The sequence below is a fragment of the Cherax quadricarinatus genome, chromosome 89, assembly GCF_038502225.1.
Source record: "Cherax quadricarinatus isolate ZL_2023a chromosome 89, ASM3850222v1, whole genome shotgun sequence".
Classification (NCBI taxonomy): Eukaryota; Metazoa; Arthropoda; class Malacostraca; order Decapoda; family Parastacidae; genus Cherax; species Cherax quadricarinatus.
In genome coordinates, this window is record NC_091380.1 from 165,492 (window position 1) to 237,580 (window position 72,089).

At 40.6% G+C, this 72,089-nt stretch overlaps 1 protein-coding gene across 1 annotated transcript; it reads left to right on the forward strand.

Moving 5' to 3' along the window:
- The first annotated feature begins 4,294 nt into the window (after positions 1–4,294).
- On the forward strand, positions 4,295–59,035 carry LOC128697163 (transmembrane protein 181). The gene is made up of 12 exons (XM_070104038.1): positions 4,295–4,412; positions 8,169–8,333; positions 12,293–12,395; positions 14,256–14,409; positions 18,131–18,211; positions 29,349–29,448; positions 29,725–29,852; positions 30,473–30,622; positions 40,481–40,583; positions 41,808–42,032; positions 46,496–46,630; positions 57,962–59,035. Exons 1-11 carry the CDS (start codon positions 4,319–4,321, stop codon positions 46,627–46,629), a joined length of 1,437 nt encoding a protein of 478 aa, XP_069960139.1. The 5' UTR covers positions 4,295–4,318; the 3' UTR covers position 46,630; positions 57,962–59,035.
- Positions 59,036–72,089: the final 13,054 nt, after the last annotated feature.

A 72,089-nucleotide genomic window follows, 5' to 3' on the forward strand; every position in this document is an offset into this window, starting at 1 on the left:
GGTGTGAGAGGGCAAACGACATTACCTGGCCCGGTGGGGTACCGGGGCGACATTACCTTTCCAGGTGGAGAGGGACAAGACCGACTTTCCATGCCAGGTGTGAGATATTGTTTGATTTAGATATATAAGAAAATAAATATAAAGGATGGGGTCCAACCCCTTTTGGGAAAATTCCCGGGGACCCATACCCCGGGGAAGTGGAGGGGTCAAGGAAAAATTTTGGGGTTTCTTCCTTTAAGTTTTTTAAATTCCCCTTTAATATATTTCTGGTATGTAACAGTGGGTGACGTGTCGACAAGACTTATTATATATTTTAAATTTTTTTGATTGCATTACGCTTTTTCAATATGAGTTAATAAAAAAAGCTGAGACTGTGAAATTATGTGTTTTACAGGTACACCTACACATAAAAATTTTTATATAGGGACAATTTTAAATTTAAATTTTCATATAAGGGACACCTTCCCTTAAATTTAATTTTCATATAAAATACCCACACATAATTATCATATATAGGTACACCCACACATAATTATATAAAAGGTTTCTTTTATTTCAAAAATCAAAATAGGGACAAATTTGCCTTTTTATCTAAAAAAAAATTACTGGCAAACAATTTACACATTAAATTAACATATATAGGCACCTACACATAAATTTATCAAAATATAGGCCCAAAACCCCCAAAAATTACTTCAATAGGACACCTACACATTAAAATTTTCAATATAGGGACACCCACACATAATTAATTATATAGGTACAACCCCCACATAATTATCAAATATAGGACACCCACATATTTAAATTTTTTATAAGGGACACCTACACAAAATTTTCATATATAGGTACACCTACACATAATTATCATAAAATAGGACACCACAAGAATTACTATATAGGCACACCACACATAATTACTCATATAGGCACCCCACACATAATTACTTATATAGGTACACCTACACGTAATTATCAAAATAGGTCATAAAAAATTAAAATATACAGGAAAACATAATTAAGAGATTATTTATTTCAAAAGTAAAAATTTGCCTCCAAGATAAACCCAAAAAAAGTCTGGGCCAATGATGGACTCCAGAGGTGTACTCTGGGCCACAGGGGCCACAGGTGTGTTTGCCCCCAGGGACTCCCCCAGGTGTACCCTTTTGACCACAATGGACTCCAGGGGTTCTTGACCACAAAAGGAAATAAGTCATTTTCTGACTTTTTATTATCCCGGGGGAATTTTTTAACGTTTAATAAAAATAATTATAATTTAAAAACCCGTACCCCAAAAATCTTTAGGTGGCCCGTGGCCCGGGAGGCAACGCCTTTCTTACACACCGAATGTTATGGTTTGATCCCGGCAAGGGGCAATTTTAAAAGTTAGGTTAATTTTGATCCGGGTGCGACCCATAAGTCCACCAACACCCAGGCCTTTTTTTACTTAGGGGAACAGGGGCAGCAGGTGTCCAAGGAAATACGTCCTAAAGACCACCCTGGCCGGGGGGTTTAACCCTGGGCCCCTGGTGAGGTTGGGGCTGGCAATCGAGCAGAAATAGGAAAAATGGGGGTTTTGGAACCGGAGGGGATCCGGGGGACAAAAGTTTTAAAGGGCCATATGGAAATAAGACAGACAGTCCCGGATGACAGACTGGGTTCTCCTGGGTTACTCCTGGGGGAACACCCCTACCCTGGGTTACCCTGGGTGGCTAACACCCTACCCTGGGTACCCTGGGGGGCCCCCTTTCCCCCCCTCCAAAACCCTTGGGGGGCAACAATTCCCCACCCCTGGGTTATCCTGGTTTCCAAAACCCCATCCCGGGGTTTTTCTTTTGGGCACTCCCCACCCTGGGGATCCTGGGTGGCTAACACTCCCTACCCTGGGGTTTTTCTGGGGGGAACACTCCCCACCCCCGGGTTATTCTTGGTAAAACACTTTACCCCAAATTTTCCCATTAAAAATCCCCCCACCCTGGGGGTTCTGGGGGCCCAAAAACCCCTTTTCCCTGGGGGTTTTTTCTTAAAACTCCCTACCCCGGGGTTTTCCCGGGTGGCCACCAGAGGGAAAAAAAACAACAAAGATGTTTTTTTTTGTCTCCCGAGAAAATTAATTTTTTCCCATCATTCTGGAACAGATATATTAATATGTGTTTTCTGGGCTCCCGGGGGGGAGTCCAAAAAAACACTCCAGGGGAGCCCCGGAAAACCCCCGGGGGGAGTCCAGGAAACACTCCAGGAGGGGGGTCCAGGAAAACCCAGGGGGGAAGTCCAGAAATACTTCCCGGGGGGGGAGTCCAGGAAAACCCAGGGGGGGAGGGAAAAACTTTCCCGGAGGGGGGGTCCAGGGGAAAAACTCCAGGAGGGAGTTTTAGGAAAAATCATGAGGGGGTCCGGAAACACTCCCGGAGGGAGCCCCGGCATCCAGGAGGGAGTCCAGGAAACACTCCGGGGGGGCCAGGAAACACCCAGGAGGGAGGGCCAGGAAGACTCCAGGAGGGCCGGAAAAACCCGGGGGAGTCCAGGGAAAACCCCCAGGGGGAGTCCCAGGAAACACTCCAGGAGGGAGTCCAGGAAATATCCAGAGGGTTCCCGGAAAAACTCCAGGGGGGCCAGGAAACGCCCCAGGGGGAGGGCCAGGGAAAAACTTAGGGGGCCAGGAAAAACCTAGGAGGGAAATCCAGGAAACACCCAGGAGGGCCAGGGAAAAACTCCAGAGGGTCCAGAAAAACTCCAGGAAGGAGTCCAGGGAAAACCTTTCCCGGAGGGAAGGGGAAAAACCCAGGAGGGGGTCCAGGGAAAAAATCCGGAGGGGGTCCAGGAAAACTCCAGGAGGGCCAGGAAAAACTCCAAGGGGGGGAGTTCCCGAAAACCCAGGAAATGGCCAGGAAAAACTCCAGGGGGAGTCTAGGAAAAACTCCCGGGGCCAGGGAAAAACTCCAGGAGGGAGTTCAGGGGAAAAACCCAGGAGGAGTCCAGGGAAAAACTCCAGAGGGGGGTCCAGGAAACACTCCAGGAGGGGGCCCGGGGAAAAGTTTTCCCGGAGGGGCTTAGGAAAACCTTTCCCGGGGGGGAGTCCAGGAAAAACCCAGAGGAGTCCAGGGAAAAACTCCCGGGGGGAGTCCGGAAATACTCCAGGGGGGAGTCCAGGAAAACCCAGGAGGGGAGGGAAAAGCCCCAGGAGGGAGCCCCGGGAAAAACCCCCGGAGGGGCCCGGGAAAAACCCCAGGGGGGAGTCCAGGAAACACCCAGGAGGGCCCGGAAATCCAGGGGGAAGTCCAGAAAAACCCAGGAAGGAGGGCCAGGAAACACTCCAGGAGGGGGCCAGGGGAAAAACTCCAGGGGGGGAGTTCCCGGAAATACTTTCCCGGAGGGGGGTCCAGGAAAACCCCGGGGGGGGAAACACCCCCAGGAGGGGGTCCCCGGAAACACTCCAGGGGGGGGGAAACACTCCGGAGGGGGCCCGGGACTCCCGGAGGGCCAGAAAACCCCTCCAGGAGGGGGGGTTCAGGAAACATCCCGGAGGAGTCCAGGAAAACTCCAGGGGGGCCAGGAAACACTCCAGGAGGGCCAGGAAAGGTCCGGGGGAGTCCAGGGAAAACTCCAGGGGAGTCCAGGAAACACCCAGGAGGGAATCCCGGAAAAACTCCAGAAGGGGGTCCAGGAAACACATACCCGAAGGTTCAGTGAAGGCCAACTGTGGGGGGCCTCAATAACATCAATACCAAAAAAAACAGAAGAGAGGAAAAGGGCCCGGACCCAACAACAACAAAAAAAATAAGACTAAATTTTAAACAAGGTAAAAAAGAAAAAAGAAGAAGAAGAAGAAGAAGAAGAAGAAGAAGAAGAAGAAGAGCAAGAAGACTGGCGTGGTGTCCCTCCCAGCACTTCCCACTGTGGTGCCACTGTTACCACTACAGGGACTCTCCTCTGTGCTGACTTGTGCACACTCCTGGTGCACTGTGACCCTCTCTCTCCCCCCTTTACACCCTTTTGGGACTTGGGCCCCCTCTCTCTCCCCGTGCACACCCCGGGGAATTTTGTGGGCCCCTCTCCCCTTTTGGGACACCCTGGTGCACCGGGCCCTTTTCTCCCCGGACACTCGTGGTACTCCCGGGCCTCTCTCCCCGGGACACCCCTTTTTACTCTCGGGCCCTCTCTTTGTGCACAACCTGCACTGGACCCCCTCCCTTTACACCCTGATAAATACAACAGTAATGTGTATTTTTTTTGTAATATTTCTCACCTGGTGGACTTACGATAGATAATAAACCTTTCGAACTTTAAATAAACGTTGTCTTCTGACAGATCGGTGCAGATGCGACTCTACACAATGCACAAAAGAGAATTTGTGATGGTTTTCATTGTGTTCTTCGTTACGCTTGGCCTCGCACTCTTTATTGGGTTGGCAGGTAAGATAACTCTTTCTCTTCAATTATTTGGTAAATTACTGTTATCATGTACAAAACAGGACTCAAGTCTGGCTAACCGCTATCCCTGAATTTCTTCTTAAGTATCACCATGCTTGCACTCCAACAGCTCGTCAGGTCATAAAAACCACTTGCTTCCACTCACTCCTGTCGAACATGCTCACACACTTCTGATGGATATCCAAGCCCCTAAAATGTATTAATAATAACAACAATGACACATCAGCCAGGTAGTGATGGGTTTATAGGTTAAGTTACATTAATAAACCTGTAAAAGACTAAATATAACCACAAAGAAGCAAATTAAAAATAAATGACTGTGACAAATCTTGCTGTTGTTGTTGTTGGGTTTATCAGGGCCACTGACAGCATACGCCGTAACGAGCCCAGTTTCTCGATGGTACGAGGGAGATTTGTTGCCCAAGGCTGGGCGATGAAAGAAAATGGAACAAAAGTTCCTTTGTAAATAGAGATAGAAACTTGAAGTTTACAATTAGACCTGGTGGACCACCTTGCCAAGCCCCAGCAGAGAGGGACGCCCACACTCCCACCTGAGTTCAGTAACTGGCTTCCCACCAAAGACCATTAAAGAATTTTCCGCACAGTGGAAAAAAAATGGAGCTGGCTGAGTAAGCCGATGTACAGGTACCCCTCCTGTAGAGTGCCCGGCGGGCAAAATAGATGAGGACAAGCGTCCCAGACAGAACAGTGGAAATTTGTCACTGATACACAGGCAAGAGCAAGACGTCCACACCCGACGAAGGCTGACGCAGAAGTCCTGCGACAAATCTGGCAACGTGAGTCAATATCTGCTTATATTTGGGCTTGAATTATCTTAGCTTTTATTTTAATTAAAGTGTACTTGTATTTAATACTAACTTCCTATGTATAACTTGATGTAAATGTTACTCAGTACAGGAGGGCCCCACTTATACAGCAGGTTCGATTTTCAGCTGCTGCTGTAAAGCAAAAATCGCTGCACTTTTGAATGCTTATAAAAAACAGAAAACATGTTTACACTGTCATATCTTAAGTGAGCAATAGAGCTAGGCCTAAATAAATGCCTTTACAATACATACTTTACTTACCTTAAAATATTTTCTTCCTTAGCTTATAGTGAGTGGTTAGTATATTTACTGTAGGAAGTCTGAATAAATGAAGAATGGGTATAAGTGAAAACCACTGTATTAACAAAATGCCATAGCGCGAAGCACTATAAAGCAGGACCCTCCTATACAGTGGACCCCCGCTTTACGATCACCTCCCAGTGCGACCAATTATGTAAGTATATTTATGTAAGTGCGTTTGTACGTGTATGTTTGAGGGTCTGATATGGACTAATCTAATTCACAATATTCCTTATGGGAATAAATTCGTTCAGTACTGGCACCTGAACATACTTCTGGAATGAAATAATATCATAAACCGGGGGTCCACTGTATATTGCAAATTACAATAAGAGCATCAATGGAAATAAGTCAATTTGTGTGATTTTTTTTTTGGGGGTTATCCTGGAGGGTAATTTACACTCCTATCAAATACGCTCATGCAACATAGGAGTGAATGGAGACAAATGGTTTTTAGGACTTGACGTGCTGTTGGAGTGTGAGCAAGGTAACATTTATGAAGGGATTCAGGGAAACAGGCAGGCCAGACTTGAGTCCTGGAGATGGGAAGTACAGTGTCTGCACTCTGAAGGAGGGGTGTTAATGTTGCAGTTTAAAAACTGCAGTGTAAAGCACCCTTCTGGCAAGACAGTGATGGAGTGAATGATGATGAAAGTTTTTCTTTTTCGGGCCACCCTGCCTTGGTGGGAAACGGCCGATGTGTTAATAATAAAAAAAATGATAATTGTATTTATGTTTACCTGTGCCTAAATAAACTTACTTATGTACATGTGTTGCCCCTGCTCACTAAGCAGTAAGTAGGTATGTGGGTGTTAATCAACTGCTGTGGGTTGCATTACGGGGAAATAAGCCAGACAGAATGGCTTCTTTCTTGGAATATCCTGGTTAGTAAGTTTTCGTTTAGGCTTTGGGTACATATAGAAAAATAATCACCTTGTGGGTACAGTTGTTATGGCCATATAAAATATACGTTACATAGATTTAACCTAAGATAACCTAATAGTTAAATACTGTAACTTATTTCCATTTGCATCACTGTTAAGTTATATTGTTAGACATATCTACATTTCATCAATTATACTCTGACCTTAATAATGGAAAGTAAAATATAAAGAATAATCCAGATCATTGTTACATTAATCCTTAAACTGTCCAAACGTAGATCTACGTTCATACGCGTAGCTCTCTGAACGTAGTTCTATGATCGATTTTACATTCTTTCTTATGTAAAAAAAAGTAGATCTAAATTTGGGGCGCTACATGTATGAACGTAGATCTACATTTGGACAGTTTAATGGTTAACAATATGTTAACAATAAAAGGAAACTTTCTTTCTCACTTCATTTATTAAATATTCTGTAATTTTATAGTCTTAAAATTGATATATAATGAGACTGCCAGTGATGTGATCACAGCCATTATGGCTGTATAATTTTGCCTCTGGCAGAACAGTGATGGAGTGAGTGATTATGAAAGTATTTCTGTTTTGGGTACTATAAATTTGTATTCATTTCCTCCAGTATGATACTGACTTTGGTTCCTAATCTTTACAACATTTGATACATGGTATTCTGGACATTGTTCAACAACAATTTTGTATGCTAAAAGGTTTAGTTTCGGTTGCCTTAATCTGTCTCCCACTTTTAGTATTTTAAATTCTTGTAGATCATCCTAACCTAGTACATGTTCACTTGGTGTCAGGTCAAGGAGGGTTAATAACCTTCCTGGTTGTTTGGTGTCAGGTCAAGGAGGGTTAATAACCTTCCTGGTTGCTTGGTGTCAGGTCAAGGAGGGTTAATAACCTTCCTTGTTGCTTGGTGTCAGGTCAAGGAGGGTTAATAACCTTCCTTGTTGCTTGGTGTCAGGTCAAGGAGGGTTAATAACCTTCCTTGTTGCTCAAGGAGGGTGGTTGTGTCAGGTCAAGGAGGGTTAATAACCTTCCTTGTTGCTTGGTGTCAGGTCAAGGAGGGTTAATAACCTTCCTTGTTGCTTGGTGTCAGGTCAAGGAGGGTTAATAACCTTCCTTGTTGCTTGGTGTCAGGTCAAGGAGGGTTAATAACCTTCCTGGTTGCAGGTCAAGGAGGGTGTTGTTGTCAGGTAAAGGAGGGTTAATAACCTTCCTTGTTGCTTGGTGTCAGGTCAAGGAGGGTTAATAACCTTCCTTGTTGCTTGGTGTCAGGTCAAGGAGGGTTAATAACCTTCCTTGTTGCTTGGTGTCAGGTCAAGGAGGGTTAATAACCTTCCTTGTTGCTTGGTGTCAGGTCAAGGAGGGTTAATAACCTTCCTTGTTGCTTGGTGTCAGGTCAACAAGGGTTAATAACCTTCCTGGTTAATACAGATAAAATCTTCTTCAGTCAACATCAAATCCAATGTGTTTCTTTGTGTCACTGTTCCCTGGTGAAAAATTATTGTTATAAATGCTAGTTGTTTTAATCTTGTATTGGAAAAACAATAGTAGATGTAAACCTTTTATTTATCAACGTATGTACTATTTTTGTTATTTCTCACTCGGAAATTTTCCCAGGCATTCTCTGCTTGCAAATTCAGGACCTGTGTGTACTGTTCTTTATTATCATTTGGAGAATCTGTTATCTGCTAAATTTTTTTGTAGGTCCACCAATAACAGCTACAGCCGAAAAACAAGCTTCTCAACTGATGCCCACAATCAACCAATCACAACTCACATCTGGGCCGTTCCTGATGAAGTCTCCGCCTTTGTCTACTTATGCTCAACAGCTCTGGGTTATAGCAAGAATAATTATCAATATAAAAGATGGTAAGAAACTCTTTCACTACATACAGTGGTACCTCAAGTTACAAACTTAATTTGTTCCAGAAGGCTGTTCGAGTGCCAGTACTGAACAAATTTGTTCCCATAAGGAATAATGGGAATTAGCTTAGTCCGTTTCAGATCCCCAAAAATGCACTTACAAAAGCACTCACAAAAATACACTTACATAATTATTCGAGTTGGGAGCTGTTTGAAACTTGAGGTACCACTGTATTTTTATTGATAATTATTCACTTTTTCCACTTTCCCATGGAGATGAAAGGAAATAAATAAGAACAAGAACTGTTAACCCTTTAACTGTCCAAGCAGATCAACGTTCACATGTGTAGTGCTCCAAAAGTAGATCTATGTTTTTTTCACATATTTTCAAATATAACAAAAAAAAAAAGAGTAGATCAAAGTTTTTTTACACATTTTCATATGTAAAAAAAAAAAAAAAAGATCTACTTTGTTTACATACTTCCAAATGTTGAAAAAAGGTGTATATACATTTGGACCGTTTACGGGTTAAGAAACAAGACGAAAACTCAGAAAGATGTACTCACCTAATTGTAGTTGTTGGGGTCGAGACTCAGCTCCTGGCCCTGCCTCTTCACTGAACGCTACTAGATCCACTCTCTCCCTGCTCCATGAGCTTTATCATACCTCGTCTTAAAGCTATGTATGGTACCTGCATATACATACATATACATGCATGTGTAGTGTGACCTAAGTGTAAGTAGAAATAGCAAGATGTACCTCTTATCTTGCACGTTTATGAGACAGAAAGAAAAGACACCATCAGTCCTACCATTATGAAAAACAATTTTTGATTTCCATTTGGCACTCATTTGACAGGACAGTAGCACCTTCCTGGGTGGTTGCTGTCTACCAGCCTAATACTAGATCTTATCTAGAAAGTAATACAGTGGTACCTCAGGATATGAACAGCTCAAAATGCAAACAATTATGTAAGTGCATTTATGTAAGTGCTTTTTTAAGTGTATTTTTGGGGGTCTGAAACAGATTTATCTAATTTACATTATTCCTTATGGGAACAAATTCATTCAGTATCAGCACTCGAACAGCCTTCTGGAACAAAATAAGTTCACATCCCAAGGTACCACTGTAAATATATTTTGTAGTTTGCTGGGTTGTCATTGAATCACAACATCTATGCCCTCTTGAAAATTCAGCTTGACAGTGAACAATGGGTCACCCTGCCACCTAGGTGTGAACTAGGATTGTGATAAAAATATAATCTGTTGTTATATTATACAGTGGACCCCCGGTTAACGATATTTTTTCACTCCAGAAGTATGTTCAGGTGCCAGTACCGACCGAATTTGTTCCCATAAGAAATATTGTGAAGTAGATTAGTCCATTTCAGACCCCCAAACATACACGTACAAACGCACTTACATAAATACACTTACATAATTGGTCACATTCGGAGGTAATCGTTATGCGGGGGTCCACTGTACTACCAATCCTGGTCAGTAGCTGCTGCAGAGAACATAACAAGCTAACATTCCAGGAAACTTAATTTTCTCTTCAACACCATATAAATAATTTAAGTTTTAATCAAGAAATTGTATTTTTAATGGCTTCATTGTGTCACCTTGAAATCATATCAGTTAGCATAGCAGGTCATGAGCACTCCCAGGTGTGCAGTGTGGGAGGCCTTGGAAACCTGTAGTGGAGTACGATGACCTGTTTATTATTCTGTTTTATTATGCCATTAAACTCTGCAACAAGTAGAGTGGAGTAGACTTATTAACCCAGTCTTTGAGATATAATAATACAGTGGACCCCCGTTTAACGATATTTTTTCATTCCAGAAGTATGTTCAGGTGCCAGTACTGACCGAATTTGTTCCCATAAGGAATATTGTGAAGTAGATTAGTCCATTTCAGACCCCCAAACATACACGTACAAACGCACTTACATAAATACACTTACATAATTGGTCGCATTGGGAGGTGATCGTTAAGTGGGGGTCCACTGTACTTCAGTTTATTCTGCTATCATCTTGACTTGTGCAGTACTGTATATAAGACTGGATAGGACACCAGTCTGAAGAGTCAGGAAGCACATTGTCAGTGAGCAGTGAGTGACTGCTACAGTTACAACAAGCATTCAAGAAGTATGTGAGCTGTCAGACAGCAGGAAATGACCAGCAAGGATGCAGTAAACCAGTCAAGAAGCATCATGTCTCATGTGTTGCTTGAGGAGTAATGTATCAGCTAGTTGAAGCATCTCCAGTGTAATCTCATTCTGTCATTAAGGATGTAACTGCTCATGTATGTGTGTTTACTCTAGCTTAATATCCCTTGCAAATATACACATACACACACCAGTACCCCAGGTGTCCAACACTATCATATAATAACAAAAAGAGGCACAATACCATGACTGGAACGATACACAAATAACCCGCACATAAAAGAGAGAAGCTTACGACGAAACCGTTTCGGTCCGACTTGTCAGACCGAAACGTCGTCGTAAGCTTCTGTCTTTTATGTGCGGGTTATTTGTGTAACTATCATATAATAATGTGCTAATACGCTTATTTGTCCTCCTTGTAATTCCCAAATTTATTGTTCATGACCCCCTTAGAGATCATATACAGTATATAAGCTATAAGCAAACAATTAGTTATCGTCTGTTCAGTCTTAAGTTAGCTTTAAGTTCATCTGTGATGCTCTGCATAAAAATGGGTTTTCTGCACGCACACCTGAACGTCACCGAACTCTGTTCGGTGACGTACAGGTGTGCGTGCATGATACAATGATACAATGTACAAACATTGTATCATGCTGAAATAAAATATTATATTATTATTCTAGCATTATTCCGTGGGGAAAATGGAAAAGAATCCTTCCTCCATAAATCATGTGTGTTGTAAGGGGTTAGTAGCTCCTTCTCCTGTATAAATTACTAAATGTAAAAATAAAAACGTTTTTCTTTATAGGTCGCCTTGCCTTGGTGGGAGACGGCCGGTGCGTTAAAAAAGAAATATTTTGCAATGATTTTGTCTTCATATCTCTTGCTCATTTATTATTTTTTTTTTATTATCACACCGGCCGATTCCCACCAAGGCAGGGTGGCCCGAAAAAGAAAAACTTTCACCATCATTCACTCCATCACTGTCTTGCCAGAAGGGTGCTTTACACTACAGTTTTTAAACTGCAACATTAACACCCCTCCTTCAGAGTGCAGGCACTGTACTTCCCATCTCCAGGACTCAAGTCCGGCCTGCCGGTTTCCCTGAATCCCTTCATAAATGTTACTTTGCTCACACTCCAACAGCACGTCAAGTATTAAAAACCATTTGTCTCCATTCACTCCTATCAAACACGCTCACGCATGCCTGCTGGAAGTCCAAGCCCCTCGCACACAAAACCTCCTTTACCCCCTCCCTCCAACCCTTCCTAGGCCGACCCCTACCCCGCCTTCCTTCCACTACAGACTGATACACTCTTGAAGTCATTCTGTTTCGCTCCATTCTCTCTACATGTCCGAACCACCTCAACAACCCTTCCTCAGCCCTCTGGACAACAGTTTTGGTAATCCCGCACCTCCTCCTAACTTCCAAACTACGAATTCTCTGCATTATATTCACACCACACATTGCCCTCAGACATGACATCTCCACTGCCTCCAGCCTTCTCCTCGCTGCAACATTCATCACCCACGCTTCACACCCATATAAGAGCGTTGGTAAAACTATACTCTCATACATTCCCCTCTTTGCCTCCAAGGACAAAGTTCTTTGTCTCCACAGACTCCTAAGTGCACCACTCACTCTTTTTCCCTCATCAATTCTATGATTCACCTCATCTTTCATAGACCCATCCGCTTCTCTCCCTCCATTATATAAAAAACTGTATCCATTCATTTTATGACCTAAGTACATATCATTTATTTTATATTTATTTGCGTACATTATTTCTCCATTCTAGAACAATCTTTCCGAAAGGAGTTTCACCTCAGTGTGTCCATTGAGGGCCTCACCAAAGAGCACGAGACTGAAACGGTTCTTCCTGCCGACCATCCCCACAACAGGCAAGTGATAAGGAGACTTATGTTTAATTATTATAAATTTTTGGAAATGATAGGCATAAAAAAGGATAGATGTTTTTCAGCATTAATATACTGAAGTAAAGAAGGAAGTTGTGTAAGATGATAATGACTCTGGAAACATTGTCTATAGTTCCCTCTATGCAGAGTGTAGTGTAGTACAGTACAGTATGTAATGTTAGTATGGTACACTACAGTACAGTATGTAATGTTAGTACAGTACAGTATGTAATGTTAGTAAAATACACTACAGTACAGTATGTAATGTTGGTATGGTACACTATAGTATAAAAGAAAAAGAAATACTGTGCTGCATAGAGAATTGTAATGAAATATGTATTAGTGATGTAATTGATTGCCATTTATTTCCTGGTGAAAGGCCCTTGAGCCATTCAATAGGGGCTTTGATTCCTCTCCATGGATCATCCTTGATTAATCCCCATTTCCCTAGCACTCTTTGACCTCTACAGGTTTAGTGTCATTCTAGATACTATGTATATTTGCCAACAGTTACAGTGTTGATTTTCTTAGCTTCACTGATGACACTAGTATGTTTATTAATTAATGAACATACAGCCTCTCCTCCCTTAGCGACGTACTTGTTTACCGATGACTCAGAATTACAATGGGCTCTCTGACCAGTATGCATACCTAAATAATGTATATTAGAGCTGATTTCCTCTATTCTGTTTATTACAATATACAGTACCATAATTGGGCTTGGGCTTGGACTTCCAGCAAGCATGTGTGAGCGTGTTAGATAGGGGTGAATGGAGACGAATGGTTTTTGGGACCTGATGAGCTGTTGGAGTATGAGCAGGATAATATTTTGTGAAGGGATTCAGGGAAACCGGTTAGCTGGACTTGAGTCCTGGAAATGGGGAGTACAATGCCTACACTTTAAAGGAGAGGTTTGGGATATTGGCAGTTTGGAGGGACTTCTGAACTGTCGTATCCGAGCACCTCTGCAAAGACAGCGATTATGTATGAGTGAGGTGAAAGTGTTGAATGATGATGAAAGTATTTTCTTTTTGGGGATTTTCGTTGTTTTTGGGTCACCCTGGCTCAGTGGGAGACAACTGACATGTTAAAAAAAAAAAAAGTACCATACTGTATAAACATTTAATAATATACCAGAAATGTTATAAATTTTGCAAAGGTGACATTAAAACACTATCAGAGATGGATGACACAAACCCACTTCTGTTATAGTATGCTCCTCACTTAGTGACGAATTCGTTTACCGATGTGGTCTTAGGAATGGAACTCCATCGTTAAGTGAGGAGAGGCTGTGTATCAAACTGTTTGCTACCTAAATGCAGTATGTAAATTCATTACATGTTTGTAGATGGATGGTTCAGAGAACCGACATGTTGATAAATTAGACACATGTGCAACTCTTGGGTATCTTTATCAATAAAGATACCCAAGAGTTGCACATGTGTCTAATTTATCAACATGTCGGTTCTCTGAACCATCCATCTACAAACCTGTCAGACACTGCAACTTCTTGGGATCTTAATACTTAGGAATTCTTTGCTTGCCTAATTCTTGGGCACGACCTACTTCCACATTGAACAAATGTGACACCACCTACGACTGCTACACCTCTCCTGCCATACGGTTTATAAGCTGCTTCTCCGCTCATATGCCGTATTCTACTCAAGATTGATGGACAGAACACATCGACTCAAGGTTGAGGGACTGATTACCTCATTCTCCTCCTGTTCTTCAAGTTTCTCCTACGTATGGACTGATGAAGCCACTGTGTGGCGAAACGTTTCCTCAATAAAGATACCCAAGAGTTGCACATGTGTCTAATTTATCATTACATGTTTTGCACAGGAGTCGTACCCTGGAGTGTGACCAGCGGGAATGTGGGGAGGTGACGGTGATGCACTTGAGCTACTTACGTTATACTCACTACATCATCACTATTAACTTTTATGGACTTGGCGAGAATCAACAGTGGTATAGTGTCAAGGATGTCATCTTTTATGTGAGTGATCTTGGGTTCAAATTTATTGGTGGATTTTATTCAGAATATTATGATCTGTAAGTGTATACAGTGGACCCTTGGTTATTGACCATAATCTGTTCCAGAAGGTTGGCCTAAATCCGAAAAGGCTGAAAATCGAAATAATATTTCCCTTAAGAATTAATGTAAATACAGTTAATCTGTTCCAGACGCCCAAAAATATTAACAAAAAATACATTTTTTAAAGAACATAAGAATGGAGGAACGCTGCAGATGGCCTACTGGCCCATACAAGGCAGGTCCTTATCAAAACCACCCCTACCCAAAATTACCCAAGAATTTGCTCCCGTATCCACGACTTAATGAAAATTTGCCGTGTGACCCAACACAATTTACTCTTGACGACATTATTTTTCTTGAACACTCTGGGATTTTCAGAGTGATACACCAGTAAAGGCTTCACTTTGATATCCCCACTAGCATTACCACAAAACAAAAGGGTCAGCCTGTCTTTCATAGGCTTGTGTCCTGGCTGTGCCTTTTCCTCCTGCATGATGTAGGTCCTCTTTGGCATTTTCTTCCAAAAGAGGCCTGTTTCATCACAATTGAACACTTGTTGGGGGAGGAATTCTTCAGCCTCTTCGTACCCCTTGAATTCACCAACAAATGCTTCGGCTGCACATTTGTTAGAACTTGCAGCCTCACCATGCCTTACCACACTGTGTATGCCACTATGCTTTTTAAATTTCTCAAACCAGACTTTGCTGGCCCTAAATTCACTAACAGCAACACTTGTTCCAGGCATTTTCTTGACAAGATCCTCATGCAACTGCCTTGCCTTTTCACAAATGATCATCTCCACAATGCTATCTCCTGTTAATTGTTTTTCGTTGATCCACACCAACAATAACTTCTCCACATCTTCGATTATTGGTGACCTTTGTTTCATTACAACATTTACCCCTTTTGCAACATTAGCTTCCTTGATTTCTACTTTCTTTGCCAGGATGGAAGTGATTGTTGATTTGGATTTCCTGTACATCCTGACAAGCTCAAGCACTCGAACACCACTCTCGTACTTTGCTACAATTTCTTTCTTAAATTCCATTGTTTCTCACTTTCTTTACCAAAGGAACTTTACTATGAACTTTTTTGGGCCCATGGTGGCTTATTTTGCAGTTGCACTTGATCAATAACCACAAAAAATGATGGACTATAGTGAAATGTTTGGATGACTGTGCAGAGCCTTCCTCACTCACCCAGAGACAGCCAGCCTGACTCACAAATGTGGCAGAGCGGCGGGTGGACTTCTCCAATATGGCTGATCTTTGAAATGACGGCCGAAAACCGGGATAAAATTTCGGCCAAAAGAATGGCCAAAATCCAAATTGGCCGATATCCGGAACAGCCAATAACAGAGGGTCAACTGTAGTAGCAGTACACAATTGAACAAAACTGATAATCAAAAAGTTGACAAATCATGGAACACGTGGGGTTTGAATCCATGGGGAAGTGAGTCCTGTGCTAACTTCTCTATGGTGTAAAGAAATATATCTAGTTGGATGAATCTTATTGTAGCCAGCTGGTCCAGTGGTTAATGCACTGGCCTGGAGTTTTAGGACTCAATAGCCATGGGTTCTAACCCCACCCATTTCCTGGTTTGTTTACAATTGTTACATGTATTATGATATTGTGAGTCCTTTTATAGTTAGCTGTAATAGCTCATGAGAAGTGCATTGTAGCTAGACAACCTTAGGAGGCTTACAAAAATCTAGTTTTCCATACAGATGAGTTGTTTGTGGATACAGTACAGTGCCAGAAGACCTGTATTTACTCATTTGTAACTACTGTGCCCATTTATAATTACCTACTTATTTAAGTCTGAAAGGGAGACAAGGCTTGGCTTCTTGTTGTGTGTTGTAATTTTTGAGTTACTGACTGATGTGACCCATGACAGCTTTATAATACACATTTTTGTATACAGTGGAACCTTAAATATCGAACTTTCTTTGGTCCAGAAGGCTGTTCAAGTGCCTTTACCGAATTAATTTATTCCCATCAGGAATAATGTAAATTAGATTAGTCCATTTCAGACCCTCAAAAATGCACTTATAAAAGCACTTACAAAAATACACTTACATAATTGGTTGTGTTGGGAGCAGTTCGATTTTTGAGGTTCCACTGTACTTGGATTTATTTATTTTTTTCTGGTTCTAAATCACCTTGGCCTTGCTTTGGCACCTGTTGTGACCCATAAAATCCCATGAGAAGCAGCCAGTATTTGTATGACCTCTAGCTTATAAACACTGTGGCATAGCAGCTGTACAACCTTCATTATGTTCTTTTAAATTATACCTTTCATACCACAGTTGTAATTTCTACATTCTTCATTCTCTGTTCTACATATCACTTACTGATCTTCAGTGACTACTATTAAATTTCTATCTCCTTCCTGCTGCTGTATTTTAAAATCAGTTGATCTATAACTCATACAGGCTTGGCATTTCCCCATGTTTTTTTTTTTTAACACACTGGCCGTCTCCCACTGAGGTAGGGTGACCCAAAAGAGAAGCACTTTCACCATCATTCACACTATCACTGTCTTGCTAGATGCACGTGGATCCAGTTCAGATGTCCCTCCAAACAGTAACTATCCCCGCCCCTCCTTTAGAGTGTAGGCACTGTACTTCCCACCTCCAGGACTCAAGTCCAGCTAACTGCTTTCCCAGAATCCCTTCACAAAATGTTACATTGGTCACACAGAAGTACAGTACTGGAACTACTGTTCTCTTGATATAGACAACTAGGTGAGTACAAATAGGAAGAGCATCTGTCTTGAGTTCAACAGATGGAGGATCAAGTCTCCACCACTTCTGGCACTGAATGACCCACGTAGGGTTTAGCACTTAACGTGAATTAGAAAAAACTATACTCTTGATACATTACCTTTGTTGGCATCCATTGACAAACTTCTTCCTTTCCACAGGTACTGGTCAAAGACTCTTTAACCAAGGAATTGGAGTTACTCTCCCCTTCCTTGGATCAAATGTAATTAACTTTTATTTCCCAGGTGGTGTATGATGTGTTTGAGTTAGTGCTTCTCCATATTTTTTTTTTTCAACGCACCAGCCGTATCCCACCAAGGTAGGGTGGCCCAAAAAGAAAAACGAAAGTTTCTCTTTTTAAATTTAGTAATTTATACAAGAGAAGGGGTTACTAGCCCCTTGCTCCCGGTATTTTAGTCGCCTCTTACAACACACATGGCTTATGGAGGAAGAATTCTGTTCCACTTCCCCATGGAGGTAAGAGGAAATAAACAAGAACAAGAACTAGAAAGAAAATAGCAGAAAACCCAGAGGGGTGTGTATATATATGCTTGTACATGTATGTGTAGTGTGACCTAAGTGTAAGTAGAAGTAGCAAGATGTACCTGAAATCTTACATGTTTATGAAACAGACAAAAGAAACCAGCAATCCTACCATCATGTAAAACAATTACAGGCTTTCATTTTGCACTCACTTGGCAGGACAGTAGTACCTCCCTGGGCGGTTGTTATCTGCCAACCTACTACCTAGTTCTCCATAAATATAATGATAATTCACAGAATGGGTGAGGTTTGAACCAATGGCGAGTGAGTCATAAAACTCCAGGGTCAAACCCCGCCTGTTCTGTGGTTTGTTTATAATTGTGTTATTATTTCACAAGTCATGATGTTAATACGTATTGCCTCTTTGTCCACAGTTTAAGACTTACAACCCAGCATTCACCAAGCTGGAGGTCTGGTTTCGGTTTACCTTCCTGCTTCTCACATTTGCTGTGGCAGTAAGTAACTTTAGTCTACTTTACTTATAATAATAATAATAATAATAATAATAATAATAATAATAATAATAATAGTAATAATAATAATAATAATAATAATAATAATAATAATAATAATAATAATTAATAATTAATAATCATAATAATCTTTATTTCTGCAAGTACATTATACAACTTATACAGATCATAGCTGACATCAGTGACATACTATATAGAAAGCCCCTGGTTATGCAGAGCATTTTGGGTAACTTAGGTTAATTTTGTCCCTAGGATGCAACATACACCAGTCAGCTAACACCCAGGTACCTACTTACTGCTAGGTGAATAGTGGCAGCAGGTGTAAGGAAACATGCCCCAATGTTTCCACCTGTAATGGGAATTGAACCATGGACCCTCAGTGTGTGAGCTGAGTGTGCTACCAACCTGGCTATGTTAGGTTATACTCAATACTGTGAGGAGAGTGTCAGCATTTTCAGAGTGTAGGAAGGAGGGTCATTTCTCATTATGCTTGTAAATAACAAAAAAAATAAATCAAAATTTCTTTTTAGAAGTTATTGACAGGAGACAGCATTGAGGTAAAAGAATAATGTCATTCACTGCAATTATTTTTGCTGTTCTTTAGTCCTCCTGTTTCCTTTAAGAGGACAGGGTTGATGTCTGTGAATATATCTTGGTTAAAAGACCACACCTAGGTTGATTGGTAGTGCACTCAGCTCATACACTGAGGTCCGGGGGCCGATCCCCAGTACGGTGGAAGCATTAGGACGTGTTTCATAAGAACATAAGAGAGGAGGAACACTACAGCAGACCTGTTGGCCCATACTAGGCAGGTCCTTCACAATCCATCCCACTATTAGAACATTTGCCCAACCCAACTTTCAGCGCTACCCAAGAAACAAGCCCTGATAACTCCATTCACTCACATGCAGGTCCCACTCAAATCCAACCCCTCTACCTCATGTATTTATCCAACCTAAGTTTGAAACTACCCAAGGTTCTAGCTTCAATAACCCTACTAGGCAGAATGTTCCACTCATCAACTACCCTATTTCCAAACCAATACTTTTCTATATCCTTTCTAAATCTAAACTTATCTAATTTGAGTCCATTATTGTGGGTTCTTTCTTGAAGAGATACCCTTAAGACCTTATTTATGTCCCCTTTGTTAATACCCATCTTCCACTTGTACACTTTGATCATGTCTCTCCTCATTCTCCGTCTTACAAGTGAATGTAATTTAAGAGACTTCAATCTTTCTTCATACAGAAGATTTCTAATGCTATTAATTAATTTTGTCATTCTTCATTGAATGTTTTCTAACAAATTTATATTCTTCTTTCAACGTACCAGCCGTATCCCACCAAGGCAGGGTGGCCCAAAAAGAAAAACTAAAGTTTTTCTTTTTAAATTTAGTAATCTGTACAGGAGAAGGGGTTACTAGCCCCTTGCTCCCGGCATTTTAGTCGCCTCTTACAACACGCATGGCTTACGGAGGAAGAATTCTGTTCCACTTCCCTATGGAGAACAAATTTATATCCATTCTGTAATATGGAGATCAGAACTGAGCTGCATAATCCAGGTGAGGCCTTACTAAGATGTATTCTGTCCATGTTCATGTTATACTCTAGTTCTTGTTAACAACTTATATTAGACCTTAGTGCAGTTACAAATGAGAGTCTTGTGCCATTTTAAACTAGTATTTTTTATATTATTAGATTAAACCTAGTTGTACTTTAGCTCATTCTAGCTCAGTACATAGACAACAAATTCATTAATTACGAGTGAGAGTCTGGTGCTATTTTTAATTTGTATTTTTATAGTATTAGTTTATACCTAGTTGTACTTTAGCTCATTCTAGCACAACACATAGACAGCATCAACTTCATTATGTTTATTAGTGACTATACTCTATATGACCAAAGTGCTTTAGCTATATACTTGTCCAAACTTCCCACTACTACAGATATCAGTACTAGAACTCAACACACAGTTCAGAATATAAATAACCACAATTTAAACCTAGAAGATGAATGATCACGTCGACCCTGATTTAAACCTCCATAATCTAACACCCAATCAAAAAGTATTGGAAAGTAACTGCCTTTAATACACAGCATCACAAGCCAGCGCTATCCTAAACAGTACTAAAAGTCTATCAGTTCTTAACTACAACATCAGGTCCTTAAGCAAACACTATGATGACCTCCTGGCACTCTTTGAGTTGCTAAAGGCACCCTTCTGCATTATTCTTATTGAGACCTGGCTTAACCCTTTCAGGGTCCAAGGCCAAAATCTGAAGTGGTGCCCCAGTGTCCAAGAATTTTCAAAAAAAAAAAAATTTTATTTTTTTCTTATGAAATGGTAGAGAATCTTTTGTGAATGTAATAAAACAAAAAGTACGAAATTTGATGGGAAATTGACGAAATTATGCTCTCGTGAATTTTGATGTGTCAGCGATATTTACAAATCGGTGATTTTGCCGACTTTGACTCCCATTTTAGGCCAATTACATTATTCCAGTCGACCAAATTCGTAGCTATTTCACTAGGATTACTTCTATTCTATCGATTGAGCACAAGAAATCGCCAAGTCAACTGTTTCAACTACAAAATAAAGTGACCGGAAATTGGTAATTTGGCCAATTTAACACAAAGTTCAAAATATTCCAATTTCAAAATAGGATCCAGAATAAACAATGTAGGTATTCCTGGCACTAAACTAACATTTCTTCTGTTCATTAGTTACGTTTTGAGGCTTTACAAATAAATTCCATTTTGATTTTTTATTCACATAATGAATTTTTATTCACACCAAAAAATAGAAGATTTACTGTTATGCAATATTGTAATAATTGTATAAATATCATCACCACATTTATGAATGTATATTAGACCCACCAGCTGGCGTGTATTAGACGTGTGAGGTCGTTTGTTTACTCTTGAACATCGGCAAAAATTTAACATTTCCGCCACTTTGAGCTCAGTTTCAAGTCATTTCCAGTGTTAAAACCAATCAAAATTATCTCTATTTCTGTAATATGTCTTCCATTCTGTCAAATGAGACCAAGAAATCACAAATACAACTATGTATAAAAAACATACGAAAAAACACTGCAAAGTCGCTGTTTTAATCGAAAATCACGGTCTCAGTTTTTTTCCTCTCATTATACACAGTGTGCTGCAGGATTTGTTTTATGTGGTGCACACATACCACATAGATGTATTCTCTCATATCTAGGCCCAAATTTACCACTCACAGTTTATCAGAGTGAGCTGAGCTCATGACGTAGATCTACGGTTTGGACACTGAACGTAAAGCCGTAGATCTACGGGACGGACCCTGAAAGGGTTAAGCAGGACACAATAGATATCTACCCACTACCAGGATACACAGCAATCCACAACTGCAGACCATACCAAGTTGGGGGTGGTATTGCAATCTATTACACTAACCAACTATCTTGTATTAGCACCACTTGCTTTAGTGATGAATATGGGGAATACATTTTTGCTAATTTTACTGTAAAAAAAACCTTAAGACACCTATAACAATCGGTGCCATTTACCGGATACCTTACACAAACATCCCAAATTCCAGTGAGAAATTAAAGGCACTAATAACAAACAGACAAATGAACATGCACCACCTTCTCTTAGCTGGAGACTTCAACATCAACCTTGGCCTTCTAGATGATCAGCCTGTAACTGATTTCAACAACAATATGAGTAACACACTTTTCATACCAACAATGACTAAACCAACCAGGCTCACTGAGACAAGTGCAACCATAATAGACCACATATGGACCAATATACTAGCCCCCCTTAAATCAGGGATAATCACAGACAGCACTACAGACCACTACCCTACCTTCCTCTTGACAAACATTAGTAAACGACCACTTGAATAAAACAAAGTTTCATTTAGACTCCATGACGAGGCCTCAGTAAGGAATTTCACAGCAGACCTAGAGACTGTTGACTGGCCTACAGAATTCTCCAAGGCCAATGGTATTGACGATTGGACAGACATTTCTCTTAACAAATTACTTAGACTATACAACAAACATTGTCCTATAAAAATGAAACAGATCATGAATAAATGGCTTGGTTGCCCATGGCTAACCAGCAGCATTCTGAAATCCATTGATAAGAAACACCAATATGAAAAGCAATATAGACAGGGCTTAATACACAAAGATATTCTTAAACACTATTCATCAGTTCTCACCAAATTAATAAAGAAAGCCAAACAACTGTACTACTCCAGTAGATTCACAGACACAAGAGGAGATATTAAAAAGACCTGGAAAACACTCTCCCAGATTCTGGGCACCCACAAACTGAAAAAAAACAAGAATATTGTCCTAACTAAACCTAATGAAACACCACTGCATCCCACTGACACAGCTGACAAGATAAACGACTTCTTCTCAAACATAGGATCTAATCTCACCAGTAAAATCCCACGTACCAACGCCCATACTGGGGACTACCTAGATGGGAATTTCCCAAATTCCTTCTATCTTGTACCAACTGAGCTACAGGACCTTAAATTCCAATATTAACCTTGACCTAAAATGCTTTCTTGATAGTTGTGACAGGACCCACAGGCATAACACCAGACACAAACATCTCTATGACATTCCCCGTGTCCGACTAAACCTTTACAAAAATTCAATGTATGTCAAAGGCCCTAAAATCTGGAACACCATACCTGAAAACTAGGTATACCTTGTACATGTACTTATAAAAATAAAGATTAAAATTATTATTATTATTATTATTATTATTGCAACAAACCAGAGGTATCCCACTGAAACAGGGTGACCCAAAAGGAAAAACAAAAGTTTCTCCTTTTAAATTTAGTAATGTATACGGGAGAAGGGGTTACTAGCCCCTTGCTCCTAGCATTTTAATCGCCTCTTCTGATACACATGGCTTACAGAGAAACAATTCTGTCCCACTTCCCCATGGAGAAAATTCATGTGTATAAGTTAAAAAAAAAGAAATTCATCTTGTTAGCTGGTACCTCTCCAGTGTGTACAGTAGTTACTTAAACAAGGGAGATTATAAATTATTACAAATCTTTAAATATACAAATATTATGATCAAGACTTTGACTTCATTGCATTATTATTATTAGTTATTATGATTGTTATTATTATTATTATTATTATAGTGGGGAGCACTATACTGGTCATGGTAATACAGTGTCAGGGGGACTGGTAGGTCATCAGATTCAGTGTTATAATAACTGAGTCAGCTCCTCACCAGCATAAAAGGAGTCTGGTGCGGACACTTCATTACATACATTTAATGTAAGCTATATAAGAACCCTACTTAGAAAGTTGGTGTATTTAATACAGTATGTGCCATTTGACTACATTTTGAAATTATTCTAACTCTATGTATGACCTTTGATTAACCACTGTGGATAACAACAGTGGAGATTGTAACTTCACACCCGACAAGTTTGTAATCCTTGTAAAGATTTGTAAGGCTTGTAAAACTGTGTAAGGCTTGTAAAAATTTGTAATCCTTGTAAAGATTTGTAAGCCTTGTAAAACTGTGTAAGGCTTGTAAAAATTTGTAATCCTTGTAAAAATTTTAGGTTTCACGTGAATTCGTATGCCTCGTATAAGTTTATAAGCCTCGTATAAGTTTATAAGCCTCGTATAAGTTTATAAGCCTCGTATAAGTTTATAAGCCTCGTATAAGTTTATAAGCCTCGTATAAGTTTATAAGCCTCGTATAAGTTTATAAGCCTCGTATAAGTTTATAAGCCTCGTATAAGTTTATAAGCCTCGTATAAGTTTATAAGCCTCGTATAAGTTTATAAGCCTCGTATAAGTTTATAAGCCTCGTATAAGTTTATAAGCCTCGTATAAGTTTATAAGCCTCGTATAAATTTATAAGCCTTGTATAAGTTTATAAGCCTTGTATAAGTTTATAAGCCTCGTATAAGTTTATAAGCCTCGTATAAGTTTATAAGCCTCGTATAAGTTTATAAGCCTCGTATAAGTTTATAAGCCTCGTATAAGTTTATAAGCCTCGTATAAGTTTATAAGCCTCGTATAAGTTTATAAGCCTCGTATAAGTTTATAAGACTCGTATAAGTTTATAAGCCTCATATAAGTTTATAAGCCTCGTATAAGTTTATAAGCCTCGTATAAGTTTATAAGCCTCGTATAAGTTTATAAGCCTCGTATAAGTTTATAAGCCTCGTATAAGTTTATAAGCCTCGTATAAGTTTATAAGCCTCGTATAAGTTTATAAGCCTCGTATAAGTTTATAAGCCTCGTATAAGTTTATAAGCCTCGTATAAGTTTATAAGCCTCGTATAAGTTTATAAGCCTCGTATAAGTTTATAAGCCTCGTATAAGTTTATAAGCCTCGTATAAGTTTATAAGCCTCGTATAAGTTTATAAGCCTCGTATAAGTTTATAAGCCTCGTATAAGTTTATAAGCCTCGTATAAATTTATAAGCCTTGTATAAGTTTATAAGCCTTGTATAAGTTTATAAGCCTTGTATAAGTTTATAAGCCTCGTATAAGTTTATAAGCCTCGTATAAGTTTATAAGCCTCGTATAAGTTTATAAGCCTCGTATAAGTTTATAAGCCTCGTATAAGTTTATAAGCCTTGTATAAGTTTATAAGCCTCATATAAGTTTATAAGCCTCGTATAAGTTTATAAGCCTCGTATAAGTTTATAAGCCTCGTATAAGTTTATAAGCCTTGTATAAGTTTATAAGCCTCATATAAGTTTATAAGCCTCGTATAAGTTTATAAGCCTCGTATAAGTTTATAAGCCTCGTATAAGTTTATAAGCCTCGTATAAGTTTATAAGCCTCGTATAAGTTTATAAGCCTCGTATAAGTTTATAAGCCTCGTATAAGTTTATAAGCCTCGTATAAGTTTATAAGCCTCGTATAAGTTTATAAGCCTCGTATAAGTTTATAAGCCTCGTATAAGTTTATAAGCCTCGTATAAGTTTATAAGCCTTGTATAAGTTTATAAGCCTTGTATAAGTTTATAAGCCTCGTATAAGTTTATAAGCCTCGTATAAGTTTATAAGCCTCGTATAAGTTTATAAGCCTCGTATAAGTTTATAAGCCTTGTATAAGTTTATAAGCCTCGTATAAGTTTATAAGCCTCGTATAAGTTTATAAGCCTCGTATAAGTTTATAAGCCTTGTATAAGTTTATAAGCCTCATATAAGTTTATAAGCCTCGTATAAGTTTATAAGCCTCGTATAAGTTTATAAGCCTCGTATAAGTTTATAAGCCTTGTATAAGTTTATAAGCCTTGTATAAGTTTATAAGCCTTGTATAAGTTTATAAGCCTCGTATAAGTTTATAAGCCTCGTATAAGTTTATAAGCGTCGTATAAGTTTATAAGCCTTGTATAAGTTTATAAGCCTTGTATAAGTTTATAAGCCTCGTATAAGTTTATAAGCCTTGTATAAGTTTATAAGCCTCGTATAAGTTTATAAGCCTTGTATAAGTTTATAAGCGTCGTATAAGTTTATAAGCCTTGTATAAGTTTATAAGCCTCGTATAAGTTTATAAGCCTTGTATAAGTTTATAAGCCTCGTATAAGTTTATAAGCCTTGTATAAGTTTATAAGCGTCGTATAAGTTTATAAGCCTTGTATAAGTTTATAAGCCTCGTATAAGTTTATAAGCCTTGTATAAGTTTATAAGCCTCGTATAAGTTTATAAGCCTTGTATAAGTTTATAAGCGTCGTATAAGTTTATAAGCCTTGTATAAGTTTATAAGCGTCGTATAAGTTTATAAGCGTCGTATAAGTTTATAAGCCTTGTATAAGTTTATAAGCCTTGTATAAGTTTATAAGCCTCGTATAAGTTTATAAGCCTTGTATAAGTTTATAAGCCTCGTATAAGTTTATAAGCCTTGTATAAGTTTATAAGCGTCGTATAAGTTTATAAGCCTTGTATAAGTTTATAAGCCTCGTATAAGTTTATAAGCCTCGTATAAGTTTATAAGCCTCGTATAAGTTTATAAGCCTCGTATAAGTTTATAACCCTCTTATAAGTTTATAACCCTCTTATAAGTTTATAAGCCTCGTATAAGTTTATAAGCCTCGTATAAGTTTATAAGCCTCGTATAAGTTTATAAGCCTCATATAAGTTTATAAGCCTCGTATAAGTTTATAACCCTCTTATAAGTTTATAAGCCTCGTATAAGTTTATAAGCCTCGTATAAGTTTATAACCCTCTTATAAGTTTATAAGCCTCGTATAAGTTTATAAGCCTCGTATAAGTTTATAAGCCTCGTATAAGTTTATAACCCTCTTATAAGTTTATAACCCTCTTATAAGTTTATAAGCCTCGTATAAGTTTATAAGCCTCGTATAAGTTTATAAGCCTCGTATAAGTTTATAACCCTCTTATAAGTTTATAAGCTTCGTATAAGTTTATAAGCCTCGTATAAGTTTATAAGCCTCGTATAAGTTTATAAGCCTCGTATAAGTTTATAAGCCTCGTATAAGTTTATAAGCCTCGTATAAGTTTATAAGCCTCGTATAAGTTTATAAGCCTCGTATAAGTTTATAAGCCTTGTATAAGTTTATAAGCCTCGTATAAGTTTATAAGCCTCGTATAAGTTTATAAGCCTCGTATAAGTTTATAAGTCTTGTATAAATTTTATCATATTTGAAGATATGACTGCAATTTTCATTATAAATATATTTATTTTATGATTTATATTTTATTTGTATTTTTTGTAAGTGTACATTCTGTTGTATGTGATCCATTTTTGATCTTTCAACCTGTCTTCCACTGACATATTTTCAGAAACTTGCATTTTAACCCTTTCAGGGTCAGAACCCCCTGACCTAAAACTTGCTCTCAGGGTTGGAGAACCCCCTGACCTAAAGCTTGCTCTCAGGGCCAGAACCCCCTGATCTAAAGCTTGCTCTCAGGGTCAGAACCCCCTGACCTAAAGCTTGCTCTCAGGGTCAGAACCCCCTGACCTAAAGCTTGCTCTCAGGGTCGGAGAACCCCCTGACCTAAAGCTTGCTCTCAGGGCCAGAACCCCCTGATTTAAAGCTTGCTCTCAGGGTCAGAACCCCCTGACCTAAAGCTTGCTCTCAGGGTCAGAACCCCCTGATCTAAAGCTTGCTCTCAGAGTCAGAACCCCCTGATCTAAAGCTTGCTCTCAGGGTCAGAACCCCCTGACCTAAAGCTTGCTCTCAGAGTCAGAACCCCCTGATCTAAAGCTTGCTCTCAGGGTCAGAACCCTCTGACCTAAAGCTTGCTCTCAGGGTCAGAACCCCCTGACCTAAAGCTTGCTCTCAGGGTCGGAGAACCCCCTGATCTAAAGCTTGCTCTCAGGGTCAGAACCCCCTGATCTAAAGCTTGCTCTCAGGGTCAGAACCCCCTGACCTAAAGCTTGCTCTCAGGGTCAGAACCCCCTGACCTAAAGCTTGCTCTCAGGGTCAGAACCCCCTGATCTAAAGCTTGCTCTCAGGGTCAGAACCCCCTGATCTAAAGCTTGCTCTCAGGGTTGGAGAACCCCCTGACCTAAAGCTTGCTCTCAGGGTCAGAACCTCCTGACCTAAAGCTTGCTCTCAGGGTCAGAACCCCCTGACCTAAAGCTTGCTCTCAGGGTCGGAGAACCCCCTGACCTAAAGCTTGCTCTCAGGGTCAGAACCCCCTGACCTAAAGCTTGCTCTCAGGGTCAGAACCCCCTGATCTAAAGCTTGCTCTCAGGGTCGGAGAACCCCCTGACCTAAAGCTTGCTCTCAAGGTCGGAACCCCCTGATCTAAAGCTTGCTCTCAGGGTCGGAACCCCCTGACCTAAAGCTTGCTCTCAGGGTCGGAACCCCCTGATCTAAAGCTTGCTCTCAGGGTCGGAGAATTTAAAAAAAACAAATTATTTTTTCTTGTGAAATGATAGAGAATCTTTTCCGAAGGTAATGAAACCAAAAGTATGAAATTTGGTGGTAAACTTATGGAATTATGTTCTCGCAAGGTTAGTGGTCTTGGCGATATTTATGCATCGGGGATTTCGCCTACTTTGAGCCCTGTTTTCCACCAATTCCATTCTTCCAGTTGACTAAACTCATAGCTATTTTGCTAGTATTCCCTGTATTCTATCAACTGAGTACAAGAAACTGCCCATTTACTTATTTTAACCACCCAATAAAGTGATCAGAAATCGATACTTTGGCCAATTTCACACAAAATATAAAAATGACCAATTTAAAAATAGGGTCCAGAATAAACATTGTAGATATGCCTGGCACTAAAAAAACATTTTCTCTGTTCATTAGTTATGTCCCCAGGCCTCTCCTTTATTACACTTGCTTTCCATTTTGAATTTTATTCACACACACAAAAAAAAAAAAAAACAGAAAATTTACTGTTATGCAGACTACTGGATAATTGTAATAATTGTATAAATAATGTCATCGCATTCGTGGACACATATTAGACCAACCAGTTGGATGTGTATTGGACAAGTGACAATTTGTGTAATCTGGAATATTGGCAGAAATCAAACATTTTTGCTAATTTGAGCTCATATTCAAGCTACTTTTAATCCTGAAACTAATCAAAATCATCTCTATTTCTGTAATATATCTTCCATTCTATCAAATGAGTCCAAGAAACCGAGAAAACAACCATAATAACCATATGAAAATATACCATAAAGTTGGTGTTTTATACCAGTAATGGTGTTGCAGCGAGCTGAGCGCACACTGTTGTACTATGGGACTGACCTGTGTCTCAGTCATAGTACAATGGGACCAACTCTGAAAGGGTTAAGGTGTGCAAATAATAACATAAATTAAAAAAAAATGGTTGTCAGAATTGAACAGTAAGGAAAGAACAATGAAGGATCTCTGCTATTGGACAATGTTTTAAGTATTGTACTGGGGAAAAGTAAAGAGACTTGGTACATGCATTTTCAGCTGAAGCTTTATGGACAATAGACCGGCTGGAATTTCCACAGACTTTAATGGGTAATGCAAAAAAAACTGAAGTCCTAATGTTTTTGAGAGTAAATAAGTTTTAACATTACTGGATATTTAAAATATATTGTTAATAAGTATTAATGTGCAACAGCTTTACATATTGCATAAGGGTTAATATTTATTTTGATTAACAGTGTTGGCTGGCCCACAGTCTTCGAAAATATGCAGTATATGATTGGTCCATTGAACAGAAGTGGATGTCTGTGCTTCTTCCACTTCTTTTGTTATATAATGGTGAGTAACATTTTAAGGTGAAAATCTTAAAATGACGTGAAATTGAAAAGCATTTGTTAATTGTTAGATTCACTCACAATGTTGCAAATGTCCCTCAGTTAATAGGAGGACGTGTTCCAAGAACAGACGTCTTGCATGTCATCGATTTAATAGAGAAAGATTCTGCATTAACCATATTTTTGTAGAGAAGGGAAGCTAGAATAAATGCATAAGTGTGTTGAAGATGTTGAAATTGAATTTTTGCATTGTGCCGATAAAAATAATATCTTTTTACAGACCCGCTGTTCCCCATGACATTCTTAATGGCTTCGTGGGTACCAGCTCTAGTGGACACAATCTTCCAGGTCACATTTTTGTGTGCCCTTCTACTTTTCTGGCTGTGTGTGTACCATGGCCTCCGACAGGTGGGTGTTTTAGTGCTCAGTTAAACATTTCATTCTGAGGTGAATATAAGTCGTAATACCATGACTAGACCAATTCACAACACATTCACAATTTACAGAGGAAACTGAGAGGATACACTTTTTAGTTGTAATTTGATAATGGTTGAAGACAGACTGAAAGATCATCCAACGTTTCTTCTCCTAATTGTGGGTTAATTACAGTGGTGGCTCATCCATAGGAGCTGCAGAACTGCAGTCCCCCCAAATGCTCACTGCCAGATGTATGACTTCATCAACCTTATGCTAAAATAATTTGCAGCTGACAAATATATTACAGTGAAAATCTGTCGTATGTTGTTTTCAATGTATTTACAAGCGAATTTTTCATTTTTTTGTTGAAACGAGATGTATTAAAAATAGAAGTTTGATGCGGTACGATAGTACATATAGGCATTACTGGTGCTACGAGCCGCCACTGGTTAGTTGTGAATTTTATTCTGAGCTTTAAACATTATTAAGATTATTTCCTGACTATAATGTTAAATAAGAATCCTGAACAAAAATATATTGTCTTTAATATGCTGACTTCTCACTAATCTCTGAATATTTATCATTAATGTGTCAATTCTACATTTTTCCAGAATGAACGTTCGTTTATGTCATTTTATTTGCCAAAGTTGTGTATTGTTGGTTTGTTATGGCTGACGGCAGTTGTAATGGCAGCTCTGCAAAAATACAATGAGCTGCGGGATCCATTGTATTCTGCAGCTTTAGAAACTAACCATTTCCAGGTCAGTTTCTTTAGCATGGACGAAATTAAAAATTATTTATTCTTTGGGAAAACTTTTTCTGCTTCATCAATCATTTGTCTGATTTTTTTTTATCCACAATTCAGCATGGTGATGACATTATTTTCCTGTGCGCTAAACCACAACAAGTTTGCAACTAACTTATTACTAAAAGTTATATCTGATAACTTTCTAGTCCCTTTTTATTAGATGAATTTGGATATTATCTCTATAAAATTTAAAATAATCTTTTCAGAATTGCAAAGCATTTATCTTAATCATTCCATGAAATATTTAAATCCTCATATTTATATCACTATGCACGGGGAAGTGGAACAGAATTCTTCCTCTGTAAGCCATGCGTGTCGTAAGAGGCGACTAAAATGCTGGTAGCAAGGGGCTAGTAACCCCTTCTCCTGTATATACAGTGGACCCCCGCTTAACGATCACCTCCCAATGCGACCAATTATGTAAGTGTATTTATGTAAGTGCGTTTGTACGTGTATGTTTTGGGGTCTGAAATGGACTAATCTACTTCACAATATTCCTTATGGGAACAAATTCGGTCAGTACTGGCACCTGAACATACTTCTGGAATGAAAAAATATCGTTAACCGGGAGTCCACTGTATTACTAAATTTAAAAGGAGAAACTTTTGTTTTTCCTTTTGGGCCGCCTCACCTCGGTGGGTCACCCCGCCTCGGTGGGATACGGCTGGTACATTGAAAGAAAGACTTATACCCCTGATAAATACAGTTTTTAGATAATTTTGTTTGAGCATTGTTGGTGGATGTCTGGGTTTTGAATCAGATAACTAAGTTCCAATGTTATTGACCAACTTTAAAAATAAGTAATTTTAAGTTTTTGTGTGCTCTAGTTTCTATGTAAAACTATAGTTATTTTCTGTAAAATATATTTTTTTTGTTAATATTTTTGGGTGCCTGGAATGGATTAATTGGTTTTACATTATTTCTTATGGTAAATATTAACAAAATATATATTTTATAGAGAATAATTATATAGTTTTACATACAAACTAGGACTTACGAAATCTGAGGTTCCACTGTATTACGAAAGTACAGTGGACCCCTGACTTACAATCAGCTCCCAACTCGAACAATTATGTGTATTTTTGTAAGTGCTTTTGTAAGTGTATTTTTGGGGGTCTGAAATGGACTAATCTAATTTACGATACAGTGGAACCTCTACTTTCCAAATACAAGCAGGCGATGGGTTGATTTTTTGTTTCCATACACGAACAAAATTTCCATAAGCGAGCAGACCTCAAGGCAGGTTCCTTGACACTGGTGAGGGACTCTTGCTCTTGATCTAGGGAATTGTATCTCATTTGTTTGTTGGACTATCTTATTGAAACTTGGGCAGTGTATGATGGAAAGATGCTTCTTAACGTACACCAAAAATGAAAGAAATCTAAGCATAAATAATGGAGTTCACTTCTCAGCAATTAGCGGTATTTTCGTATGGTTTTTATGGTTGTATTCTCATTTTTTGGTCTCATTTGATAGAATGGAAGATATATTACAGAAATAGATATGATTTTGATAGCTTTCACAATGAAAAGTACCTTGAAATTGAGCTCAACACAGGAGAAATGTTCGATTGTTTTGGCTATGTTCAAGAGTAAACAAATGACGTCACTGTCCATTCCAGTATGCAGTCGTGAATGGGTTGACATTATTTATACAATTATTGCAATAAGGCATAACAGTAAATCTTATATTTTTTGTGTGAATAAAAATTACAAGTTATTTATATTGTAATAATAATAATAATACATAATAAAAATAATAATATGTATAATAATACGTACAGTGGACCCTCGACCAACGCTATTAATCAGTTCCTGAGAGCTCATCGTTAGTCGAGTTAATTTTCCCCATAAGAAATAATGGAAATCAAATTAATCTATTCCTGACACCCCAAAGTATTGAAAAAAAATTTTTGCCACATGAAATATTAATTTTAATACACACAAACTGAAGAAGACATGTACAATTACATGACATTTACCTTTATTGAAGATCTGGTGATGCTTGATGGGATGGGAGGAGGGGAGAGTGTGGAATCCCCTTCCATTAGGACTTGAGGTGGCAAGTCCTTTTCTGGGGTTACTTCTCTTCTTCTTTTAATGCCACTAGGACCAGCTTGGGAGTCACTGGACTTCTGTTGCACAACATATCTGTCCATAGAGGCCTGTACCTCTCTTTCCTTTATGACTTTCCTAAAGTGGTTCACAACAGTGTCATTGTACAGGTTGCCAACACGGCTTGCAGTAGCTGTCTGAGGGTGATTTTCATCAAAAAAAGGTTTGCACTTTAAGCCACATTGCACACATTTCCTTAATCTTTGAAATAGACAACTTCTTCAATTTCTCTATCCCCTCCTCCGAAGCAGTTTCCTCAGGTCTGGCCTCTTGCTGTTGAAGATGATCTTGCAGCTCATCAGTGGTTAGTTCTTCATTGTCCTCTTCCACCAACTCTTCCACATCCTCCCCACTAACCTCCTACCCCAAGGACTTCCCCAATGCCACAATTGATTCCACAACTGGCATAGGCTTCTCAGGGTTAGCCTCAAATCCTTCAAAATCCCTTTTGTCTACACATTCTGGCCACAGTTTCTTCCAAGCAGAGTTCAAGGTCCTCTTAGTCACTTCCTCCCAAGCCTTACCTATAATGTTTGCACAATTGAGGATGCTAAAGTGATCTCTCCAAAACTCTCTTAGAGTCAATTGAGTTTCTGAGGTCACTACAAAGCACCTTTCAAACATAGCTTTTGTGTAGAGTTTTTTGAAGTTTGCAATGACCTGCTGGTCCATGGGCTGCAGGAGAGGAGTGGTATTAGGAGGCAAAAACTTGACCTTGATGAAGCTCATGTCCCCAGAAAGTCACTCTGCCAAGTTTGAAGGATGACCAGGAGCATTGTCTAATACAGTGGAACCTCAAAAATCGAACGTTTCGAAAATAAGACCATTTTTTCGGACAAACTGTGTCCCTATTATCGAACGCGCCCCTATTTTCGGACCGCCGGGTATGGGACCTGTCCACTGGCTCGCTCTCTCCGCGTCCCCGCGCAGGCGCCGTGAGCAGTCTAACTTTGTTTATGCTTGAGTGAACACTAACCTGCGATCTCATTCACACATTTTACGATTATTTAATTGTGTTTAGTGCTTGTAGGGCTGTGAAATAAGCTGCCATGGGCCCAAAGAAACTTGCTAGCGGTACCCCTGTGGTAAAGAAAGTGAGAAACACCATAGATGTGAAGAAGGAAATAATACAGAAGTATGAGATTGGAGTGAGACTTGTTGAGCTTGCCAGGATGTACAGAGGACTGTGGACAGTTATTTTGTGAGACAGAAACAGACGACTATGGACAATTATTTTGTGAGACAGAAACAGACGACTATGGACAGTTACTTTGTGAGACAGAAACAGATAACTGTGGAGTTATTTTGTGAGACAAACAGACGATTGTGGACAGTTATTTTGTGAGACAGAAACAGACGACTGTGGACAGTTATTTTGTGAGACAGAAACAGACAACTGTTGAGTTATTTTGTGAGACAGAAACAGATGACTGTGGAGTTATTTTGTGAGACAGAAACAGACGACTGTGGATAGTTATTTTGTGAGACAGAAACATACAACTGTGGAGTTATTTTGTGAGACGAACAGACGATTGTGGACGGTTATTTTGTGAGACAGAAACAGATGACTGTGGAGTTATTTTGTGAGACAGAAACAGATGACTGTGGAGTTATTTTGTGAGATAAACAGACGATTGTGGACAGTTATTTTGTGAGACAGAAACAGACAACTGTGGACAGTTATTTTGTGAGACAGAAACAGGAGACTGTGGAGTTATTTTGTGAGACAGAAACAGACAACTGTGGACAGTTATTTTGTGAGACAGAAACAGACGACTGTGGAGTTATTTTGTGAGACAGAAACAGACAACTGTGGAGTTATTTTGTGAGACAAACAGATGGTTGTGTACAGTTATTTTGTGAGACAGAAACAGACGACTGTGGACAGTTATTTTGTGAGACAGAAACAGACAACTGTGGACAGTTATTTTGTGAGACAGAAACAGACGACTGTGGATAGTTATTTTGTGAGACAGAAACAGAGGACTGTAGACAGTTACTTTGTGAGACTGGGGTCCAATGACTCTCAAGCTGGTCCTAGTGGCATTAAAATACAGAGAAGGGAAGCAACCCCAGAGAGGGTTTTGATACCGGAAGTCCTCATGGAGGGGGATTCTCCTTCCAAACAATAACCCCAACTCCCTCTCTCCTCCTCCCTATCTTCCAGATGCCATCACCAAACTTCAATAAAGGTAAGTAAAAATATTATTTTATATTACTATACATAATTAAAGACTATAGTATTTGTTGTGTGTATGTAAAACTATAATTAATCTCTATAAAATGTATTTTTTTGTGAATATTTTTGGGTTTCTGGAACGGATTAATTGTATTTCCATTATTTCTTATGGGAAATATTGCTACGAATTTCAGACTTTTCGAATTTAGAACTAGCTCCTGGAACGGATTAAGTTCGAAATTTGAGGTTCCACTGTACCAGGAGGCACTTAAGGTCCAGTTTATTTTCCAGGAGGTAATTTTTCACAGTGGGGGCAAATGTATGGTGTAACCAGTTGTAGAAAAAGTCCCTATTGATCATGCATTACTGTTTGCCCTCCACAGCACACACAAATTAGCCTTGAGGACATTGTTTTTCCTGAACACTCTGGGAGTTTCAGAGTGATGCACCAGTGAAGGCTTCACTTTGCAATCACCACTAGCATTAGCACACATCAACAGAATAAGCCTGTCTTTCATAGGCTTATGTCCTGGGAGTGCCTTTTCCTCTTAAGTAATGTAGGTCCTGCTTGGCATTTTCTTCCAAAACAGGCCTGTTTCGCCACAATTAAACACTTGTTCAGGTTTCAGTCCTTCAGCCTCTATGTACTCCTTGAATTCCTGCACATATTTTTCAGCCGCTTTGTGGTCCGAACTGGCAGCCTCACCATGCCTTATCACACTATGTATGCCACTACGATTCTTAAATCTCTCAAACCAACCTTTGCTGCCTTAAATTCACTCACATCACCACTAGTTGCAGGCATTTTTTTAATTAAATCGTCATGCAACTTCCTAGCCTTTTCACATATGATCGCTTGAGAGATGCTATCTCCTGCTGTATGTTTCTTGTTTATCCACACTAATAATACTCTCTTAACATCTTCTATCACTTGCGATCTCAGTTTCGAAAACATAGTTGCACCTTTGGCAAGAACAGCTTCCTTGATTGCCGTTTTTTTGGCCACAATAGTAGCGATGGATGATTGGGGTTTTGTGTACAACCTGGCCAGGTCAGAGACACACACTCCATTTTCATATTTATCAATGATCTCTTTCTTCATATCCATAGTGATTCTCATCCTTTTTGCTGTAGGGTTGGCACTAGAAGCTTTCTTGGGGCCCATGGTGACTTATTTTGCAGGTGCAATCACTAAGAACGCTGTGATAATATGAAATGTTCCGATTGTATGTTTGGATGCGACTGCGGTGGCTGGCTTGTAAACACTGGCACCCACGGGACAAGTGAGGCACGCTCAGGCCACATGTGGACGCGTCTCGAACGGAACGAATCGTGTTGGTCAAGTTTTTTAGCGCTAGTCGAGGCAAAATTTTTGCGTTAAAATGTATCGCTAATCGGATTTAACGTTATACGATGCCAGCATTGGTCGAGGGTCCACTGTATAATAATAATAGTACGTATAATAATATAATACAATAAGAATAATAATCCATACCACGGGCGGGATTTGAACCCGCGGTCAGAGAGTCTCAAAACTCCAGACTGTCCAGTGGCTAACGCGACGGTCTGGAGTTTTGAGACTCTCTGACCGCAGGTTCAAATCCCGCCCATGGTACGGTTTGTTTGCAATCGTGTCATTACGATTTCGTGAGTCAAGAATAATAATATATGTAATACAATAAGAATAATAATATAATACAATAAGAATAATAATATAATAGTACATATAATAATATCAAGGTAGTAGGTTGGTAGACAGCAACCGCCCAGGGAGGTACTACCGTCCTGCCAAGTGAGTGTAAAACGAAAGCCTGTAATTGTTTTACATGATGGTAGGATTGCTGGTGTCCTTTTTTCTGTCTCATGAACATGCAAGATTTCAGGTACGTCTTGCTACTTCTACTTACACTTAGGTCACACTACACATACATGTACAAGCACATATATACACACCCCTCTGGGTTTTCTTCTATTTTCTTTCTAGTTCTTATTCTTGTTTATTTCCTCTTATCTCCATGGGGAAGTGGAACAGAATTCTTCCTCCGTAAGCCATGCGTGTTGTAAGAGGCAACTAAAATGCCGGGAGCAAGGGGCTAGTAACCTCTTCTCCTGTATATATTACTAAATGTAAAAGGAGAAACTTTCGTTTTTCCTTTTGGGCCACCCCGCCTCGGTGGGATACGGCCGGTGTGTTGAAAGAAAGAATATAATAATAATACGTATATAATAATAATGTACTATATAATAATATAATAGACGGCTTCAAAAGGCCGTCACTAGATGGCAGTGTTTACCACAACATAGAGGGAGCGGTTGTGACTGCCTCCACCTGTTACATAATGGCATGTGTTATTTATATTGTTTATTATTTCATATTAGATGAACTGTGATAGAAAAAATAAGCCATAGAGTTGATGATAGTGAAATATTCAAAGGGTATTTTGTCCTGTCTCCAGACAAACTCTCGTCGGCCGCCGCCGCCACATATATAATTACATATTTTATTCATTCTAGAGTATATATCAGGTTTCTATGTTATTTATATTGTTTATTATATCATATTAGATGAACTGTGATAGATATTAGTGAAATTATTCAAGAAGTATTTTGTCCTGTCTCCAGACAAACACTCGTCGGCCGCCGACACCGCTCATACCACTACATGAATTACATATTTTATTAATTTTAGAGTATATATATCAGGTTTCTATGTTATTTATATTGTTTATTATGTCATATTAGATGAAGTGAGATAGATAAATAAGCCGTAGATTTGATATTAGCAAAATTATTGAAGCACAGAATTCCATTGGAACGGATTAATTGCATTTCAATTAATTTAAATGAGGAAAATTGACTCTGCAAAAGAGCAAATCCAGTTGCGAGCACGGTCATGGAATGGATTAAACTCCCAAGTAGAGGTTTCACTGTTTTCCTTATGGGAGCAAATTCGTTCAGTAATGGCACTTGAACAGCCTTCTGGAACGAATTAATATCGTAAGTTGGGGGTCCACTGTATCTTAAATACAGCGGTACCTCGGGATACGAACAACTCACAACTCGAACAGTTATGTAAGTGCTGTTGTAAGTGTATTTTTGGGGGTCTGAAATGGATTAATCTAATTTACATTATTCCTTATGGGAACAAATTCGTTCAGTATCAGCACTCGAACAGCCTTCTGGAATGAATTAATTTTGTATCCCAAGGTACCACTGTAATGCAGATTATACATTGCATGTGCATATTGTATTCTATATTTTATTCCATATTGCTTTCTATTGTATTCTATACAATTGTTTATTGTATAGTGTAATATATGGTGTAGGTAGGAATGTGAGTAGTTATGTGAGGCAGAACTTTGAGAAGATTAAAGACAGGAGACTTATTGCATAATAGTTACTGCTACACAACACTTGTCTTTCCTAACTTGATCACCTAAGCTTTCCTAATTTGATCACCTGAGCTTTCCTAACTTGATCACCTAAGCTTTCTTAACTTGATCACCTGAGCTTTCCTAACTTGATCACCTAAGCTTTCTTAACTTGATCACCTGAGCTTTCCTAACTTGATCACCTAAGCTTTCCTAACTTGATCACCTAAGCTTTCCTAACTGATCACCTAAGCTTTCCTAACTTGATCACCTGAGCTTTCCTAACTTGATCACCTAAGCTTTCCTAACTTGATCACCTGAGCTTTCCTAACTTGATCACCTAAGCTTTCCTAACTTGATCACCTAAGCTTTCCTAACTTGATCACCTAAGCTTTCCTAACTTAATCACCTAAGCTTTCCCAACTTGAGCACCTTAATGGAATCAATAATTTTTAGTGTATAAAACCAGTACTTTGCAATTACTTAAGAAAATTTGAAATAATATCCGACGAAAGATGAATATTTTGTTATCCAAGGAATAGAAGCTACAATAGTTGCTTATATGGGGGATTGTAAAACCTTAACCCTTTGACTGTTTTCGATGTATAAATACGTCTTACGAGCCAATGTTTCTGACGTATATATACTCAATAATTCTAGCGGCTTCAAATCAAGCGGGAGAAATCTGGTAGGCCCACATGTGAGAGAATGGGTCTGTGTGGTCAGTGTGCACCACATAAAAAAAATCCTGCAGCACACAATGCGTAATGAGAAAAAAAAACTGATCGTTTATTTGGAATAAAACGCCGACTTTGAGGTGTATTTTCGTATAGTATTTATCGTTGTATTCGCGTTTTCATGGTCTTAGGTGATAAAATGGAAAACATATTACAGAAATAGAGATGATTTTCATTACTTTGACAATGAAAACGACCTTGAAACTGAGCTCAAAGTAGCGGAAATGTTCAATTTTTACCAATGTTCAGGAGTAAATAAATCACACCACACGTCCAATACACATCTGGGGAGTCTAATATTCTTTCACTAGTGCACTGATATTATTTATACCATTTTTACAATAATGCAGTAGTCTGCATAACAGTAAATTTTGTATTTTTTTGTATGAATAAAAAATCAAAATAGAAAGCAATAATAATATAAGAGGGGCCTAGAGATGTGACTAATGAACAGAGCATATGTTATTTTAGTGCCACGAATGTCTACCTTGTTTATTCTGGACCCTATTTTGAAATTGGCATCTTTTTTAGTTTGCGTGAAATTGGCCAAATTGCCAATTTCTGACCACTATATTGGGTAGTCCAAATTAGTAAATGGGAGGTTTCTTGTACTCAGCTGATAGATAAAATGGAGTTCTAAAGAAATAGCTATGAGTTTGGTCAACTGGAACAATGGAATTGGCTGAAAATAGGGCTCAAAGTCGGTGAAATCGCCGATACGCATATGTCGCCGAGACCGCTAACTTCGCGGGAGCATAATTCCATGAGTTTTCTACCAAATTTCGAACTTTTGGTGTCATTACCATCGGGAAAAGATTCTCTATCATTTCATAAGAAACAATAATTTTTTTTTTTTTCAAAAATTGAGCGACATAGAATGACAGTTTCAGAGAGGGGCCTGAAACAGTCAAAGGGTTAAGGGTCATAAACTCCTTTGGAGTGCTTGATAAGCAGTTTTGATCCAAGGGAGGGGAGGTTAGCTCCAATTTGTTGGAATAAGAGCCCTTGACTGGCCTCAAGAGACTTCCTGTGAATGGAACTACAGCTTCTCTTCAAAGATTCCCAATGGAAATAAGTCACTGACTTTTTTGTGTTATCCCAGGTTCTCTACACATATGCTGCTATGTATGATCATCTCTGTATTTGTGTATACCTGAATAAACTTACTCTTCCCTTCCGATAAATCCAGTTTTGTAAAGTAAAAGGACACAAGTGCAACTAATGTGACATTTTATTGTGGCAACGTTTTGCTCTTCAGGAGCTTGACAAAGCTCCTGGAGAGCGAAACGTTGCCACAATAAAATGTCACATTAGTTGCACTTGTGTCCTTTTACTTTACATATTGTCGGTAATTCTACCAACATTATTACAAATCCAGTTTTCTCACGAGTCTGCAAATTTTCCTTTCAGAAATTCAAGATATTTTTCTTGGTGATGGGATCGTTGTATGTGCTGTATCTCATCTTCTTAATCGTCACGGCTTACAGTGAACTCAGAGCTATGCCATATTTTGGTAGGTGTTGGCTTGCTTTTTTTTTTTTAGGATATATTTTATAATTGCATTTTTATACAGTAAAATTTGCTATAACACTTCGTGTTTTAGCTGAAATTCTCTGTTAAAATTTAATAACTGTGAGCTGCAGAATCTGGTGATGGGAGGCCATTGGTGGGGTAGCTGGTTGGGAGGGGGAGGCCTGGTGGTGGGAGGACTGTTGGTGGGAGGACTGTTAGTGGGAGGCCTGTTGGTGGGAGACCTGGTGGTGGGAGGCCTGGTGGTGGGAGGCCTGGTGGTGGGAGGCCTGGTGGTGGGAGGCCTGGTGATGGGAGGCCTGGTGGTGGGAGGCCTGGTGGTGAGACGTTGGTGGTGGGAGGCCTGGTGGTGGGAGGCCTGGTGGTGGAAGACCTGGTGGTGGGAGGCCTGGTGGTGGGAGGCCTGGTGGTGGGAGGCCTGGTGGTGAGAGGTTGGTGGTGGGAGGTCTGGTGGTGGGAGGCCTGGTGGTGGGAGGCCTGGTGGTGGGAGGCCTGGTGGTGGGAGGCCTGGTGGTGAGAGGTTGGTGGTGGGAGGTCTGGTGGTGGGAGGCCTGGTGGTGGGAGGCCTGGTGGTGGGAGGCCTGGTGGTGGGAGGCCTGGTGGTGAGAGGTTGGTGGTGGGAGGTCTGGTGGTGGGAGGCCTGGTGGTGGGAGGCCTGGTGGTGGGAGGCCTGGTGGTGGGAGGCCTGGTGGTGGGAGGCCTGGTGGTGGGAGGCCTGGTGGTGGGAGGCCTGGTGGTGGGAGACCTGGTGGTGGGAGGCCTGGTGGTGGGAGACCTGGTGGTGGGAGGCCTGGTGGTGGGAGTGAGTGGATGCAAGTGGTTTTTGTGACTTTAATGTAGTGTTGGAGTGTGAGCAAGGTAACATTTATGAAGACATTCAGGGACACTGGTTAGCCGGACGTGAGTCCTGAGGTGGGAAGTACGATGCCTGCACTCTGAACGAGGGGTGAGATATGTTGCAATTTTGAACTGTTAATCGGTGCCCCTCTGGCAAGACAGTGATGGAGTGATGATGAAAATGTTTCTTCTCTTTTGGGTCACTCTGCCTTGGTGTGGGACAGCCAGTGTGTTGAAAAAAATTCTAAAATACACAACCCTTTTTTTTTATTGTTAGTTTTTGTTGCTTCAAAATGGGTTTCTGCATTTACCTATATATGTTTACCTTTATTTGTCATTAATGAATACCATTCTATCTTCACTCTTTTAGACTTACGGCTCAAGTTTATGACACTGCTGATGTTAGTCGTGCTGTGTGTCAGCATCACCATCACTGTCCTGAGGTTTGGAGTTGGCATTCTCGAAGATAATTTTGTAGCCCAACTCTCCACGCACTACGACTCCTCCGCGCAGTTCATGGCATTTTATGGCCTCCTTAATCTGTATCTCTTTGCAATGGCCTATGTCTATTCTCCATCGGAAAGAGCTTTAATGGGTGAGTATTTTGTATTTATATATAGTATTAACAGCTTTTCTCCATGGGGAAGTGGAACAGAATTCTTCCTCTGTAAGCCATGCGTGTCGTAAGAGGTGACTAAAATGCTGGGAAGAAGGGGCCAGTAATCCCTTCTCCTGTATATTCAGTGGAACCTTGGCTTACGAGTTTAATCCATTCTGTGACCTTGCTCGTATCCCGATCTGCTTGTATGCTGAGTCAATTTTCCTCATTGAAATTAATTGAAATGCCATCAATCCGTTCCAGCGGAATTCTTGCTCTCAGGAGGCAGGACAAAATGCTTGAATATGACGCTAATATCAACTCTGTGGCTTATTTATCTATCACGATTCATCTCAGCAATGTCCTTTGCACTTATTTTCTTAGGACCCATGGTTAGAAAAAAGAAATTTGGAAAAATAACTGCACAAAATGTAAGCAAAACATGAGAGAAATCCTTCCACGGCGAGGTGCACTGCCATCCGCCGACACTCCCTACACCACCATAGCAGCTTTCCACGGCGAGGTGCACTGCCATCCGCCGACACTCCCTACACCACCATAGCAGCTTTCCACGGCGAGGTGCACTGCCATCCGCCGACACTCCCTACACCACCATAGCAGCTTTCCACGGCGAGGTGCACTGCCATCCGCCGACACTCCCTACACCACCATCGCAGCTTTCGTGAATACATGTTCAGTTCTACTTCTCTCCTACAAGCTAGCTGTGTTTGATTTTTGTGTTTTGACTGACTGACTTACTGAATGACTGACTTATTGAATGACTGACTGACTGACTGACTGAATGAATGAATGAATGACTGACTAACTGACTGACTTACTGACTTGACTGAATGATTTACTGACTGACTTACTGACTGACTTACTGACTTGACTGGCTGACTTACTGACTTGACTGACTGACTGACTGACTGACTTGACTGACTGACTTACTGGCTTGACTGACTTAACTGACTGACTTACTGACTTTACTGACTGACTGACTTACTGACTTGACTGACTGACTTACTGACTTGACTGACTTAACTGACTTGACTGACTTAACTGACTGACTTGCCTGACTGACTGACTTGACTTACTGAATTGACTGACTGACTTACTGACTTGACTGACTGACTGACTTACTGACTTGACTGACTGACTTACTGACTTAACTGACTGACTTACTGACTTTACTGACTTGCCTGACTCACTGACTTGACTGACTGACTTACTGACTTGACTGACTGACTTACTGACTTGACTGACTGACTTACTGACTTGACTGACTGACTTACTGACTTGACTGACTGACTTACTGACTTGATTGACTGACTTACTGACTTTACTGACTTAACTGACTGATACTGACTTGACTGAATGACCTACTGACTTGACTAACTGACTTAACTGACTGATTTACTGACTTGACTGACTGACTTACTGACTTGACTGACTAACTTAACTGACTTTTTGATTTGACTGACTTAGACTTAACTGACTTACTAACTTGACTTACTGACTTGACTGACTGACTTAACTGACTTACTAACTTGACTGATCTACTGACTTAACTGACTTACTAACTTGACTGATTTACTGACTTGACTGACACTGATTTACTGACTTGACTGACTCACTGAATATTATAATGGGGAAGCACTAAATCCATAGGATTATACAGTGCCTGTGGGGGAAAGGGGATGGAAGGTATTTAGGCTTAATTTAGGGAACTGGAACACAGATACAGTTCCCTGGATCAAGAACCCCACACCAGTGCCAAGGAACCTCCCTTGAGAGGGAAACTCGCATCCTGAATTTTTGCTTGTATCCGGAAACAAAAAATGACCTAGCGATTGCTCGTATCCTGAAAAACCTGTATGGTGGGGCGCTCGTAAGCCGAGGTTCCACTGTGCATAATTACTAAATTTAAAAAGAGAAATTTTCGTTTTTGTTTTTGGTCCACCCTGCCTCAGTGGGATATGGCTGGTTTGTTGAAAAAAAATATAACAAATTAACTTATCCTAGCCTGTCCTAGCCCATCCACAAACTGAAGATCTTTGAATCAGTTTGAAATAATTTGTAATTCTTTTTTAATTGACCATTTGTCACAACATGCCTTAAATATTCTATGGAGAGGGAGCATAGACACGGGTCATCCCACAGTCACTAAAAATAATGGACACAACTTCACTCTACAAAGGTGGCAGTAAAGTAGTTGCAAAGAATTACAGATCACCAACCACTTGGATACCCATCAGTTGCACAACCCATGGCGGCACGGGTTTAGAGCAGGTCACTCCTGCTTCTCACAGCTACTGGACCACTATGACATGGTCTTGGATGCTCTGGAGGACAAACAAAATGCAGATGTAGTATACACGAACTTTGTGAAAGCCTTCAATAAGTGTGATCATGATGTAATAGCACATAAAACGCATGATAAAGGAATAACATGAAAAGTGGGTAGATGTATCTATAACTTCCTAGCAAATAGAACACAAAGAGTAATAGTAAACAGAGTAAAGTCAGAGGCAGCTGCAGTGAAAAGCTCTGTTCCACAAGGCACAGTACTCACTCTCATTCCTTTCCTCATCCTCATATCTGACATAGAGATATAAGCTACAGCACTGTGTCCTCCTTTGCTGATATCAGAATTTGCCTCACACCATTATCCATTTAGAACACTGCAAATCTCCAAGTGAACATTAACCAAGTCTTTCAGTGCACCTCAGAAAACATTATGAAGTTCAATGGGGACAAATTTCAGTTGCTCCACTATGGAAAACTCAAGGAAATAAAAACTGGATCAGAGCATAAAACAAATTCCAACCACACAGTAAAGTGAAAAACTAATGTGGAGGACCTGGAAGTGATAATGTCAAAGAATCTCACTTTTAAAAATCATAGCAATGTCTAGTAGGTAGTAGGTTGGTAGACAGCAACCACCCAGGGAGGTACTACCGTCCCGCCAAGTGAGTGTAAAATGAAAGCCTGTAATTGTTTTACGTGATGGTAGGATTGCTGGTGTCCTTTTTTCTGTCTCATAAACATGCAAGATTTCAGGTACGTCTTGCTACTCCTACTTACACTTAGGTCACACTACACATACATGTACAAGCATATATATATATACACCCCTCTGGGTTTTCTGCTATTTTCTTTTTAGTTCTTGTTCTTGTTTATTTCCTGTTGTCTCCATGGGTAAGTGGAACAGAATTCTTCCTCCTTAAGCCATGTGTGTTGTAAGAGGCGACTAAAATGCCGGGAGCAAGGGGCTAGTAACCCCTTCTCTTGTATAAATTACTAAATTTAAAAAGAGAAACTTTCGTTTTTCTTTTTGGGCCACCCTACCTTGGTGGGATACAGCCAGTTTGTTGGAAAAAAAAATGTCTCTACCACATCTGCTTAGAAAATGATAGACTAGATAATAACAACCTTCAAAACTAGGGATGCGAAACCAATGATGATTCTTTTCAAATTGCTGGTTCTCTCTAGGCCCCTTTCAAAGCAGGCAAAATTGCAGACTTGGAGAATATACAGAGAACTTCACTGCATGTATAAGTACAATAAAGCACCTCAATTGCTGGGAACGGTTGAAGTCCCTTGACCTGTACTACTTGTAATACTGGCAAGAAAGATACATGATAATATGCACTTGGAAAATCCTAGAGGGACTAGTCCCAAATCTGCACACAGAAATCACTCCTCATGAAACCAAGGACTCGGCATGTGGTACAGCGTCCCCCAATGCAAAGCAAGGGTGCCATGAGTACACTAAGAGAAAACAAAATAAGTGTCAGGGGCCCAAGACTCGACTGCCTCCTAGCCTACATAAGGGGTATAACCCTGGCTGTCTTCAAGAGGGAGCTTGACAGGAACCTAAGGTCAGTACCTGACCAGCCAAGCTGTGGTTCATATGTCAGTTTGTGTGCTGCCAGTAGTAACAGCCTGGTTGATCAGGCACAGATCCACTGCAAGGCCTGGTTATGGACTGGGCCATGGGGGCATTGACCCCCAGAACATCCTCCAGGTATGTGCAGGTTATTTGTGTATAATTATTATTCTGTACAAAAACTTATTGTATTTGTCTGCGGCTGCTGACACATGTTTAAAATAGTTACTATCAGGACTGTATTATGTATTTATTCTAGCTTATAGTAATAGATTACGGTGGATCCCCGCATAACAATATTATTTCAATCCAGAAGTCTGTTTGGGTGCCGTTATAGACCAAATTTTTTCCCATAAGAGATATTGTGAAGTAGATTAGTCCGTTTCAGACCCCCAAAAATACACCTCCAAAAGCACTTACAAAAATACACTTACATAATTGGTCGCGTTGGGAGCTGATCGTTATGCGGGGGTCCACTGTATTTATCTTTTGTCTTTAGAGTTAATGCAAATTAGGTACATTATTGTCACATAATATTGGTAATGAGTGCATTGACTTGTTCTTTCAGAAACTCACATCATGAAGGATAATCCAGCATTTAGCATGGTAAATGATTCTGATGAAGATGTGATTTATGGCTCTGACGATGACACCAGAAGACCATTAAACAGAGGCAGTAATGATAATGATGAGAGTGATTAGAGTAAGCTTAATATAACAGTTTTTGTATCAAATATGGAAGTGAGTTGATCGCCAACACCTGAATGCTGTGCTGGGTCATTTGCATTTGCAGCAGTCTGCAAGAGGCAAATAGTTAAGAAAAAATATTACTCATCTATTAAAAATCTGTATAGATTAAATCTTTTCTGTTAGCATTTCTGTGTGACAGGTTGTGTACATATAGTACTGTCTAGTGTCTTGACAGGTTGTGTACATGTAGTACTGTCTAGTGTCCTGACAGGTTGTGTACATATAGTACTGTCTAGTGTCTTGACAGGTTGTGTACATATAGTACTGTCTAGTGTCTTGACAGGTTGTGTACATGTAGTACTGTCTAGTGTCCTGACAGGTTGTGTACATATAGTACTGTCTAGTGTCTTGACAGGTTGTGTACATGTAGTACTGTCTAGTGTCTTGACAGGTTGTGTACATATAGTACTGTCTAGTGTCTTGACAGGTTGTGTACATATAGTACTGTCTAGTGTCTTGACAGGTTGTGTACATATAGTACTGTCTAGTGTCTTGACAGGTTGTGTACATATAGTACTGTCTAATGTCTTGACAGGTTGTGTACATGTAGTACTGTCTAGTGTCTTGACAGGTTGTGTACATATAGTACTGTCTAGTGTCTTGACAGGTTGTGTACATGTAGTACTGTCTAGTGACTTGACAGGTTGTGTACATATAGTACTGTCTAGTGTCTTGACAGGTTGTGTACATATAGTACTGTCTAGTGTCCTGACAGGTTGTGTACATGTAGTACTGTCTAGTGTCTTGACAGGTTGTGTACATGTAGTACTGTCTAGTGTCCTGACAGGTTGTGTACATGTAGTACTGTCTAGTGTCCTGACAGGTTGTGTACATGTAGTACTGTCTAGTGTCCTGACAGGTTGTGTACATGTAGTACTGTCTAGTGTCCTGACAGGTTGTGTACATATAGTACTGTCTAGTGTCCTGACAGGTTGTGTACATGTAGTACTGTCTAGTGTCCTGACAGGTTGTGTACATGTAGTACTGTCTAGTGTCCTGACAGGTTGTGTACATGTAGTACTGTCTAGTGTCCTGACAGGTTTCTACAAGACTGAGATCCATGAATTGTTACATATTCAGTCATTTTGGTGTTTGTCCAGATAATTTTGAAAAATACGAGTCTGCCATGACTATAATAGTAATATTACCTGACTCAACTGCTTAATAGGTCTTGCTGTGTTAACTCTGTTTCATTTGTGTGTGTACCTAGGTGAATTTTTTTATTAAATATAAAAAACTGAAAACGCAGAGTAAAGCTGTGTGTACAGTGTATTTGTTTAACCCGTAAACGCTCCAAACGTATATATACGTTTTTTCAACATTTGAAAGTATGTAAAAAAATAGATCTTTTTGTTTTTTTACATTTGAAAATGTGTAAAAAAAACAGATCTACTTTTGTAGCACTACACATGTGAACGTAGATCTGTTCGGACCGTTTACGGGTTAACATGTTAAATGTTATATTGTAATTATTAAACAAGGCAGAAAATGTTATATCAGTTTTCAGCACCAGTACATGTCTATGGGAATGAGATTTCTGTACAGAAATTAAACTCATTTTATAATTGTCTAGTGTAATGTGACATGAATGTTTGAATCATTCACCACTATATTTAGTTCCCAAGTTAGAAATAGCCACATTTACAAACAATGTATTTAGGAAGAAATTAAAATTAGACAACGTCCGAGCCACAGTACCATGAGTTATGAGACGGAACCATCCATTATACACAGCATGACTCTATCTTCATTACTGAACTGAGAATTAATCTCTATCATTGCTTGCCTTGATTCACCCACACAGGTTTAGTGCCTCACTTAAATAAATACCTATAAATGCACTATTGCGCTTTATACAAACAAGTTGTTTGTAATGATATTATTAGTTTATAGTCATTTATAAACAGAAAAACAGGAACATAACTCATTTATTAGTTGTGTGTTAATACAAGCAATCACTTTTAACATTCATTAATTCTTTGGCTAGTGAGGACATAGATATAAATATTGTGCAGTGTAAATACCTTTCCTGGTTAATGTTAAATATATTATAAATATTTCCCTGATAGGTATTACTTATTGAGCTGTGATGTTTGTGTTTCTTTCATGACAGAACACTCAAGAAACATTTTAAAATACTGTATAAGTCAACAGAACTGTTGTCCAGATCAGAATATAATTTTGTATTCAAGATTACTTAACACTTCGTTATATAGGAAAATGTCAGGAAAATGAGTTAATTAATCTTTGGGTAACTTGTTCAGGCGAGAGATTGAAAAAACATTCTCATTTTACTGATTCTCATCCGTTCTGTATAATGTATTATAACCTCATATTGTACTTGTATGTCACACAAGTAAGTTAATAAGTAACTGCAAGTAGAGCCAAAAAACTTGAATAATGTCTAGTATAAATCCACAAAACATCAGTTTTCTTGTGCTAAGCAGCAGTGAATAACCTAGACATGTTCAGTTTGTTTTGTACTAATAAGAACATATAAAATAAAAAATGCTTAAAACTTTTTCCCAGCCATATTAATTTTTGAACACCAAATTTTGGTCTAAAAGTATTTAAGCAGAAATTTGATTGTAAATAGATATTAACTTTTATTTTTTTCTTTGTCAGTGAACTTACAATTATTTAGTCTAACCCTGAATGTTAAATTGAAATTATGGAGAGAATAAGTCTTAGCATTGAATAAACTCTACTGATATATTTTCTCGCAGTTGCTATTAGACATATGATAAATATGTTGTAAATAAATGCTTGTAGATTATTGGCCGGCTTAATTCGGTGATCTTTATGCAAGATTTTTATTCAGCTAGCATGTATAAAATGGTGTTCTTATGATGGCGTACACCGCACTTTATAAATAATCAAAGATTGGAAATCTGATCAGTTTTGAAAATAATAATCTTTAGCATAGCATAAATTTAAAATCAAAAGTTTTAGCCAGTCCTTAATTAGCAAAAACTGGCCAATTAATGGTGTGGTTTTAAGGTGTAATTCAGAAAGATGTCTGTGCCAGCCATCAACTTTATTCATTACCATGCCAGATATATACCTTTGATATACCTTTGATATACCTTTGAAGAGTTTTGAAAGTTTCACTGCTCTTGGAGCCCGGCCATGGGCCAGGCTCGTGTACAAAGTAATTTTTTACGATCATTTGTGTGTGATAAGCACATTTTGTTTTTATATATGTGTCATTGTAAAGGTTGGACTCAGGGCAGTGAATTTATATCTTCCTCTTAAAAGTTCGTCCATTGTCTATCACTGCTGTCTATTTGGTTGTATACCCAGCTGGCACTGCTGTTTGTATGGTTATATACCTAGCTGGTACTGTTGTCTGTATGGTTGTATACTCAGTTGGCACTGCTGTTTGTGTGGTTGTATACCCAGCTGGTACTGCTGTTTGCATGGTTGTATACCCACCTGGTACTGCTGTCTGTATGGTTGTATACCCAGCTGGCACTGCTGTTTGTATGGTTGTATACCTAGCTGGTACTGTTGTCTGTATTGTTGTATACTCAGTTGGCACTGCTGTTTATATGGTTGTATACCCAGCTGGCACTGCTGTTTGTATGGTTGTATACCCAGCTGGTCCTGCTGTCTGTATGGTTGTATACCCAGCTGGTCCTTCTGTTTGTATACTCAGCTGGCACTGCTGTTTGTATGGTTGTAAACCCAACTGGCACTGCTGTTTGCATGGCTGTATACTCAGTTGGCACTGCTGTTTGTATGGTTGTATACCCAGCTGGTACTGTTGTCTGTATGGTTGTATACCCAGCTGATACTACTGTTTGTATGGTTGTATACCCAGCTGGTACTGCTGTCTGTATGGTTGTATACCCAGCTGGTACTGCTGTTTGTATGGTTGTATACTCAGCTGGCACTGCTGTTTGTATGATTGTAAACCCAGCTGGTACTGCTGTCTGTATGGTTGTATACCCAGCTGGTACTGCTGTTTGTATGGTTGTATACTCAGCTGGCACTGCTGTTTGTATGGCTGTATACTCAGTTGGCACTGCTGTTTGTATAGTTGTATACCCAGCTGGTACTGCTGTCTGTATGGTTGTATACCCAGCTGGTACTGCTGTCTGTATGGTTGTATACCCAGCTGCTACTGCTGTCAGTATGGTTGTATACCCAGCTGCTACTGTTGTATGGTTGTATACCAAGCTGGTACTGGTGTCTGTATGGTTGTATACCCAGCTGGCACTGTTGTATGGTTGTATACCCAGCTGGTACTGGGGTTTGTATGGTGTTATACCCAGCTGGTACTGCTCTCTATGGTTGTATACCCAGCTGGTACTGCTGTCTGTATGATTGTATACCCAGCTGGTACTGTTGTATGGTTGTATACCAAGCTGATACTGGTGTCTGTATGGTTGTATACCCAGCTGGTACTGCTGTCTGTATGGTTGTATACCCAGATGGTACTGGTGTCTGTATGGTTGTATACCCAGCTGGTACTGGTGTCTGTATGGTTGTATACCCAGCTGGTACCATTGTCTGTATGGTTGTATACCCAGCTGGTGCTGCTATCTGTATGGTTGTATACACATCTGGTACTGTTGTCTGTATGGTTGTATACCCAGCTGGTACTGTTGTCTGTATGGTTGTATACCCAGCTGGTGCTATCTGTATTGCTGTATACCCAGCTGGTACTGCTGTCTGTATGGTTGTATACCCAGCTGGTACAGTTGTCTGTATGGTTGTATACCCAGCTGGTGCTATCTGTATGGTTGTATACCCATCTGGTACTGTTGTCTGTATGGTTGTATACCCATCCAGTACTGCTGTCTGTATGGTTGTATACCCAGCTGGTACTGTTATCTGTATGGTTGTATACCCATCTGGTACTGCTGTCTGTATGGTTGTATACCCAGCTGGTACTGTTGTCTGTATGGTTGTATACCCAGCTGGTGCTGCTATCTGTATGGTTGTATACCCAGCTGGTACTGTTGTCTGTATGGTTGTATACCCAGCTGGTGCTGCTATCTGTATGGTTGTATACCCATCTGGTACTGCTGTCTGTATGGTTGTATACCCAGCTGATACTGGTCTGTATGGTTGTATACCCAGCTGGTACTGCTGCCTGTATGGTTGTATACCCAGCTGGTACTGCTGTCTGTATGACTGTATACCCAGCTAGTACTGCTGCCTGTATGGTGGTATACCCAGCTGGTACTGCTGCCTGTATGGTTGTATACCCAGCTGGTACTGCTGCCTGTATGGTGGTATACCCAGCTGGTACTGCTGCCTGTATGGTTGTATACCCATCTGGTACTGCTGTCTGTATGGTGGTATACCCAGCTGGTGCTGCTATCTGTATGGTTGTATACCCAGCTGGTACTGCTGTCTGTATGTTTGTATACCCAGCTGGTGCTGCTATCTGTATGGTGGTATACCCAGTTGGTGCTGCTATCTGTATGGTGGTATACCCAGCTGGTGCTGCTATCTGTATGGTGGTATACCCAGCTGGTGCTGCTATCTGTATGGTGGTATACCCAGCTGGTACTGCTATCTGTATGTATGGTGGTATACCCAGCTTTGTATACCCAGCTGGTGCTGCTATCTGTATGGTGGTATACCCAGCTGGTGCTGCTATCTGTATGGTGGTATACCCAGCTGGTACTGCTGTCTGTATGTTTGTATACCCAGCTGGTGCTGCTATCTGTATGGTGGTATACCCAGCTGGTACTGCTATCTGTATGGTGGTATACCCAGCTGGTACTGCTATCTGTATGGTGGTATACCCAGCTGGTACTGCTATCTGTATGGTGGTATACCCAGCTGGTACTGCTATCTGTATGGTGGTATACCCAGCTGGTACTCATACTGGATGACACTAGAGTATAATATATTCCCTGGTTAATTTTCTGATGTTATAAGTGTTTGTTAGTCCTCAAAAATTTAGCTCTTTTTGATGTTCAGAAAGACGTAAAATTGATGGATGTTGCATTATGGGTCTTGTATTAATTATAAATAAACTCCCTTATCTTATGATATAGTGTACACTACTGTAATGCTATTTACACTTATATTTATATTGTTTCCTTTAGTGACTGTTTCAGTGCTAATAATCTGATAAATAGTCACTAAAGTTTCAGATACAGCCTTTCCTCACTTAATGACGGAGTTCCGTTTCTAAGGCCATGTCGGTCAACGAATTTTTTGCTAAGCAAGGAGCATACTATAATGGTAGTGTGTTTGTGTCAACCATCTTTGATATTGTTTTAATGTCACCTTTGCACCATTTATATAATTTTTAGTATACAATGTATTTTTAAATGTTTATATAGTAGTGTACTGTATATTGTAATAAATAGAATAGAGGAAATCAGCTCTAATATACATTATTTATGTATGCATACTGGTCATAGAGCTCGTTGTAAGTCTGAGTTGTCAGTAAACGAGTACGTCGCTAAGTGAGGAGAGGCTGTACTACATAATGTGTGTGTAAGAATCATTAGATTGGTACTCTTACCCCATTAATGGAGAATGTTGTCACCTGTACTGCTTATTATTTTGTTTTTTAGTGTCCAGATATTTTTTGTAGGAACAATTCCCACAAATTCCTTCTTACAGTAAAATGTAAATATAAATAAATCTCCAGTTTACTGTCCCTCTCATGAGCCTAAAAATCATTATAGTGGCAGTTTCTTATCTGGAGCTACATCAGCACTACTGTACTTGTTGCAACGAGGGTACTCTTGGATGCCGAGAGGATATATGATTTCTTGCTTGTTTCTCCTTAGAGCAGTCCTTATCCTCCCTTTCTTTTTTTTTAAGAAAAAGAAAACAAAAAATAAACCTTAGTTCATGGATAGTCCAATTCGTGATTTGCTCCTCACAGGCTCCTTACCCTCACAACACCCTTACCTGATCCCGACCCGTCCACGGACTTTCAAACCTGGTACTGCTTTTGGGCAACATCTCGTTGTGTACCTCTGGTGCCAGCATTCTGGTTGATCCTTTTGATACTGCTGATCTTTGCTTAACCTTGACTATAAAACAGGCTTATCTGACGATGATTTTTGAATCGTTCACACATCACAGGACAGATTGGCTCTACACCAGTGTCGACCCATACTTCATGATCCAGATGCTATTATGGGCATTCCTTCTTGCTCCAACCCAAAAGAAATGTACTAACTTTAAAGCTATTCCTTCCACTCTTTATTTCAAAGACAGTCTTGGACAAAATTCTTTTCTCTTCAGATGATACAAGTTTATTTCAACATGATACTGGAATGCATGTTCATAGCTCATGGCAAAGCACTCATGAGTCTTGCTGAACAAAATGTGTCCTTCATGCCCTTGAGAGTGGGATGTGCATTCTTGTTATGCAGGATAGTGAGCAAGCTGACAATCTTTCTCTCCTCCATTCTACTGACAATATCCCTGCCACATGACACATTCCTTTCTCATCTTTAGCTGTGGTTCTGTCCTTATCCTACAAATCATTATCCAACAAGACTTTCTGCAATGCAGCCCAGTCATTCAGGAGCAACTTGAGCTCTAGAACTTTCCACTAACAAAGTAGACACTTATTTTTCCTAGCAACATTGTTAAACTAACCTTTGACTCGGGAAGCTTCCAGCTTATGTGTTGGGCCACTGCTTGCAGGTGCAGGAGTTGCTCCCTATGCCTCAACAATGCAGACGTTGGTGGAGCTGTGGCCACCCGGCCAAGTATTGTAGATCACCAGCAGAATGCCTGGTCCGCAGTGCAACAGATCATAAAAATCCATCTTGTGGCCTGCCACCCACTTGCCTTAATTGTGGTGAAGCTCGCCCTGCATATTCTTGCCTATGTTCTCTTTACTTGAGAAAATGTGAAATTTGTTGTTTGAGAAAAAGGGAGGGCCTTTCTTACTCTATGGCAGTGACTGAACTCTGTCTTCAGGGCAGACTTCCAAGGCTGGCCTACTCCAGAGCAGCTCAGTGCCCTCAGGTTCCTGTCATACCTTCTTCCGCATAGTCCCCTGTGTTCAATCCTTATGCAGTTCTCACTTCTGATGTTCTCACTTCTTTGTCTTCATCCATTCTTCCATTCTTCCATTTTGCTTGTTTCTCCTTCCACACAGCCTTTCCCAGTTGTGCTTTCATCTCTTCCTCTAAAACTTCAAAGGTCCAAATCTCCTCCAGTTACTAAAACTCCCTTCCAACCTCTTGCTAGTCCATACTTAACCTTCCCTCCTGTGTGTCTTCCCTTATGCCTTCTACATTTGTCACAGTTATGGACATCTGTACATCCTCACTTATGGCCTTTACTCTCCCTGTCACTACTCAGATTCCTTCCTCCCATGACACCCCTCTCCTTTTTGTGTGTCCTACAGTTTTGACAGCTATCAGTGTCTCTTCGCCCTCAACACCATCTGTCTCCTGTCATGCTTCCTGCTACTGCCTTGCCTTCAGAAACTCTTGGGGCCATATGGCTTTTATTGAAGAGACAAAACCTGTGATGGATACCGACCTGCCTCCTTTACCTTCTCACTCTCACTCTCTGCAATCCCCTACAGAACTTCCCACACATTACTTATTTCTACCTTCTCACTCCTGCCACACATTGACTTTACTGACAACTGTAGCTGGTAGTCACCGCCTGCTTTCTGTTACTATCTTACTACTTTTTTCTGATAATGGTTTTATTGTAGTGGAATATCAGGGGATACAGAGGGAAACTGTGGGAAAGTGAGGGCAACTGGGGGAAGGTGGGGGCAACTGGGGGAAGGTGGGGGCAACTGGGGGAAGGTGGGGGCAACTGGGGGAAGGTGGGGGGCAACTGGGGGAAGGTGGGGGCAACTGAGGGAAGGTGGGGGCAACTGGGGGAAGGTGGTAGCAACTGGGGGAAGGATTCTTTAAGCTTTCCCTTGGGGACGAAGAGAAAAATAAAAACAAGAGTTATTAAAAAAATAGAAGAAAACTCAGATGGGTGTACTCACCTATTTGTGGTTGCAGGAGTTGAGTCACAGCTCCTGGCCCACCAGGTATGTATACATATATGTGTGCATGCCTGTGTAGTATAATAATAATAACAATAATGATAATAATAATAATAATACATATCTTTATTTCTACAAGTACATGTACAAGGTATACAGGCTTAGTTGACATCAGTGACATTCTACGTACTTAGAACTTCCAAAGAATATATTCACAAAAATAATTACTGTGGTCTTCTCTTTAATTAATTTGAACATAATTAAAATGTCACAATTGGAAGTTGAAGACTCCTATGAGTCAAAGGGACATAAGGAAGTATTTCTTCAGTCATAGTTGTCAGGCAGCGGTATAGTCAGGAAAGTGACGTAGGGGAGGCAGGAACCATACATAGTTTTAAGACGAGGTATGATAAAGCTCATGGAGCAGGGAGAGAGAGGACCTAGTAGCAATCAGTGAAGAGGCGGGGCCAGGAGCTATGACTCGACTCCTGCAACCACATATAGGTGAGTACAAATAGGTGAGTAATGTTTCATATTTAGTGTAAGAAGGGCATGATTGGTGCGAAAATATTGGTATTATGAAAAATACGGGGTGTCACTAGCACATTAAGAGACCATACAATAAGTGTCAGGGGCCCGAGACTGTTCAACTGCCTCCCAGCACACATAAGGGGGATTACCAACAGACCCCTGGCAGTCTTCAAGCTGGCACTGGACAAGCACCTAAAGACAGTTCCTGATCAGCCGGGCTGTGGCTCGTACGTTGGTTTGCGTGCAGCCAGCAGCAACAGCCTGGTTGATCAGGCGCTGATCCACCAGGAGGCCTGGTCACAGACCGGGCCGCGGGGGCGTTGACCCCCGAAACTCTCTCCAGGTAAACTCCAGGTATCAGTGCCGTTAAATTGTATTAGAATGAAAATATTTCACTATCGGCACTCTTCAAGAGAGATACCATGATGTCATGATGTCAGTGAAAGGCTCTTGATCCAAAGAAGTGGAAGTATTCTCCCTTTCCTTAGATCAAATGTGATTACCTTCTATTCCCTTGATGCTTTATGACCCTTTCTGGCTTAGTGCTCACCCATGGATGTAATAATAATTCATTACTGGTAACTGTATTTCTTATTACCTCAAGCTTTACAAAATATATTAATTAGCAAATTCATAATCACATACAAGAATGTTGTTAGATCTTTGTATTTTGAACCTTAAAGATGGTTTGTGTTCCATATCTGTATATAAGCAAGATAGGGTAAAAAAATGTCACAATAATGTGACTGGAATACAACAAACTGGAGTTAAACTATTTGATGTTTTGGTCAAATGTTATTTCAGTTTGATAATGGTGCATAGCCGACTGAAATGTTCAGGATGGATTGAAGTGTTCAGTGTATGGACTGAAGTGTTCAGGACAAACTTTTCAGAATAGACTGAAGTGTTCAGGATGGGCTGAAATGTTCAGACAAGATAGAAATGTCATGTACTGTAGTTTATATGAAAATGTGCGCATAAAACATAGTTCATCGTAGTTCATGTATTTTTATGGCCAAACTAAGTCTTTTAAGGTTTATTAATAAAAAAGTCTAGATGTTTTCTAAGCACATGCCGTAAATACACTAGTCACACATTTGCCGAGTAAGTCGCTTCGAGGGGGAAGTTCCTGATTTATCATCCATGAATCTCTCAATCTCTCCAAGGAATTAGAATGATCCTTCCCTTCTTTCTGTTGAGCACCTGGTTACTCCCATTCTTCAGGTGTTGTTTGACCCCCTACAGGTTTAGTTAGTACTGTACTATAATATTGATACTGTTTCTCTTAATAATAATAATTTTTATTTCTGGAAGTCCATGGCCTAGTTGTACTACAACTATATAGAAAGCTGCTTATTATGCAGAGTATTTCAGGCAAATTAGGTCAATTTTGTCCCAGGATGTGACCTGCATCATTCAACTAATGCCCAGGTGTCTGTTCATGTTCACCTGCTAGGTGAACATGGACAGCAGGTGTGTTAAGGAAACATGTCATAATGCTCCCACCCATACTGGGGATCGATCCCTGGTATGAGGGTTGCTACCAATCAAGCTATGGGACACCTATATTCAACCTTTATGCGTTAAATAATCCACTTAATTTTTTAACACTCTATATTATAAATAAAATCAATATATTAAGCAAAAAAAGCTGATATAGTTAAGAATTCATGTACAGAAAATCTGCATTGGTATTGCTTGTTCAGATCTGTTAATGACTTGCTAAAAATATTTCAACAAGTGTTAAAGAAAGAAAACAGAAATAAACTAAGTGACATTCAACTTTTTTTTTAAATGCAGCGGCTGTCTCCCGCTGAGGCGGTGACCCAGAAATGCAGCGGCTGTCTCCCGCTGAGGCGGTGACCCAGAAATGCAGCGGCTGTCTCCCGCTGAGGCGGTGACCCAGAAATGCAGCGGCTGTCTCCCGCTGAGGCGGTGACCCAGAAATGCAGCGGCTGTCTCCCGCTGAGGCGGTGACCCAGAAATGCAGCGGCTGTCTCCCGCTGAGGCGGTGACCCAGAAATGCAGCGGCTGTCTCCCGCTGAGGCGGTGACCCAGAAATGCAGCGGCTGTCTCCCGCTGAGGCGGTGACCCAGAAATGCAGCGGCTGTCTCCCGCTGAGGCGGTGACCCAGAAATGCAGCGGCTGTCTCCCGCTGAGGCGGTGACCCAGAAATGCAGCGGCTGTCTCCCGCTGAGGCGGTGACCCAGAAATGCAGCGGCTGTCTCCCGCTGAGGCGGTGACCCAGAAATGCAGCGGCTGTCTCCCGCTGAGGCGGTGACCCAGAAATGCAGCGGCTGTCTCCCGCTGAGGCGGTGACCCAGAAATGAAGACACAAAAACTTTCCTTTTTATATTTAGTAGTTTACAGAGGATTATTATTATTATAATCAAAACTAAGCGGTGAACCCACAAAGGTTATAGAGTGCTGTGTTTACAGAGGAATATAGAGTGCTGTGTTTACAGAGGAATATAGAGTGCTGTGTTTACAGAGGAATATAGAGTGCTGTGTTTACAGAGGAATATAGAGTGTTATGTTTACAGAGGAATATAGAGTGCTGTGTTTACAGAGGAATATAGAGTGTTATGTTTACAGAGGAATATAGAGTGCTGTGTTTACAGAGGAGTATAGAGTGCTGTGTTTACAGAGGAGTATAGAGTGCTGTGTTTACAGAGGAATATAGAGTGTTATGTTTACAGAGGAATATAGAGTGCTGTGTTTACAGAGGAGAAGTTACTAGCCCTTTGTTCCTCAACCAATGTTAATATGTATAATTATTTTCATTACATTTAATGTTTGCTCCATCTTATGTAGATAATTAGATGTGAGTTTGATGAAAATGTATAAATTGCAGTTTGTACAAATAAAGTTGACCTGCAGTAGTTTCATTTTTATTTAAAATCCATTTTCTTGTTGATGTTATAGAAAACAAGTAGTAAAATAATCATTTGTATAAACAAAAAGGTACAATACCATGACTGGAACAATACACGAATGGTCCAGGTTGCACCGAAACATTATTGTAAACTCCTCTCTTCTGTGTTTACCTGGAGTTTACCTGGAGAGAGTTCCGGGGGTCAACACCCCCGCGGCCCGGTCTGTGACCAGGCCTCCTGGTGGATCAGAGCCTGATCAACCAGGCTGTTGCTGCTGGCTGCACGCAAACCAACATACGAGCCACAGCCCGGCTGGTCAGGAACCGACTTTAGGTGCTTGTCCAGTGCCAGCTTGAAGACTGCCAGGGGTCTGTTGGTAATCCTGCTTATGTATGCTGGGAGGCAGTTGAACAGTCTCGGGCCCCTGACACTTATTGTATGGTCTCATAACATGCTAGTGACACCCCTGTTTTTCATTGGGGGGATGTTGCATCGTCTGCCAAGTCTTTTGCTTTCATAGTGAATGATTTTCGTGTGCAAGTTCGGTACTAGTCCCTCTAGGATTTTCCAGGTGCATATAATCATGTATCTCTCCCGCCTGCGTTCCAGGGAATACAGGTTCAGGAACCTCAAGCGCTCCCAGTAATTGAGGTGTTTTATCTCCGTTATGCGTGCCGTGAAAGTTCTCTGTACATTTTCTAGGTCAGCAATTTCACCTGCCTTGAAAGGTGCTGTTAGTGTGCAGCAATATTCCAGCCTAGATAGAACAAGTGACCTGAAGAGTGTCATCATAGGCTTGGCCTCCCTAGTTTTGAAGGTTCTCATTATCCATCCTGTCATTTTTCTAGCAGATGCGACTGATACAATGTTATGGTCCTTGAAGGTGAGATCCTCCGACATGATCACTCCCAGGTCTTTGACGTTGGTGTTTCGCTCTATTTTGTGGCCAGAATTTGTTTTGTACTCTGTGTGGGTTGTTTGTCAGTCATTTGCATACTGTGAAAACCATTGTATATGTACGCTGTACAGTATACTCTACAGGATGGATGCTTTAACCCTTAAACTGTCCAAACAGATCTACGTTCACATGCGTAATGCTCCAAAAGTAGACCTACGTTTTTTTACATATTTTCAAATATAACAAAAAAAATGTAGATTAAAGTTTTTTTACACATTTTCAAATGTAAAAAAAACAATAAGAAGATCTACGTTTTTTTACATACTTTCAAATGTTGAAAAAAACATAGATCTACGTTTGGACAGTTTAAGGGTTAATTGCCAGAAACCCTTCAAGGAAGGGCCTTGATGCTGATGAAGGGCTCTTGATCCAAGAAATTGGAGCTACTTTCCCTTTCATCAAATCTGATTGCCAAGGTGCTGTATGACCCATATGGGTTTAACACTTCCCCATGAATATAATAAAAATTATTATAATAATCTGGTAGACCGGACTTGAGTCCTGGAGATGGGAAGTACAGTGCCTGTACTCTGGCAGGCCAGACTTGAGTCCTGGAGATGGGAAGTACAGTGCCTGTACTCTAGCAGGCCAGACTTGAGTCCTGGAGATGGGAAGTACAGTGCCTGTACTCTGGCAGGCCAGACTTGAGTCCTGGAGATGGGAAGTACAGTGCCTGTACTCTGGCAGGCCAGACTTGAGTCCTGGAGATGGGAAGTACAGTGCCTGTACTCTGGCAGGCCAGACTTGAGTCCTGGAGATGGGAAGTACAGTGCCTGTACTCTGGCAGGCCAGACTTGAGTCCTGGAGATGGGAAGTACAGTGCCTGTACTCTGGCAGGCCAGACTTGAATCCTGGAGATAGGAAGTACAATGCCTGTACTCTGGCAGGCCAGACTTGAGTCCTGGAGATGGGAAGTACAGTGCCTGTACTCTGGCAGGCCAGACTTGAGTCCTGGAGATGGGAAGTACAGTGCCTGTACTCTGGCAGGCCAGACTTGAGTCCTGGAGATGGGTAGTCCCTGGTACTCTGGCAGGCCAGACTTGAGTCCTGGAGATGGGAAGTACAGTGCCTGTACTCTGGCAGGCCAGACTTGAGTCCTGGAGATAGGGTACAGTGCCTGTACTCTGGCAGAAGTACAGTGCCTGTACTCTGCAGGCCAGACTTGAGTCCTGGAGATGGGAAGAACAGTGCCTGTACTCTGGCAGGCCAGACTTGAGTCCTGGAGATGGGAAGTACAGTGCCTGTACTCTGGCAGGCCAGACATGAGTCCTGGAGATGGGAAGTACTCTGGCAGTGAGTGCCTGTACAATGCCTCTGGCAGGCCAGACTTGAGTCCTGGAGATGGGAAGTACAGTGCCTGTACTCTGGCAGGCCAGACTTGAGTCCTGGAGATGGGAAGTACAGTGCCTGTACTCTGGCAGGCCAGACTTGAGTCCTGGAGATGGGAAGTACAGTGCCTGTACTCTGGCAGGCCAGACTTGAGTCCTGGAGATGGGAAGTACAGTGCCTGTACTCTGGCAGGCCAGACTTGAGTCCTGGAGATGGGAAGTACAGTGCCTGTACTCTGGCAGGCCAGACTTGAGTCCTGGAGATGGGAAGTACAGTGCCTGTACTCTGGCAGGCCAGACTTGAGTCCTGGAGATGGGAAGTACAGTGCCTGTACTCTGGCAGGCCAGACTTGAGTCCTGGAGATGGGAAGTACAGTGCCTGTACTCTGGCAGGCCAGACTTGAGTCCTGGAGATGGGAAGTACAGTGCCTGTACTCTGGCAGGCCAGACTTGAGTCCTGGAGATGGGAAGTACAGTGCCTGTACTCTGGCAGGCCAGACTTGAGTCCTGGATGGGAAGTACACTGCCTGTACTCTGGCAGGCCAGACTAGTCCTGGAGATGGGAAGTACAGTGCCTGTACTCTGGCAGGCCAGACTTGAGTCCTGGAGATGGGAAGTACAGTGCCTGTACTCTGGCAGGCCAGACTTGAGTCCTGGAGATGGGAAGTACAGTGCCTGTACTCTGGCAGGCCAGACTTGAGTCCTGGAGATGGGAAGTACAGTGCCTGTACTCTGGCAGGCCAGACTTGAGTCCTGGAGATGGGAAGTACAGTGCCTGTACTCTGGCAGGCCAGACTTGAGTCCTGGAGATGGGAAGTACAGTGCCTGTACTCTGGCAGGCCAGACTTGAGTCCTGGAGATGGGAAGTACAGTGCCTGTACTCTGGCAGGCCAGACTTGAGTCCTGGAGATGGGAAGTACAGTGCCTGTACTCTGGCAGGCCAGACTTGAGTCCTGGAGATGGGAAGTACAGTGCCTGTACTCTGGCAGGCCAGACTTGAGTCCTGGAGATGGGAAGTACAGTGCCTGTACTCTGGCAGGCCAGACTTGAGTCCTGGAGATGGGAAGTACAGTGCCTGTACTCTGGCAGGCCAGACTTGAGTCCTGGAGATGGGAAGTACAGTGCCTGTACTCTGGCAGGCCAGACTTGAGTCCTGGAGATGGGAAGTACAGTGCCTGTACTCTGGCAGGCCAGACTTGAGTCCTGGAGATGGGAAGTACAGTGCCTGTACTCTGGCAGGCCAGACTTGAGTCTCTGGCAGGCAGGCAGACTTGAGTCCTGGAGATGGGAAGTACAGTGCCTGTAGGCCAGACTCTGGGAAGTACAGTGCCTGTACTCTGGCACTTGAGTCCTGGAGATGGGAAGTACAGTGCCTGTACTCTGGCAGGCCAGACTTGAGTCCTGGCGATGGGAAGTACAGTGCCTGTACTCTGGCAGGCCAGACTTGAGTGGAGGCCAGACTTGAGTCCTGGAGATGGGAAGTACAGTGCCTGTACTCTGGCAGGCCAGACTTGAGTCCGGGAGATGGGAAGTACAGTGCCTGTACTCTGGCAGGCCAGACTTGAGTCAATGCCTGTACTCTGGCAGGCCAGACTTGAGTCCTGGAGATGGGAAGTACAGTGCCTGTACTCTGGCAGGCCAGACATGAGTCCTGGAGATGGGAAGTACAGTGCCTGTACTCTGGCAGGCCAGACTTGAGTGCTAGAGATGGGAAGTTCAGTGCCTGTACTCTGGCAGGCTGGACTTGAATCCTGGAGATAGGAAGTACAATGCCTGTACTCTGGCAGGCCAGACTTGAGTCCTGGAGATGGGAAGTACAGTGCCTGTACTCTGGCAGGCCAGACATGAGTCCTGGAGATGGGAAGTACAGTGCCTGTACTCTGGCAGGCCAGACTTGAGTGCTAGAGATGGGAAGTTCAGTGAGAGGCTGGACTTGAATCCTGGAGATACAGTGCCTGTACTCTGGCAGGCCAGACTTGAGTCCTGGAGATGAGTCCTGGAGATGGACTCTGGCAGGCCAGACTACAGGCAGGCTGCAATGCCTGTACTGTACTCTGGCAGGCCAGACTTGAGTCCTGGAGATGGGAAGTACAGTGCCTGTACTCTGGCAGGCCAGACTTGAGTCCTGGAGATGGGAAGTACAGTGCCTGTACTCTGGCAGGCCAGACTTGAGTGCTAGAGATGGGAAGTTCAGTGCCTGTACTCTGGCAGGCTGGACTTGAATCCTGGAGATAGGAAGTACAATGCTGGAGAGGCCAGACTGGTCCTGGAGATGGGAAGTACAGTGCCTGAAGGCCAGACTTGAGTCCTGGAGATACAGTGCCTGTACTCTGGCAGGCCAGACTTGAGTCCTGGAGATAGGAAGTACAGTGCCTGTACTCTGGCAGGCCAGACTTGAGTCCTGGAGATGGGAAGTACAGTGCCTGTACTCTGGCAGGCCAGACTTGAGTCCTGGAGATGGGAAGTACAGTGCCTGTACTCTGGCAGGCCAGACTTGAGTCCTGGAGATGGGAAGTACAGTGCCTGTACTCTGGCAGGCCAGACTTGAGTCCTGGAGATGGGAAGTACAGTGCCTGTACTCTGGCAGGCCAGACTTGAGTCCTGGAGATGGGAAGTACAGTGCCTGTACTCTGGCAGGCCAGACTTGAGTCCTGGAGATGGGAAGTACAGTGCCTGTACTCTGGCAGGCCAGACTTGAGTCCTGGAGATGGGAAGTACAGTGCCTGTACTCTGGCAGGCCAGACTTGAGTCCTGGAGATGGGAAGTACAGTGCCTGTACTCTGGCAGGCCAGACTTGAGTCCTGGAGATGGGAAGTACAGTGCCTGTACTCTGAAGGAGGGGTGTTAATGTTGCAGTTTTATAACTGTAGTGTAAGCATGCTTCTGGCAAGACAGTGATGGAGTGAATGATGATGAAAGTTTTTCTTTTTCGGTCCACCCTGCCTTGGTGGGAGAAGGCCGATGTGTTAATAAATAAAAAAATAATAATAATAATAGAAACTGCTAGTTTTCAAGAGGAAAGTGGATCAATACTTGTTACAAGTGGTACATCAGTCTGGTTGTGTTATCTCCAGAGCCAGCAGCAACAGCCTGGTTGACCAGCCATTTAACAGCAAAGTATTTAAAATTACTTAAATTCCCCAGGTTGTAGTGCAAATATACTACAGTAAGATCCTTATGGGTTTAGTGCTTAGTTATAATTATTATAATATACAGTGGAACCTTGGTATGCAACCTTAATTAATTCGAGAAGGCTGTTTGAGTGCTGCTCCGTTTGAGTATCGAACATGCTCTTCTCAACCAATTTTCTGTTTGGTTGACTGTTATCACTAATTGTCGTAGGCCCCATGGTGACTTATTTATTTATTTATTTATTTATTTATTTATTTATTTATTTATTTATTTATTTAATAATTTGAACATACATACAGAGGTACAAAAAATACAGGTAAGAGCAGCATGCCAAAGCCACTTTTATGCATAGCATTACGGGCTGGCTTAAAATTAACTTAAGATTAGCTAAGCAATGATGTAATCAGTGATAAAACATTATTGTAAACAGATAACAATAAAGCACAAATGAGTATTACAAAGACAGGTCATATGGTTGCATGCATTGTTGTACTTTCAGTAGAATGGAGTAATAAAAAAGAACCAAAAAATGCGGAGAAACATGAAATAGTTTACAGCGAAGTTCTGGCAAGTCGTATTTAGTTGGTCGAGTACTGAGCTTTGTTTGAGTAGAAAGTTGGTCGTATACCGAGGTTCCACTGTATTACAGTAATCTCTTGATAAATTTTGCATTACTTTCTACCAGAGAGAGTAGCAAGCAAGACCCATGGCGCCCAAAAATTCCATCAGACCCCACAGCCTCATGAAACAAAAATATTAATAGTAATAATAATAATTAGTACTAATAACAGTAATGTTTGAAAACAAGAAGATTTATGCCCTTTTCTTTTAATTACATCGCAGTGCTGTATAGCCCTTGGGGTTTAACGCTTCTTTTTGATTATAATAATAATTCTAATTACATGTAGACTATCTATCCTAGCACTTCTAGTAAGTTTATTTAGGTACACATAATACACTTACATAAATTATCATACATAAATACACGTACATAGATTATCATATATAGTAACACATGTATAAATTACCCTCCAAAATAATCCAAAAATGTCAGTGAATTATTTCCATGGTGGTTCTTGTCCAGATACACCCAGATACGGTCCAAACGTATATATACGTTCACGCGCGTAGCGCCCCAAACGTATATAGTATACATGTTGATAAATTAGACACATGTGCAACTCTTGGGTATCTTTATTGAGGAAACGTTTCGCCACACAGTGGCTTCATCAGTCCATACAAAGGAGAATCTTGAAGAACAGGAGGAGAGTGAGGTAATCAGTCCCTCAACCTTGAGTCGATGTGGTCAGTCCATCAATCTTGAATAGATTGAATAGTATATATACGTTTTCTTTGTACTCACCTATTTGTGGTTGCAGGGGTCGAGTCACAGCTCCTGGCCCCACCTCTTCGCTGATTGCTACTAGGTCCTCTCTCTCCCTGCCCCATGAGCTCTATCATACCTCGCCTTAAAACTATGTATGGTTCCCGCCTCCACTACATCACTTTCTAGGCTATTCCACGGCCTGACTACTCTATGACTGAAGAAATACTTCCTAACATCCCTTTGATTCATCTGAGTCTTCAACTTCCAATTGTGACCTCTTGTGTCTGTGTCCCTTCTCTGGAACATCCCGTCTTTGTCCACCTTGTCTATTCCGCGCAGTATTTTATATGTCGTTATCATGTCTCCCCTGACCCTCCTGTCCTCCAGTGTCATCAGGCCAATTTCCCTTAACCTTTCTTCGTAGGACAATCCCCGTAGCTCTGGGACTAGTCTTGTTGCAAACCTTTGCACTTTCTCTAATTTCTTGACGTGCTTGACTAGGTGTGGATTCCAAACTGGTGCTGCATACTCCAGTATGGGCCTGACGTAAATGGTATACAGAGTCTTAAACGAATCCTTACTGAGGTATCGGAACGCTATCCGTAGGTTTGCCAGGCGCCCGTATGCTGCAGCAGTTATCTGATTGATGTGCACCTCAGGAGATATGCTTGGTGTTATACTCACCCCCAGATCTTTTTCCTTGAGTGAGGTTTGCAGTCTTTGGCCATCTAAACTATATTGTGTCTGCGGTCTTCTTTGCCTTTCCCCAATCTTCATGACTTTGCATTTGGCAGGGTTAAATTCAAGGAGCCAGTTGCTGGACCAGGCTTGTAGCCTGTCCAGGTCTCTTTGTAGTCCTGCCTGATCCTCATCCGATTTGATTCTTCTCATTAACTTCGCATCATCTGCAAACAAGGACACTTCTGAGTCTATCCCTTCAGTTATGTCATTCACATATACCAAGAACAGCACAGGTCCTAGGACTGACCCCTGTGGAACCCCGCTTGTCACAGGCACCCACTCTGACACCTCGTCACGTACCATGACTCGTTGTTGCCTCCCTGTCAGGTATTCTCTGATCCATTGCAGTGCCTTTCCTGTTATGTGTGCCTGATCCTCTAGCTTTTGCAGTAACCTCTTGTGAGGAACTGTGTCGAAGGCCTTCTTGCAGTCCAAAAACATGCAGTCGATCCACCCCTCTCTCTCTTGTCTTACTTCTGTCACCTTGTCATAAAACTCTAGTAGGTTTGTGACACAGGATTTTCCTTCCCTGAAACCGTGCTGGTTGTCAATTATACACTTGTTTCTTTCCAGGTGCCCCACCACTCTCCTCCTGATGATCTTCTCCATGACCTTGCATACTATACATGTTAGTGATACAGGTCTGTAGTTTAGTGCCTCATGTCTGTCTCCCTTTTTAAAAATTGGGACTACATTTGCCATTTTCCATACCTCAGGGAGTTGCCCAGTTTCAAATGATGTGTTGAAGATCTTTGTTAATGGCTCATTCATTCAACATTGCCACGATAAGCCTGAGTCACCTAGACATGAGAAAATGGGTGTGAGCAATCACTGTATGCCATATTAAAATAATTGGGGATGCCTGGGTACCATATGCTCTTTTTTCCTTTTAAAATAAAAAAAAATTTTCTCAAAAAATTTGGGGCACTACGCAAGTGAACGTATATATACGTTTGGACCGTTTAAGGGTTAAGTCTTAAAAAACCTAGCAGGTTTAGTGCTTCCTTTTGATTATAATAATTAAACCTTAAAGTTAAAACAGGTAAATAATTTAATCATGTGAAAAGTAGTTACAAAATATTTATGATAATTGTGGACCTGTACCTAAATAAACCAATATAAACCCTGACCCTGGGGGATGAGACAATGGGATTTAATCCAAGGCAGAGGAGGATAGCTTCAATACCGTGGATCAAGAGCCCCGTTACTGGCATCAAATTTTATTTATTTATTTATTTATTAACAATTTGAGCACACATACAGAGATACAAAAAAATACAGATAAGAGCAGCATGCCAAAGCCACTTATATGCATAGCATTACGGGCTGGCTTAAAATTAACTTAAGATTAACTAAGCAATGATTATTATTATTATTATAATCAAAAAGAAGCGCTAAGCCACAAGGACTATACAGCGCTGCTACTAAGCAATGATGAAATCAGTGATAAAACATTAATGTAAACAGATAACTATAAAGCACAAGTGAGTATTACAAAGACAGGTCATATGGTTGCATTCAGTTAGGTAGTGATTCTGTTAGGTAGTGTATTTAAAAAATAATAAAGTTAGATTGGGTTTTAGGTTTAACATTTATGTGATATAATTGTGAGAAACATTTAAGATATACAATTTATAATGTTCAGTTATTCAGTATTTATTTGGTTTTGGGTGAGTAAGTGATCTTTGAGAAGAGACTTGAATTTATAAACAGGTAGTGTTTCTTTTATATTTACAGGTAATGAATTCCAGATTTTAGGGCCTTTTATGTGCATTGAGTTTTTGCATAGTGTGAGATGGACACGAGGAATATCAAAGAGTGATCTGTGCCTTGTGTTATGGTCATGTGTTCTGTTGAGGTTGGCAAGGAGATGTTTGAGGGGAGGGTTAATATCAGAGTTAAGTGTTCTATGTATGTAATAGGTGCAGTAATAAGTATGGATGTTTTGTATGGTGAGTAGGTTTAGTGTATTGAATATTGGTGGAGTGTGCTGCCTGTAGTGAGAATTTGTTATCATTCTAACTGCAGCCTTTTGTTGGGTAATTAGTGGTCTGAGATGGTTAATTGTTGTGGAGCCCCATGCACAAATTCCATAGGTGAGATAGAGATAAATAAGAGAGTGATATAGGGCCAGGAGGGCTGACTGTGGAGCATAGTACCGTATCTTCGATAGTATGCCTACAGTCTTGGAAATTTTCTTAGAAATTTGTTGTATATGTGTATGAAATTTGAGTCTATTATCAAGGTGGATTCCTAAGAATTTTCCCTCTGTTAGCTTTGTGATAGGTGATCCATTTATCATTATGTTAAGAGGGACATCTGTAGCTCTGTTACCAAACTGAATGAAGTAGGTTTTGTCAATGTTTAGTGTAAGTTTGTTAGTACTCATCCAGGTAGATATTTTCTGTAATTCGGTATTTACAGTATTGGCTAGCGTGACTAGGCTCGGGTGGGAGAAGACGTATGTAGTGTCATCTGCAAAAAGTGTGGGTTTGAGTAATTGCGAAGCATTTGGTAGGTCATTTATGTATAGGACAAAGAGAAGAGGGCCAAGGACACTTCCCTGTGGGACACCAACTGTAATTGGTTGTGCAGAAGAGTTTGCCCCATTTGTGTACACATACAGTATTGGCTTCTGTTGCTGAGGTATGACTTGAGGTAGTTGAGGGAGTGCCCTCTTATACCATAGTGTGACAATTTTACGTGGAGCAAGTCATGGTCAACTGTATCAAAAGCTTTACGTAAGTCAATGAAGATCCCCAGTGGGACTTCTTTTTTCTCTATTGCAGTGTATATATGTTCTAGCATGTGTATAATAGCATCATTAGTATTTTTATTATGCCTGAATCCAAATTGGCAGGGGTTGAGTATGTTTTGGGAGATAAGGTAGGAGTAGATTCGTTTATGAATTAATTTTTCGAAGATTTTTGAGAGAGGGTGTAAGTTGGATATTGGCCTATAGTTATTCAACTCTGTTTGGTCTCCTCCTTTGTGGATCGGGGTGACCCTTGCTATTTTGAGTACTGTAGGGAAGGTGGAGGATTCAATGGATTTGTTAAAGAGTGTTGCAATGATTGGTGATAGCACTTGTGACAGTTTTTTGTATATAAAGGGTGGTAAGGTATTTAAATCTCCTGCCTTGTTTTTTAGTGCGTTGATAATAAGGGAGACTTCGTATGGGTTAGTCGGAGCTAGGAACAGTGTGTTCGGGTAGTTGCCGGTGAGGTAGTCATTTGGTGGGGTATCTGAGCTTGGGATTTTATTGGCAAGGTTTTGTCCTATAGTGGAAGAAATCATTGAGTCTGTTTGCTGTTTCTGTTGGTGGGAGTTGGGGTTCATCTGATTTTGCTAATTTTATTTCGCTATTTCGTGATATCTTTTTTGTTCCCAGAATTTCTGATAGGATTTTCCAGGTCTTTTTTATATCACCTCGTAAGTTGGATAATCTGTTCTCATAATACAATTTTTTTGCCCTTCTTATCAGGCTGGTTAGGATTGACGAGTAACGTTTTGTTTGGTCTCTGGTTATGTGACCCATTCTGTACTGTTTTTCATATTAGTGTTTTGTATTTATGGATTTGAGAATGCTGGGTGTTAGCCAGGGACTGTTCAGTCTCTTAGCTGTCATCTGTTTAGTTTTTTTAGGGCAGTGCTTGTTATAGAGGTATTGGGTCTTTTTTTAGAAAATTATTAATACATTCGTCAATATCTGTATAGATTTCTAGCTCAGTGTGCCAGTCAATGTTTGCTACTGCTGTTGTGAAGTTATTAATGGCTGCCTCATTGTGAAGTCTGAAGGTGACTTTAGTAGTGTCTTGGGGTAGTTTACCAAGAGTTGTTATGAGGAAAGTAGGGTAGTGGTCTGTGGTATTATCTGTAATTATGCCTGATTTTAAAGTGGATATGGTGTTGGTCCAGATGTGGTCAAGTAGGGAAACACTAGTCTCTGTAACTCTTGTAGGTTTTGTTACTGTTGGTAGCAACATACAGTTACTCATTGTGTTTGTGAATTCAGTAACGTGTGGGTCCTGGTCTTGCAGGAGATTTATATTGAAGTCACCTGAGAGTAGTAAGTGATCTTTGTTCATGCGTGCATCAGTTATCATACTTCCTAGGTTTTGACTAAATTGGCTAATGTTTGACTGTGGAACTCTGTAGATGTTTATCACTGTGAGAGGTTTTTGTAGGTATTTGGATTTGAATTTGGCTATTATATATTCCCCATGTTCATCCCTTGTGCAAGTATTAGTGATACATTCTAGTTGGTCTGAGTAGTATATAGCTGTGCCACCCCCTTGTTGGTCTGGCCTACAGTTGTGTATGGCTGTGTAACCAGGAATGGCATAGACATCTGTACTATCAGGCTTTAGCCAGGTTTCAGTTAGTGTAATGATGGACATATTGGCATGTAAGGAATTTAGTAATGCTAGGAGGTCATCGTAATGCTTGCTTAAAGATCTGATATTGTAGTTAAAGATAGTTATGTTGTTGTTGGCACTGAGAAGTGCCTTTGATTGTTGTGCAGTGTAGTAATTACAGTAACTGTTTGATTCATTTAAGTCATTAAATAAGAGGTTGGTATCAGGATCAATGCTTGTAATCTTTTTTTTTTTTTTATTCGCCGGTATTCTCCCGGCCCGGGTCTTTTCCAAGTAGTGGTGACCCGGCCTTGGCTCCCTATCTGGGGAGTGTCTCGAGACTTGAGTCTCCCATGGGAGGAGGTAGAGTACCTCCTCATCTTTGGGACCAAGTGTCCCCAGGCCTAGCCACATTCCCCGCCCTCACGGGGCTCGTAGAGAGAAGCTAGGCCTCTGGTCTGCCATCTACCCCGCCTCATAGGGGCTCGTGGGGATGGCAGTCTTATGAGCTGCAGATGGTAGCAAGTTCAGGCCTCTCTTGACCTTCATGCTTGTAATCATAAGATTTGTAGTGAATCTATAGTTAGAATTAAGTATAAAACAAAGTAAATAGTCTTAAGCTAAAAAATAGCACCTGAATTATTTAACAAATGTAAAATAATGAGCTAAGGTAGTTTTTTTTTTTTGTTAAGCTAAAATAAAGGAGACAATATAAAAGGGACTAATACAAATAAAGTGATGATCAAATAATGGAGCTTGGGAATATGATAGTAGGTAGTACTATAAAGGTAATTCTTTAAAGTTAGAAATGTGCAATAAAAACATAAAACAATCATAAAACAATAAGTGAATTATAGGAAAAGAAATTTTCATATATTTAATCAAGCTTCTCGAGGCTTAGGCAACCATTGTTGATCCGAGGAACTGGATCAACACTGATTGCCTCCCCAGAGCGCTGTAAAACCCTTACGGGTTTAGCTTATATGTTAGTATATTGCAAGACATATTAGGGACACATAAATTGGCAGTAAAAAGAGAATAAATAAAAGGAAGAAGAGAATTAAGAAGACAAGTGTAAGGGAGATAAATAAAAGTGAAATATACACATATAAACCAGGAAAAATAAAATAAATGATGGATATTTAAAAGACAGAAGATATATAAATACTAAGAATGTGATAATTGAAAAAGTTAATAAGAATGGAAAT

Coding starts and splice junctions, on each gene's coding strand:
- LOC128697163 (XM_070104038.1), top strand. CDS start 4,319: ATGCGACTCTACACAATGCACAAAAGAGAATTTGTGATGGTTTTCATT. Junction 4,413..8,168: donor ACTCTTTATTGGGTTGGCAG/GTAAGATAACTC, acceptor ATTTTTTTGTAG/GTCCACCAATAACAGCTACA. Junction 18,212..29,348: donor TTCTCACATTTGCTGTGGCA/GTAAGTAACTTT, acceptor TTTGATTAACAG/TGTTGGCTGGCCCACAGTCT.